We start from the raw sequence: 72,089 nt of genomic DNA, 5'->3' as shown, positions 1-72,089 counted from the left end.
TCTCTACTTTCTCTCTCTACAAATCGGGTTTTGGTAAAAAGTCGCCCCTTCGAGCTTCAAAACGGTAAGTTAACCTTCCTAGCTTGTTGTTTAGCTTATCACACTTGCAAATTCGTGGCTTAAACATCCAAAACCACCAAGAACAAGAGTTTTTCATTTGGGAACATCCCAAAACCGTACAAACCTTGAAAGAGGGTTTTGATGCCCAAAAACCCTCCCAAAACCTTTCCAATGCTTAGCTAATGGCCTAGGGGCTTGCATGAATGATCTAAGAACCCCCAAACATGAATTTAAGAGGGTAAACATGTTTTTACGGTTTGGGGATCTCCCAAAACCATAAACACCTTCTAAAGGGGTTTTAAGTGCCCTTAACACCTTCCAATGTTTGTTTAAGTGACTAGAACCTTGCCTACATAGCCTAGAACTACCAAAGCACAAAAGAAATGGACTAACATGAGTTTATGACCATAAACTCATGTGTTTACGGCCGTAAACTCCCCAAGGAGTGGTTCAGAAACCGTAAACTCTCTAAAGTGTCCATTTTTGAGCCTTAATCACTTCCATAGCCCTTGAATCAACTCTAGAACCCTTATTTGTCAAGCATGAAGCCTTAAAGCACACAAATGCACCATTCCCATGAGTTTACGGCCGTAAACTCATGGGGGATATGGTTCCAAAATCGTAAACACCGCTAGACACTACTATTTGAGGAGTAAACTCCAATGTTAGTCCATACTCTCCTTATATGTAACCCTTAGTACTCCTAGCACTTGTAGCAAAGTGTTTTCATGTAGTTGGACATCCTTACTTGCTTGATTAGTTATTAAATGACTAATTAGATACTTAAATGTATCATTATATGTTAATAGGATCCGAGTGTGTGTTCAAGTCCTTGCTTGACACTTAGCGTCCTATACCATCCATTCATCCGAATCGCCCACGACAGGTGAGTTCATACCTATGAATTAACCTTTTAAATGATTTTAACTGCTTTTATAGGGGGGGGGGGGGGAATACAAGTTGAAATGTACAGTTATTAGATAAATCACATGTGATTAATAACTGTATAGCAAAATAGATTTTGCATGTTAAACTGTTTATCCAGATTAAAGGTTTCCAAATCATGTTTTCGTATCTTGTTAAAGTATGAATATCCCTTTTTAGATCATTAAAGGTTATCCAAAGTTTTTCAAAGTTTGTTTACTTAAGAGACATCCAGTCGTAATTTCTTATCAAAAGTTTTCATCACTTAAACCGTTTTATACAAATCATTTTCAAAGCTGTTTATGAAAGGTTTTTCAAAGGATTCCAAAGATTTTCAAAACTTGTTTTACAAAATGACATCAAGTCGTAAATTTCTTATGTATGAAAGTTTTCCAAAGGTTTCATCAAAGTTTTCCTTCTATGATTTTACTTCGTTAAATGAATGCCTATATTTGTATAGTTATATAAATAATGTTTAAAGAACTTAGGAAGGCTAGTTCACCCTATTTCCTTTTCCTCGTAGGGATGTGGTCTGGTGGGTATCGGTTATCCGTCCGAAGGTCGTTTAAACATTAGTTATATATCATGTATACATGTATAGACATAAAGGTTTACATCAACCAGTTCATTTCCCTTGGGTAGCAAGGGCATCCTTCCATTCATCATTCATAGACCAGAAACACTAGTAACCATTATAGGAATAGTTAGGAGATTCTATTTACTCTTTCTAGTATGGAGAATTCCAAAGGAGTCAGTTCATTCGTGAGTCTATATCATTATTCCAGTACTTATAATAGAATTCAAAATACGAGATGCATCTTCAAGACACGGATCTCCCCGTTGTCAAGTTGGTAACCAGAGTCTCCTGGAGGGAGAGCGGACATTGTGTGTATAGATCTATACGGGACCGACACTCCCACACCCTGACTGCTAGCTACAGTCCCCGACCTACCAAGCCAAGGGGTGACAAATGTCACATTTATTCCGATGCTTGCAGGGCGTCAAGTACTCTATTGTCAATCAGTATGGTTACGAGTATCTATATGTTTACCTTATAATTCATGTCCTTAAGGTAACACGGTATGTTTGAAACAACCCACTTAGGATTACCGGATGTTTTAGACTTTACTAGCTGTGTCGTTCATTTGATACTGTCTGGAGTCTGTATTTCCATGTTTTAGACTTTGCTAGTTGTGTCGTTCATTCGATACTGTCTGGAGTCTGTATTTCCTTGTTTTAGACTTTGCTAGCCGTGTCGTTCATTCGATACTGTCTGGAGTCTATGCTTCCTTTTGTTAGACTGAGCCAGGCGTATCATTCATCCGATACTCTCCTGGAGTCTATGATTTCTTTTGCCTTAGTCAGCAGTATTACTGCTGAGGCATATGTTATTTTTCCCCTAGTATTTTTACTAGTGATATTCTCATATTTTCTTTAAAGTCAATACCATATTTTGGTAATGATAGTATTTCGGGGAAAATTACTCTTTAAAACATAAGTTTGTCGGGTCTTGGTAGAAGACTGCTTTTATTTAGAAAATATAGGATTTTCTGGAAAGGACGCTAATACACCGTAGATTCTAAACTACTTTCTTTCATGAAGTTATTTTGAATAAAAATGCGTACTTGATATGAGCATATTTAGTCATATAATCCATGTATTATCTTAATACCTTATGTTGTTTTTGTCTCATTTAATGAACCAAAGGTGCTTAATTAGCTTAAATATTTCATTTTCAGTAACAAAGACATGCTCGGGTGGAAAATGAAGCGGAATTGGCGATTGGACGCTTGGATCTTGGATTTTGAAGAAAGAAGGACGTTGATGGACAGCTTGACCCCTTGTCAGTGTTTTAGCCATATCTCATAAACCGTAACTCCGATTGACGATATTCAAAATGTTCTGAAAAGTAGACACAATTTCGGACGACTTTCGTGTTTTGAGAAAATGCTGATTCGAAACTTACTCGGCGAGTAGGGTCGATTACTCGGCGAGTTGTATCGAACTTTCGCGATCACTACAAGAAAAAAGGCCTTTTACGACGCGCAAAACACGACGCTCTTTGATTTATGTTACGCATTAGAGAGCGACATTAAAAAAGTGTCATCTCTTCAAAAATTTTAAGGATTTAGGTCGCGCATTACTGAGTGCCCTTAAATTAGTGTCTCATGTAAAAATATTAAAAACACGGAGGGCACCTATAATAAAAAGGGCGTCCTCTACAAATGTCGCTTTATAATTTTAATAAACGCGTGTTTCTGGGACTCCTTGATAGGTAAGGAGGGAAACTAAATCCCCCAAAATTTTGAACACCCGCTTCCTCTTCCTCTCTGCTCTCTACCCTCCAAAATCGACTTCATTCTCTCCATTCTTTCTCTCTGCAAACCCCTTCCTCTTCGATCGACTTTCACTTCCTTCTATGTGCAAACCCTAATCAAACATAACACATTTGAAATAGTAATGGTGTTGTGACTCCTCAGGCTAGAACATCGGCGACTACACACCTATCAAATAATATCTCTCATACTCGTCATAGAAGAATGACATATATCACCATTGGTACATAAGATTAGATATCAACTCCTCAGGCTCACCGTTCCACCTCTTCCCCACCCTAATACATTTACTAAGACTCCTCAGGTTTACAAGCCCAAGGTTTGATTGCACTAAGGTATGAAAAGGACGCTTCTACCCTGCCCTATTTCTTCTGTCATTTAACAAATAAGGGGGCACGCAATTTCTCATTCATATCTCGACTTCATCTTCTCAATCAAGAAAAAGGATTATGATTTTTCCCTAAATGTGCGATTTCATCTAGTATTGTCAATTTCTACTTTATGCCTCTGATTTTTTCCTGTATCTACTTCTCATCTCTGTAAACAACTTTATTTCACGTTTCAGCTTATAGCTATTGGCTTAGAACTAGCTGCTGTTTGGGAAGCTATCTATCAACCACATGTAACAGGTATCCAATTATTAATATATACAACTAGGTTACAAAAATAACATCTTAAAATCAAGAACCAACTATTTAAACTAACGTTATATAGTCTCTTATATGTGATGTAAATAAGCTATTGAGGTAGTTTTTGATCAATTTTAATTCTTTTTTTTTCTAGCTATTGAGCCAATTCAAGATTACAAAGAGAGATGGGGTTTGTCATTTTGTTTTCAGTTTTAGTCTTAAGTTCGTATTCCTACCCTTATATGTTAACTTATTTGCTGAATTATATGTTTTGAAAAGAAGAATGGAGTTGTATGCTCTCAAAGTGGTGATAATTCCAATAAATAGATCAAAAAAGAAAGGGGAGGAGCTATGCACTCCAACTGTTTGACGAAATGCTTGAAAGAGCCATCTCACCTAAGTCAGACCTTATAACATCACCTGACGTACACATGACTGTGAATTTATGGCCCTCACTAGAAATTTACTCTTTTGCAGTTTTTTACCTGCCTAGCTAATGAATATGAAAGAAGGCATATGTCAGCTTCCTCTATTGCAAGGTAATTTAATTCCATATTTATTGAGGTAGTTTTTGATCATTATGAAAGAAAGTAACAAATTCATTTTCAATCTATTCATTAAAGTGTAAATAAGCTTACTAAGATAAAAAATGATAAAAAATTAATGCTAATGTTTCCTCACCACAGGTCAACTCTATTTTATAAATTTTAACTTATAAGTCAAACTTTCCATTTATGTGATTGTACACTCACTTTTCACTTTCTATTCCTCTATCAGACATTAAAGTGCTTGGGTCAATTTGTTCAGAACTTTCAAAGCCTAACAAAAAGTCAGTTCATGGGTAAGTTTGTCTTTTTTTCATTGTCCCCCTTTTCCAAATCAGCTTTGATATTGTTCATAAAGCTTAAAAAGACTACTTTTTCCCAGAGGTTTTGGTTCCATTATGGCAAACATTCTTCTAAAAAAAACTGAATTTTTTAACACATGATCATGAGACAAGTATCTTTTTAACACATGATTTTATATAATAATAATACTAGAAACCAGCCCATCCAGCAGGTCGTGAAGCTGAATTACTTTCTTTGTTTTTGAACTCCTCCCCATAACTAGAACGCCCGGAATTAGTGGTGATGATAGGGATATTAGGTGTTGTGTTTACCTGAGAGTGAGAACTAGCAGAGGCAGGAACCGTTGTGAAGCTTTCTTCTCCAAAACCCCATCTGGTGGTGCGGCCTTCAGCTACTTGCTTGTTCTGGTGCCTATTGTTTCTTATAATCTTATTCTAATAGATTTGGAGTTTTTTGTGGGATTCTCCTTAGGAAATGCCTGCCATGAATTTTGTTCAGGGGAATCTTTATCAAATAATCCCTTTTCAACCTCCCAAACTCTTCCATCTTTCACTTTCTGCTATTAAAACTAAACAAACAAATTAATACCATTCTTTTTGCCTATAAGAAACCAACTGAATTGAAGAGGAGTAACCTAATGTTAACGGTACAAACATGAAAAAGAAACAGCCCCATAAAGTTGTGTAGATTAAGTGTTTTACCCATTAACTCTATTAAGTAAATAAGAAGCACGTTAGTGTCTCTTTATGCAAGCTTAACCTTAAAGCTTAACCTTAAAGCTTAACCTTATCTTAAACTTAAAGCTTCTTACTGCTCCTAAGTTAATTTACATTTATGCCCTTTGTTTTCTTTTTCATTACATACAACAATGAAGTAACTGATGTCTGTTTCTTTCTACTCATACATATGTCTAGTTCACCATAAAACTCCTTCATTGTAGCAATATCTTTTTTCCTTTCCTCTTCAAGTGCTTCTTTCTCCTCCTGAAGTTCAGTTACTTTCTTCAACATATCTTGTCCTCGTTTATTCTCTTTAAGTATTTGCTTACGAAGAGACTCCAACTCCAAATCTGACATTTCCACTTGCGTTCCCAACCTTGAAACATTACTTTTCAAAACTTCAATTGCATTTCTTGATGCTTCAGCACAAAGTCTATGATCCTCATTGTTTTGAATTTGATTGTTGTTGTTGTGCTCTGGGATTTTTATTAAATCAGCCATACTTCTATCTGAAAGTGAACCCATTGACCAATATGTGTTTGATCTTTGTTTTTGATGAGGTTTTGAGTTCCTTGAAACAGTTGTATTTTGATTAACATTAAAAAGTAATCTATAAGAAAAATCCAGAATTTGTTGTATTTAGTGGCATATATATTACATAATGTAATTAATCTTTCTTTAGCAAAATCAAGGATATTCCCGTTTTCACTACTATCACGTAATTGATTCTTCAATCTGAGTGATTCAGACCTCAGAGACTCAATCTCTTCAGAATCCCTGAAACTACCCCCAAAAATCGATGAATATTATTACATTGATTCATGTTAAAGAAATTTAAAATTGATTATTAATTAATTACCTCTATTCATCCGTTCGTTGCATCTTTTGGATGAACACCTGTCCCATTTCACTATTTCAAAAATATTAATAAATAAAATATCAACAACCTTTATAGGTTATATATAAAAAAACTTACATGTAAAATTGCACCAGAGTCTGAAGCTGTTAAGGGGAGAGAGTTTTAACGCCATTGTGAATTTGGCAGCAACTGAATGTACATGATTCACATTTCACATGAAATAACATTTTTTTTTAAAATTTCTATTTAACATGTTATTATGAATTGTACTCAGGGTCTCCTTGTGTATTTTTGCAAAAGCTACCTTCCTAAATGAGATGAAATATTGACATTGGTTCATGAAGATGGAGATGAGTGGCCAAGAAAGTACCTCCCTAGGAAAACAGGACTTGGTGGAGGATGGAAATTGTTTGCTGAAGATCATTAACTAGTTGATGGCGATGCATTAATTTTCCAACTCATAAAACCCACAATTTTTAAGGTTATTTTCTTAATCTCTATTATTTAAATTTCAAATCTTTATTACTCCATTATTAATCCCAAAAAGTAAATAAAAGTGTTTGTTTTTAATTCGGGCTATGTGATTGTAGGTGTGGTCATCGTTGTTGTTGTATCGAACTATCTTGGATGCTATTGAGGAGAATGATAATGTTAACCAGATCTCTCATTTTCTTTTCCTGTCAAATTTCAAAGCACACTTCTTTTTGGATTTTGATTTTGTTATTATAAGTTTTGTTTTATGCTTTGATATAGTTACTCTTTTAGCCACTACATAATTTTAAAAAAGTCTGTTTTCACATTCTGGTTAACCACAGTCAAGTAATAACTCATCTGATTGGATCAACTCTTTTCCTCTCTTTTTGTTGTGACTTATAGTCTTCTTCTAATTACAATTTACAGGTACAATATGGTTGAGTAAGGCTTAGTAAAAGAACAAATATTCTCTTTAGGCTAAACAGAAATGAAGCTGATTGTGAAAAAGACTTAATTTCCCTTCTCACCCTCATCATTATATCTTTTACATATTTCTTGCAGTTCAATGTGGGATTCTAGAACATCTGGTAAGCAGATTTGATGTTCTTAACTCATTGTATCGTGTAAATTTGTTTGTTTGTTTTTATTATAATAATCTATATATGACTGATGTGGTTGGTTGATTTGTTATAAAAAAGCTTCTATTGATTTGTTATAAAAATATTATATGAAAGGATGGCTCATATTCAAGGGCATACTTAGTATCTGTTTCATTTTGACTTAATGGACTTAATGACTCAATCAAAATCCTCTTACAATCTAGAAAAGGAACAAGCTTTATCAAGATAGACATCATTATTTACGTATGTTAAGGGGAAAAAAGGAGCAAGGGCATACTTAGTTTTTAGTTTTGACCTTGTTTTTTTTAATAAATTACAGGTGGTTCCATTGTTAATGAAAGCTATCCTCTTACAAACTTATGCAGGTAACAATATTGTTCATAGCTGGGCTGTTAAGGTTCCTGTTTGTTTTCATTTATGCAGGTAACAATCTTGTTGAAAGGACTTATGAATGAGATAGTAATGGTAACAAGTTTAACACTCGAGTCCATACGATTAGATGTTAATGGTAACAAGTTTAACACATATGTACATGTCTTTGTTATACATACAAATTAAATGCAATGGATTGTATTTTTTGTATATGGTATTTTATTTTATATTATGCAATGGATTGCATTTTTTGTATATGATATTTTATTTCTATTATGAGAGATTAAATGCAAATTTAATTTATAAATTAATAAATATATAAATATATTTTTTTTAAAAAAAAATTAAAATTACGATACGCAAAAATGTGTGTCGTCTTCATTTATGACATGACCTTTCTTGACTGGTGCTTCCTTGATACGCATTGCGTGTCATAAACACGCGCGTCGTAAGGTTACGACACGCAAATGCGTGTCGTCTTCCTTTATGACAGGGCCTTCCTTGATACGCAATGCGTGTCATAACCGCGCGTCGTAAATGCGCGTCATAAATGCGCGTCGTAAATGCGCGTCGTCTCTCTTTATGACAGGGCCTTCCTTGACGCGCATTTGCGCGTCGTCTGAGCGTTTTACGACGCGCAATGAGCGTCGTAAAAGGCCTTTTTTCTTGTAGTGGATTCTGGACGCGCTGACTTGCCGTACACGGGTTTTAAGTGATGTACTCGGCGAGTAGGTCACTGGACTCGCCGAGTAGCCTCTGTTTTGTGAAAATCTATATAAAGGGACTTTCAGATCGATACCCTAGCATGGAGAGAAACCCTAGGAGGCTGAGAAACAATTGGAAGTGTTGCTAGGTCGTGAGGAACTGAAGAATCAACCCTACATTCAATTGTGAAGAGAATCAAGACAATTTTGGTTTATTCTTAGTAACTTTTTGATTTGAATCATGTTTACATACTTTGATTTCGTTTTTGAGTTTATGTTTACTGCAATCATGAGCTAAAAACTTATTCTTCTGTTAGGGTAGACAAATTTTGTGAACATGGATTGATTATTTGAGTATAATTAATTTTAATTGGTAATTATATTTAGTTAAGCTTGTTAAAGAACCTTATGTGTTGACAATAACTATTCTTCTGTTAATAAATTAGTAATTAAGTTTTATGAACATCTCTTAGTTGCTAATTTCATATGATTTATTGTGACCACATAGTTGTATGTCTAGGAATAACGAATGTGAAACTAGAATTAACTAGAAGATAGGTAAGTTAATGTGTGAGATTGTTTGATGAACATCAGCAAGAGGTTAATTGAAGGGTCAATTTAGTTAACCACTACAAGTCTTACTTAACCCGAATCAATAATCTAGGAAACCCGTTAATTTAGACAACTGGCCATTGCTTGAGTTAATTTGTTTTCTAAGAATTAGGAATAGCGAACGTGAACCTAATTATCGTAGTCGGTAGCCAATGAAGAATTAATCCGATACATTGAAATCATCCATGGGAACAAATGAGTCGAACCAAAACAGAAGTCCTCTTTATTATTGAATTTAGTTGATTTTTATTTGCTTAGCTCTTAGTTTCTTAGTTTATGTTTTAGTTAATTGTTTAAGTTTCTAGTCTTGCAAAACTAGAGAAAACCCATTTTCTATTACTTGTTTTATTTAGATAATATTAGCATTTATTTTAATTGTTTAGCGTTCCCTGTGTTCGATACCCTACTTACCTGAACTAAACTGCTAATCAATAGGTACACTGCCTTTCGTGTGTTTGTCTTTGTGTCTAAGTTAGTAGGATTAAAACTAGTTCGTTTTACACACATCAGTACTTATACAAATGACACTAAATACTTATGGACTCACCAGCATTATAAAAATGCTGATACTCGCTTTCAAAATAACTTGTATTCTCAGGTCAGCGATAGACAGGTACATCCCGGGAGCTTTTGTGAAGACAACCTAGTACCGAGCTGCATCTATGTTATGTTCTGTAATTACTATGATATTACTATAACATGTAACCGATGTAAAATTATTACTATTAATGCAATGGTTGTTTTACTTTGATTACTATACTGCATATGTTGTGATACTTGACATGACGTCATCCACCCCATAACGTTTCCGCCGTTCCGGTTTCGGGGTGTGACATGATACTATACATGAAGTCCGCCACCCCTGGACGTTTCCGCCATCCTTGGTTTGGGGGTGTGACAACGGCCTTCTCGTGACACATAAGTTCAGCATGGTGGAGGCTTAACCAATCCATGCCGACAACCACATCAAAACTCCAAATGGAGACATGCATTAGGTTTATTTGAAAGACGTGTTGGTTCAAGGTTAGGGTACATCCGATGTAGATTTCCCCAGTGGATTCTGTTTTCCTATTAGCCATTTCCACCGTAAAGGTTTCATTAAGCTTCTGGGGTTGTTGTTTTAACAAGTGTTTATATCTATTACTCACAAAGCTTCGTTATGCTCCGATATCAATTAGGATGCATGCATAAGTGTGGTTTAGGAGAAACGTACCGGTGACAACAGCGAGATCCTGAACCGCTTTTCCCTGACCCATGGTCAGCACTCTTCCTGTTCCTCCATTCCTAGGGTTGTTGTTGTTGGGGTAGTTCGACAGAAATGCCCAGTCTTTCCACATCCATAACAGGTGTGGCTTGGTCCTGCATTGTTGCCATTGTTGTTGGTGTTGCTGTTGTTATTGTTTCCTTGCTGCTGGTTCTGGGGAGGATAGGTCCTGCAATATTTTGCCGTGTGACCCTTTCGATTGCAGCTGGTACAATGCATCTCTCTGCATATTCCAAGATTATGGATACTGCATTTGTTGCATTTTGGAAGACTTCCAGCATATGTTCTCCCTAGTGTTGGTGTAGTAGTTGTCATGGCAGCATTAACAGTAATAACATGTTGTTTCTTCGAGGATCCTTGAGTTAGCTATCCTTTTTGTTGGATAAGGTGTCTAAGTCCATAACTATTTCTGGTAAGTACTTGACCCGACCCGGCATGGTCCATTTGGGTTGCATGGCACCATGCAATTGGATAAACTAAATGAGAGAAATAACACATATGGTTTATTAATATATTATAAGTTCTAATATATTAATAATATTATTTAATTAGTTTTGATCAAGAATTAATTAAGTGATCAAAAGATAACTAATTAGATATATGGGTAGATTAAGTAAATCTTCCATATCTTATATAGTGGACTAAGATGCTCCATGGATTATCAAGTTGGGTTCCACCCATAAGATGCTCCATGGAGTTAACCCATGGATCAAGAAATGAAGAGTCATGGAACATTAGGGTTTACCTAATGCAACACACTATATAAGCAATGTAACTCTCCCCAAAATCGGCTACACTAAGAAATAAGAGGGCTTGGCCGATTTTGCATGTGTTAGAGTATTCTCTCAAGTTTATTCTTTGCATTTAGTGTTGTGTGAAGCATTTGAGGCATCACACTTGAGGTGCTAGGCTCACAAGGTTTCAAGGAACACTTTCAACAACAAGGCATGTAGTTCTATCTTTTATACAAAGAAAATTGTACCCCATGTATGCTAGATAGGTTCATAACCTTGGAAAACAACTTTGCATGATTATTAGACAAACATAGATCCAAGGTTATTAGGGTTGCATGTACACTTAGGAAGTGTTAGAATGCTCAAAACCCATCAGTGGTATCAGAGCCTAGGCTTGTTTGTTTAAAATTGTTGAAAAAAGTCGATATTGTGCAATCTGCCTGATGAACTCGCCGAGTCCATGGGGGGACTCGCCGAGTTCATGTGTAAATTCATCCTACTCGCCGAGTAGGAGCCTCAGAATGCAGATTTTCGACTTTTGTTGCTGGAAATGGACTAGAAACATTACCCTAAACTGTTTTGGTACTTGAAAACTTGTTTTAGATGGTGTAATGTTCATGCTAATCCATTTACAATGACAATTATCAAAAATACAAAGTTTTAAGTGTAATTTTTGATTCATGAAAGTGTTCATATTCATGTTCTCGATCTTATGATGTTTAGATGATCATTGGAATTGTTTGTAACCTATGTGGTAGATTAATTCATGATCATTATGTGTTTTAATGGAGTCCATAACTTGTCCTCAAGTTATGGAAAACCAAAAGTCACTTTGTTTTTAAAACCATTAAAAGAACACATGGGTTATAAAATGAAGAGTCTTCATTTTTAATACTCTAATTAACTCATAAGTTACAAGAAATGAAAAGTTTTGAAAGTTTACAAAACTTGCCCTCAAGTTTCGGAACAAGTAAAGTCTTGATTAAAACTTTAGTTCCAACCCTTAGAATTTTAAAAGTTAAAATTCAACCCTTATACTTATAATATTATAAGTTAATAATAATATATATATGTATAAGATCAAAGTCGTCTTACCGCTAGTACGCCTCATTCACGAAGCCAGTCTATAAGGTGGGTATAAGGTTGTTGCCTATAAAATGGCAACTTAATGGGTGTCCACTCTCACCTACCGCTTGCTTGACTGGTGGAGGGTCGTTAGCCGAACAGGTAGGACAAGGACTTATAAATTCTCATTAAAAGTATAATGATAATTATGAAGTAACTAAATGTTTTATTAAATTCCCAATCTTAGTTACTTTAGGAAAAATGTGAATAAGGTGCTAATCCATGAAATTACACTTTACACTTTGTATAAGTCGTTAGTGGAGCGTGTGTGGCTAACCGGCACACTAACTTGAACTTAACAAGGTAGGTAAAGGGTGACTTAATGTTTATCATAGTATCGATGGAGCGTGTGTGGTTAACCGGCTCATCGATTGAGGGCTAATACATTAAGGGTACCAAGTAATTTGCATGGTCACTTCACACCTCGTTTTGTGATCCTCGGCATCCCAGTCACAAAACTTGGAGGGCACACTTGAGATTGAAACATGCCTTTGAAAAGTTCATTGAATCTCAAAAGAATCTAGGAGTTTCTAAGAACCAAATTAAATATTTTTTAATATTTCGGCTTTGGTGGAAATCGGTGAATTGTCATTCACCTACCTTTCAAATATGCTATTACTTAGATTAAGGCATACCTCTTCTAAGTATAATATATTGTGATTGGGTCCTAACCTTAATACTACATTTGGGTGTTTTATTAAGGACTATCTCTATTTCTAAACTAAACTTTTCTTCTTTTTAGATGTCTGCAAACACTGCTGCTTCTGGCTCTAATCCTAATGGCTCCTTTTCTCTAATGAACTTGTGTGGGAAAGTCACTTTTGATGGATCCAACTTTAATGAATGGATCAAAAACATCCGAATGATTACCTGCTACGAGGACAAAGAATATGTCCTCGATAAGGAGCTTAAGGAGATCGATGAGACAGTTGCTACTCCTCAAGAGATCGCTGACTTTAGGGCACATGAAAGGGATGCCACCAAGGTGGCATGCATCATGATGGCCACTATGACAGCCGACCTCCAAAAGTCCTACGAGGATTTCTACCCTTTTCAAATGCACCAAGATTTGATGGAAAGATACCATCAAAGTGCAAGACAAGAGAGGTATGAAATCATCTCCTCCATGATAACAACCCGAATGAAGGATGGTGAACCCATCACGGGCCAGATGCAGAAAATGCAAAGATATGTGGACCGCTTGCTGAAGCTTAATGTGAACTTCCCCGAGGAGCTAGCAATAGATATCATTTTGCACTCCTTACCTTCATGTTATGATCAATTCCGCATGACATACCACATGAACAAGGAAGAGGTCACTCTCAGAAAACTTCAAGGACTCTTAAAGACCGCGGAAAGTGGTCTTAAGGGTAAGGCGGTTGTTACTACTCCTACTCCTACCAACTCCGCCCATGTCTTGGCAATCGGGAAAGGAAGAGGGAAGAAGAGAAAGAGTTCTTCGAAGGGTACCAAGGCTAGGACCCTTGATGTCTCTTCTTCAAGTGGAACCAAGAAAGGTTTCATCACTCCTTCTTCTGACCCAAAAGAGGCTGAATGCTTCTATTGCCATGAAAAGGCACATTGGAAGCGGAACTGCCCAAAGTACCAGCAAGATGTGAAGGATGGGAAAGTCAATCCCAACCATACATGTATTTACACTATCTTATCTAATAACTCACCCCATTCTAACTCATGGGTCCTTGATACCAGTTGTGGTATTCATATCTATTCTGATTTGCAGGGACTAAGAAGAAGTGAGAATGTGGAGCAAGGAAGAATAAACTTGATCATGGGAAATAGGAAAGATTCACCTATCACCAAGATTGGAGTTTATACTTTATCGCTAAATAGTGGGTTTAGTTTAGATCTGAATAAATGTTGTTATTCTCCAGAAATGACAAGAAATATTATTTCCTTTCATGCATTGTATAAACAAGGTTTTACCTTTTCATTTGATAATGAAGTTGGTTCGATTAATGCTTTCTTTAATAATATTCTTTATTTTAAAGCATTACCTTGTGATGGTGTGTATGAAATTGTATCTATGGTTGATAACTTAGGAAATAATGTTTTGTGTATTGATTCTCTTAATAATAATAACTTGGATAAAGCATCATTATGGCATTGTTGTCTTGGACATATAAGCAAGAAACGCATAGGCCAACTCCAAAAGGATGGAGTCTTGGAGTCATTTGACCTAAAGTCAGATGATAGTTGCGAATCATGCTTACTTGGAAAAATAACAAAGTCACCCTTCACAGGTTCTTGTGAGAGGGGTGAAGGTTTGTTGGATCTTATACACACGGATGTGTGTGGACCATTCAAACATGCCACAAGGGATGCTAATCGTTATTATTTGACTTTTACTGATGATTACAGTAGATATGGATATGTCTACTTAATCAAGCATAAGTCAGAGACTTTCGAAAGGTTTAAGGAATTTAAACAGGAAGTCGAGAATCAATTGGGCAGGAACATTAAGATGCTTCGATCCGATCGAGGTGGTGAGTATCTTAGTTAAGAGTTCCTTGACTATCTTAGGGAATGTGGGATTGACTGAAGATGTCAAAACCGCTTTCCTTAATGGAACAAATGGATGTCAAAACCGCTTTCCTTAATGGAAAGTTGACTGAAGATGTTTACATGCGTTAGCCAGAAGGTTTTTTCAGTAACGAGTACCATAATAGAGTGTGTAAGCTTGAGAAATCCATTTATGGATTAAAGCAAGCACCTCGCAGATGGAATCTTTGCTTTGATGAGAAAGTCAAGGAATTTGGCTTTTCTAGGAGTGAAGATGAATCTTATGTGTATGTCAAGGCTAGTGGGAGTATAGTTAGCTTTTTGGTATTGTATGTGGATGACATACTACTCATAGGAAATGACATCCCAACTCTGCAGGAAGTTAAGTCTTGGCTTGGGAAGTGTTTCTCTATGAAGGACCTAGGAGAAGCTGCCTATATTCTAGGGATAAGGATTTTGAGAAACCGGAGTAAAAGACTAATTGGACTTAGTCAAAGTACCTACTTGGACAAGGTGTTGAAGAGATTCAGCATGCAGAACTCCAAGAAAGGAGAGTTACCCATCCAGAGTAACGCCAGATTGAGTAAGACACAAAGCCCTAGTACTGAGGCTGAGATAGCAGAAATGAGTCGAGTGTCTTATGCTTCGGCAGTAGGCTCGATCATGTATGCTATGACTTGTACTCGAACTGATGTAGCCTTTGCCTTGAGCATGGTTAGCAGGTATCAAGGGAACCCTGGCAAGGCTCACTGGACTGCAGTAAAGAATATCCTCAAGTACCTATGGAGAACTAAGGACTGGGTCCTTACCCTCGGTGGGAGTGATGACTTGAGAGTTGTAGGGTATTGTGATGCTGGTTGCCAGACTGATAGGGATAATTTCCGCTCTCAGTTGGGCTGGGTCTTCACCCTAAACGGAGGAGCAATCACTTGGAAGAGTTCCACGCAGGAGACAGTGGTTGATTCCACTTGTGAATCAGAGTATATAACAGCAAGCGAGGAAGCAAAGGAGGCTATATAGCAGAAGAACTTCATAGGAGACCTTGGAGTAGTACCAGCTATAAAGAAGCCCATGGAAATTTTCTGTGATAGTGAAAGTGATGTTGCCTTATCCAAGGAACCAAGGGATCATGGGAGATCCAGACACATCGACATAAAATATCATTTTATCAGATATCGCATAGAAGAAGGAATCCTCGTGGCAAAGAGGGTATCATCGGATGAGAACCCAGCAGATCCCCTCACGAAGGGACTGAGTAGGGTTAAGCATCTCCAGCATGCTTGGAGCATAGGGCTGAAGGATGATATAAGTTTTAGTAGTTAGATAAATTATGAAATTTGTAAAGTGTAATTGACATTTGATGATGAATAAAAGTTGCGTTTATTTATGAGTAAAGTGTTACTATCTTTTGTCAATCGTTTACTATAATTTCTTTTGCATGTTTTGACTTCCAGAATAGTATGTTGTGGTTTCACATTGTAACACCCAAAATCTGGAAGGCCAAGAAAGGAAAGAGAACCCTAATTTTAAGGGACGACTCGGCGAGTCCAAGGAGGAACTCGGCGAGTCCGAGCGGGATCCGGGTCGAGGAGTAAGTGAACGACTCGGCGAGTCGGCCAAGGGGACTCGGCGAGTCTGGTCTGTGCGAGGAAAACCCTAATTTCGGGACTTGGAGCCTACTTAAACGTCTCATTCTCTTCCCTAGGGTTCCTTTACTGCCTCTCTCACCCAGAATACGAACCCTAAGCCTCCATTGTTGTGCATTCAAGTTTCCAAGCCATTTTGGAGTGGTTTGAAGGAAGAAGAAGAAGGGGAAACATTGAAGCTTCAAGGATTGGCCTTGGATCTGAAGTTTGGGGAAACTTTCTGAGTTATTGAAGGTAATAAGTCGTTTCTTTCCTTTAGATCTTCTTTGGTTGTGAGATTTGGGGCTTTTTAAGCCATGGTTAGTCATCCATTCGAGTTAGAAACCGGATCTGGAGTTGCTACTTCAGATCTAAGCATATTATGGTCTTGAGAAGCATAAAGTATCTGCCCTTGAATTGATTATGGAGCCTCTTTGCATCAAACCCTAGTTTATGGTGTATTTTGCCTAGATCTCCTTCTCTACACGTAAAGTTTGCAACTTTACGTGAGGAATAGGCTTGGGAAGGGTAGATCTATAGTTTGGAGTCCATGCATGACTCAAAAGTCCTCTGCATGTATGGAGATCTGAATGGACTCGGCGAGTCCTTTTGAGTGGACTCGGCGAGTAGCATGAAGATTTGGAGGAACTCGACGAGTGGGATGAACAGCTCGTCGAGTCGGATGAAGTTGGGCAGGAACTCGGCGAGTTGGAAGAACAACTCGGCGAGTCTGTTGAAGGTTGTCATGGACTCGGCGAGTCTGTTCTTGGACTCGGCGAGTCAGGTCGCGAAACCCCAAACCCTTCGAGTTTATGCTCGAATCAGTGGGTCGACTAGAGACGCGGTGAGTTGGACAGGTTAGGACTCGGAAATCGGTAGACTCGGCGAGTCATGGACTGACTCGGCGAGTAGAGTCGCGAGTGGAAGGACTCTGAACTTATGAACTCGGCGAGTCAGCAGGGTGACTCAGCGAGTAGGGTTGACCTGGAAGGTTGACTTTGACTTTGACCAGAGTTGACTTGGTAGCCTTTCGAGGGTCAGCTAGACTCAGTGTTGAATTTTTATTGGTAGCTCGGGGAGCGGGTGGAGCAGGAGTTCAGAGAGTTGTCGGGCAGCGGCTAGTGGGATCATCAGCAAGTTCAGCCAGTGCAGGTGAGTTTCCCTTTGTATGAATGAGTCTACGGCCACAATGCCGTCCCATGTAGTTATGGTGGGAAGACCCGGGGGTTAGTCCTAGGCAATATGCATGAAAGACCAGGGGGCGGCTCCTGGCACACAGTATGTTATTATGTATGGTAGGAAGACCCGGGGTTTAGCCCTAGGCAATATGCATGAAAGACCAGGGGGCGGCTCCTGGCACACAGTATGTTATTATGTATGGTAGGATGACCTGGGGGTTAGCCCTAGGCAATATGCATGAAAGACCAGGGGGCGGCTCCTGGAACACAGTATGTTATTATGTATGGTAGGAAGACCCGGGGGTTAGCCCTAGGCAATATGCATGAAAGACCAGGGGCGGCTCCTGGCACACAGTATGTTATAATGGATGGCAGGAAGACCCGGGGGTTAGCCCTAGGCAATATGTATGAAAGACCAGGGGGTGACTCCTGGCGCAATGTATGCTATTATATATATGAAAGACCCGGAGGTGGCTTCTGGCACACTATATGCTGTTTAGCTAAGTAGAGTAGTATGTACGGTTGTCTTTGTGATACTTGCATAAAAGACCAGGGGGTGGCCCTTGGAACATGTCTTTAAGACCAGGGGTGACCCTTGGCACTTGTCTGTAAGACCCAGGGAGTGGCCCAGGCTTGACCAGGAAGACCACGCGCGACCGTGGCATAATGACAAGACTATGTTTGGCCCATAGTACGTTACTTGATTATGGATAAGTCAGTTATGTATGGTTCTTGGCTATGAATGGTTTGTATGGTATGCGGTATCTAGGGAACTCACTAAGCTTCGTGCTTACGGTTTTCAGTTTTGGTTTCAGGTACTTCCGGTAGCGGAGGGGAGAGCTCGGGGTGATCGCATGGCACACACCATAGACTAGACAACCTGGGAATGTTTTACTCTGATAATGAACATGTGTTTTGGGAACTAATACTCTGATTATGTTTTGGATTGACGATTTTGCTTTAAGTAATGTTTTCTTAAAGGAAATTTTTAGTCTTGAATTTTGGGACGTTCCAAGTTGGTATCTGAGCCTTGGTTTGAGGGACTCGGGCATACTCTCGGGTGTGCCTGAACTCAAACTGAGGGGTCGGATAAAAAGTTTTCAAAAAAAAAAAAATGAAAAGACAGTTTTGTAAAAAGAATTTTGAGAACGAAAAACAGTTTTAGAAAAGCAAAAAGAATTCAGAAAGAAAAAGAACTTTGAAAAGAGAAAAGGGGTGTGGTGCATGCAATCAGCCGAGCTCAAGTAAGTACCCCAAAATACCCATACAAGTTTATGTTATGATTATCAGTTGATAGAACAGCATGCTAGAATAGGACTAAGGATCTAAGGATGATGCCTTATGTGCCTGTTATTTGTGCTTTTGAGCTGCATAGTAGTGCTGATTAGACAGTAGTAGGATAGCCTGTTTAGGTTATGCCTGAGTTTATGAGTTTGTGTGAGTCTATGAGCTTGTGTTGCATGCTAGTTCAGTTTCTTGCTATGTGGATATGATTTCTTGAGTATGTTATAGTTAGATTTTCCCTTGTCTGAATGCGGCTTGCTTTGTGCATTGTGGGATTCTGAGTGATGGGAGTTAACCATTAGGTGGATACGACACGTCACATGTGATCAGGGTTGAATAATCTCAGAGTGCTGGATTTGGTCCTATTGCGCAGCTCTCGTTTGAGTCCAAACGTTGTAGGTACGAGTCTTTTACTTGAAGGATTATCTGAGCCTCGTCGCATGTGATGGTATCCAGGTGATGGCTAATTGGCATCACAAGGAGACCTTCAACAGCTGAGGACCGGTTTGAGTGGAGTCAGAGGTTTCCCTAGGGTAAACCTAGGACGAGATAGTGTCGGGAGCAGTAGTAGTGGGTAAGGGACCTGGTGGAGTCGAAGCAATTCCTGAGGAAAGTACAGATAGATGTGGAAGGTAGTATGGGCCCGTACTACTAAAAGCATAGGATCCGTACTCGAGTAGGGAAAGGCCGAGACAAGATCGGGAACCTGGTAGTGCGTGTGTTGGGTCTCGCAGCAGTGATCAGTATTCTGATGGTGGTTGTGTTATATTTTCAGCATGGCGAAATTGCGAGAGAGACCAGTGGGCAGGTAAGGATCCGGTTCAGAATCAGGTTCGGGCGCGGGATTCGAACCAGTTGATGATGGGTTGCGCGAGTTCATCGCATCTGAGATTACGAGAGGCATCCTTGAGGCGTCCCCGGTCATTTTCGGGTCGATCAAGGAGGGGATCATTGAGCTGATGGAGGATCGCCTCCGAGCTTTCAGGAGTGATTTGGCATCTGGCCAGGCAAGTACGCGCACGTTGTCCTTCAAGGACTTCAGAGGGTGTGGTGCGCCGGATTTTCACGGGGTGAAATTGAGTCTACACAGTTGACGAGCTTCTGCCCGGAGGGGTCGAAGGTCCGCTTTGCGGCGGGATGTTTGAAAGACAGAGCTAGAGATTGGTAGGAGTCAGTTGGAGACTCATTAGGAGCCTCGGTTGTCGAGGCTATGACCTGGTCAGACTTCGTGACCAGGTTTAGGGCGGAATTTGCACCGGCAGTGGAGCTTCAGCAGCTGGCCAGAGAATTCCTAGACATGAGACAGACGACAGAGTCGGTGGCGGAGATTACCGCCAAGTTTCGGGAGAGGGCCCTATTAGTTCCTCAGTATGCAGGGGATGATGAGATGCAGAGAACCCGCTATCATGACATGTTGAGAGCGGATATTAGGGAGCATGTCAGCTTCTCGTCATGCCCGACCCTGGGCTCTATGATTGCCAGAGCTAGGGAGAGGGAGATCGATCCGGAGCACATTGCGAAGAGGATGTCAGATTAGACATACACGTTGGAGGGTCCCGGGAAGAGACCCAAGACTTCAGATCAGCGATTAGTGGTTCGACAGGGCCGAAGTCAGTGCAGCACGTGCGGGAAACCGCACAAGGGAGTGTGTCGTTCCAGGGGTTTCGGCTGCTACAAGTGTGGCAGTGATGGTCACGTCAGCAGGGACTGCCCACGGGGGGCAAGCCCATTATGTTTTCACTGCAATCAAGTGGGCCACAAGAGGATCGACTGCCCGACGATGAGGGGAGGAACAGGGAGTGTGCCTTCCCCAACAACTATGAGGATTACAGATTGGCGAGAGGGTAGGGCCTTGTAGTGACAGATGTGGAAGATCTGGATTACAACAGGGACTGCTGCAGGTACGTATCTATGGCTATTCTCATTTCTATGTGAATTAGGGAAGTTTTACCCCGGACTCAGCAATTTTATGTATGATTTGTCTCTCTGCTTGTATTCGGATTGTATTTTAGAATTGTCATATGCCAATTGCATACCAGGAGCTATTAGTAGCTAGTGTAGGTCATCTTTCACTTCGGGTTCGAAGTGTCCAGTATCATCTCAGTCACGGTTGAAAATGGTTCAGAGAAAAGTCAACCACCATCACCAGGGTTTGATGGTTCTAATCTGGGCATTCGGGATGGCTTTCGGAAGCATCAAGGAAAGTGGCTTATCACCAAGAAGTCTGTGCCCAGTTATTCGGACTATAAGGACAGTAGCCGGAGCTCAGGGGATTTTTTTTAGCATCAGGGATGTGGGAGGTGTTCATCTAGTATTCGGTAATCATACGGTATTTGGAGTGGGCTAGAGATGGATCGCTAGCAGGGATAGGGCGATGGTGGTTATCATGCCTACCGTGTAAGGAAGGAATGGAAATCTTCGGGTTTTTGCAGGCAGTAAAGACTTAGCTGAGGCTAGGTGGGGGAGAAACAATCAGGTTATGGGAGTAGAAGGAGTTTTGAAACTAGGATAATTTTCGCTCTCCTGTTAGGAAGAAAGACGGCTCAGGTGACTGTATGAATGGAGGATAGTGTAAATTGGAAGTTGGGAAAACTTGGCAATTGTGAGACCTCATTCTCGAAATGTCTGGTCGCGGATTACATAGGAATCGGTTGGGAGTTTCATTTGGGACGTGAGTACCACTTGGGGGTACTCGATTGTGTTGTATGATCGACTATGGATTAGTCGTAGCATCCGCTAGCAGCTAGTCGGTGTGGAAAGGTGTTGTCAGACTACCGGATGGCCGGAGCATTCACCAGTGGCTAGATAACAAGAGAAATATTTTAAGACTGCGGTGTGGCCTAGCATTAGATTAGTAATACTGCGGTGTGGCCTGTAGCATTAGATTAGCAAGACTACAGTGTGGCCCGCAGCAATCCTATGAGAGTATGGTTAGGCTACGGTGTGGCCCGTAGCACTGGTTTAGGAAGACTGCGGGGCGGCCCGTAGCTTTGGTTGGCTGGCAGCGTAGAAGTGTTGTAAGACTACGGGATGGACCGTAGCATTCGTCGATCCCTATTCGATAGAGCGAATGTATCAGGTGTATGATTTAGTGACATAATGGATTGAGCGGTTATCGGTGGTCGAAGTTTCATCGAAGGTCGCTGGGAGCGACTAAGAGTTGAGTTGGGGCAAGCTACCGGTGGGAGCCAGTAATCCAGATATTGGTAGATTGGTGGGGACCAGGGTGGTCTCAGTTCACCCGGAAGGCAGATAGGGAATAGCAAAAATTTCCAGTCCGTAGTAGTGCAGGTAAGCGGTTTATGGTGGAATTTAGTTAGTGAGCCGAGGGGTGCTCAACATCAAGTAATGACAGAGAGGAGTGTCAGTGGTTACTGGCGGTGATCATCCGTACGGGATTTAGCGGGAATAATGGATTGGTGAAGATAGGATCTTCACGGTGGCAGAGGAGATAGTTGGTTATGGAGCATCGCCTTGGGAAGGCAAAGGAGTCGCGTGAGGAAAGAAGGGGTGAACCCCTATAGGTTCAGTTGCAATACTCGGAGAGTACCAGGAGGATTTTCGGTTGAGTAAGTTGTGTTTCCAGAATGTTTAGGGTCAGGGTTGACCCGAGATTATTATCCGCAAGGATTAATGTAGTCGGAATGACCGGGCGGAAGACCAGCGAAGGTAGGCAGTTGGTGTTGGGTCAATTAGTAGAGTATTGGAAGCAAATCGCAGGCGGTTGGCCATGGCAAACTTCGAGGACGAAGTATAGTTTAAGTGGGGGAGAGTTGTAACACCCAAAATCTGGAAGGCCAAGAAAGGAAAGAGAACCCTAATTTTAAGGGACGACTCGGCGAGTCCAAGGAGGAACTCGGCGAGTCCGAGCAGGATCAGGGTCGAGGAGTAAGTGACCGACTCGGCGAGTCGGCCAAGGGGACTCGGCGAGTTTGGTCTGCGCGAGGAAAACCCTAATTTCGGGACTTGGAGCCTACTTAAACGAACCCTAAGCCTCCATTGTTGTGCATTCAAGTTTCCAAGACATTTTGGAGTGGTTTGAAGGAAGAAGAAGAAGGGGAAACATTGAAGCTTCAAGGATTGGCCTTGGATCTGAAGTTTGGGGAAACTTTCTGAGTTATTGAAGGTAATAAGTCGTTTCTTTCCTTTAGATCTTCTTTGGTTGTGAGATTTGGGGCTTTTTAAGCCATGGTTAGTCATCCATTCGAGTTAGAAACCGGATCTAGAGTTGCTACTTCAGATCTAAGCATATTATGGTCTTGAGAAGCATAAAGTATCCGCCCTTGAGTTGATTATGGAACCTCTTTGCATCAAACCCTAGTTTATGGTGTATTTTGCCTAGATCTCCTTCTCTACACGTAAAGTTTGCAACTTTACGTGAGGAATAGGCTTGGGAAGGGTAGATCTCCAGTTTGGAGTCCATGCATGACTCAAAAGTCCTCTGCATGTATGGAGATCTGAATGGACTCGGCGAGTCCTTTTGAGTGGACTCGGCGAGTAGCATGAAGATTTGGAGGAACTCGACGAGTGGGATGAACAGCTCGTCGAGTCGAATGAAGTTGGGCAGGAACTCGGCGAGTTGGAAGAACAACTCGGCGAGTCTGTTGAAGGTTGTCATGGACTCGGCGAGTCAGGTTGCGAAACCCCAAACCCTTCGAGTTTAGGCTCGAATCAGTGGGTCGACTAGAGACTCGGTGAGTTGGACAGGTCAGGACTCGGAAATCGGTAGACTCGGCGAGTCATGGACTGACTTGGCGAGTAGAGTCGCGAGTGGAAGGACTCTGAACTTATGAACTCGGCGAGTCAGCAGGGTGACTCGGCGAGTAGGGTTGACCTGGAAGGTTGAGTTTGACCAGGACTTTGACTTTGACCAGAGTTGACTTGGTAGCCTTTCGGGGGTCAGTTAGACTCAGTGTTGCATTGTTATTGGTAGCTCGGGGAGCGGGTGGAGCAGGAGTTCAGAGAGTTGTCGGGTAGCGACTAGTGGGATCATCAATTTATTCTTTGCATTTGGTGTTGTGTGAAGCATTTGAGGCATCACACTTGAGGTGCTAGGCTCACAAAGTTTCAAGGAACACTTTCAACAACAAGGTATGTAGTTCTATCTTTTATACAAAGAAAATTGTACCCCATGTATGCTAGATAGGTTCATAACCTTGGAAAACAACTTTGGATGATTATTAGACAAACATAGATCCAAGGTTATTAGGGTTGCATGTACACTTAGGAAGTGTTAGAATGCTCAAAACCCATCACTTTTCTCTTATTCCTGATGCTTGCTTATTGCTCTTAAGCTTGGGGTTTGGAGTGCCTTGATATGCATGATCACTCGTTGGTTTCCATGGTCGTTACTTCGACTGGTGTTGTCAACGCTATTTCCTCCTATGTTGGTGTTGTTTGCGTTGAGTTGTGCCATAGCAGTAGTTACGGCAGCGGTGACAACAACTTGGAATGTAGTAAGGTCCAATTGAAAGAGTGGTGCTTCACGGGTGTGCTCATTATTTCTATGGAATGGCATCTTCTACTGCATGATGATAAGTAGGACCATAAGTAACGACGGCCATTTCCGGTGGTGCTCTGTAATTTTCGCGTTTTGTCGTATGGTTGACCTTGTTTCGATCTATATCCCTATGGTGTGTTTATGTTTGTAGGAAATTTTTAAACTTGTCACGAATATTAAGTCTTATTCATAGAGTTCATAGGTTATTTTAGTTTCAAGGTTCTTGAGTGTCAAACAGTTTCGATGGTTTGTTTGTGTACATAAGCGAAACCTCATATTAAAACATATAGCATTTCAGCTAGAAATAGCCATTTTTAATACAGGAAAATTTGCCTAAATGACAAACATTTCATAGGAAAATGTACGATCCGACAGTATTACGACATAATATCCATAGAAACACAATACTAGTAGGAGGTACGGCTGGTTCTTCATACTTTAGAACCTATAATAGCAAGTAGTAGAGCAAGTCCCATCGGTAGTGCTGAAAATGGCACTCAATCGTCGAGTTGACGTATCAGGAGTTCAGCCAGTTCATCCGCCTCGTGGGTGATTATCTCTACCCTTTGCTCGGATTGTACAGCCCTTTCCTTGGCCATAATAAGTTGAAGCTTGAGGCTGATAATTGCCTCCTCGAGAGAGCGTAGCTAGTTTGTATCAACCCTTTGAACTGTGCGGGAATCCGACGGGGATTTCGACAGGTAGGGTTCACTACGTGTCTCCTCTACGCCCTTCTCTTCGTCTAACTCCTGGTCAGACTCATCATATTCGAAATCAATTATTACATATTCATCTTGTTCCACTTCAGGTCCAACATCGTGTGCTCCCCCTTGATCTCCCTCAAGCTCACCCTCGATCATCCCGTAGGCCACTAAGACCTGATGAAACTGAATGCCCTAGTGTTCCCCTTCCATAGTGACTGAGAGGAGGTACATGAATAACTATTATTACTCCTAAGATGTTTTAATTATTGTATAAATTGAGTTGATGTTCTCTTCTTGGTAATAGAAGAGTATGTTTTTAGGTTTACCGACCATCGCGATTTCCTCGGGGCATGTGATAGTTGTACTGTTGGGTTTTGAGCATTCTAACACCCCTAAGTGTACATGCAACCCTAGAAAACTTTGGATCTATGTTTGTCTAAAATACATGCAAAATATGATTTCCAAGGTTCATAATCCTATCTAGCATACATGGGGAACTTTTATTCTAAAAAGATGGCAAGAATTACATACCTTGTAGTTGATTTTGATTCCTAGAAACCTTGTGAGCCTAGAACCCCAAGTGTGATGCCTCAAATGCTTCACACAACACCAAATACCTTTGGAATGACTTTTGAGAGAATGCACACACTTGTAAAGTCGGCCTAGCCCTCTTCTTTCCTTAGTGTAGCCGATTTTGGTAGATAACATGTTCCTTATATAGTGTGACACATCTAGGGTTACACCATGTAAACCCTAATGTGTCATGGCTCTTCATTTCCATGACCCATGGCTTTGTAACTCCCATGGAGCATCTTATGGGTTTAACCCAACTTGATAATCCATGGAGCCTTTTAGCCTACTATACAAGTTATGGATGATTTACATAATCACCCCATATATTTAATTAGTCATCTTTTGATCACTTAATTAATTCCAAATTAATTCTTGATCAATACTAATTAAATAATACTATTAATATATTAGAACTTATAATATATTAATAAACCACAAGTGTTATTTCTCTCATTTAGTATATCCAATGCATGATGCCATGCAACCCAAATGGACCATGTCGGGTCGGGTCAAGTACATACCATAAATAGTTATGGACTTAGACACCTTATCCAACAGTCTCCCACTTGGATAAGTCTAATAACTATAACTGCAAGTATGACTTCAGGAACCGATCAACAATCGTAGCTCTTTCAAGGTCTCTCGGAACTGAGAAGATGATGATACACCATTTAAGATAAGTGATCCTATAATCCTCTGTTCTAGATATCATCCGGACAAATACATGGAACAATGTCTTACTTATTGTCCAACAGTTTGTGTCCCGATTTCCGATTTGTTTGACATAGAACTTAATTGAACACATCAACTTAGTTCTGACCAGGCCCGGTACATAGGTTAAAACAAAATCATCGAGGGGCCCAAATATTTGCTTCTAATCCAAGAAGGAATAGATAAACTTCGACTCATATGTTTGCTCTACTACTTGTTGAATTATACACAAAAGCACATTTTATAACATAGAGTTACCAATGCGTTTTCGTACAATCAATGCATAACCAACTCATAGATAACAAATCATATATGTAGGTTTGAAGACTTATATGATGTTACCGTCTCAAGATCACTCGAGATAAATTCCATGAAGTGATACCAATAAGCATGGGTTGTGTCCAATGCTCAGAACTTATGAACACTCATGAGTGTTGTAGCCATGTCCAGCAACTTAGACCTCTGCAACCATCTCATGAAAGTCTTGATTCATATCTACTTCCAACATATGACCGAATGTGGAGATTTGAATAATATGATATACCAAACATAATTATTTTGGAAGTCAAAACATGAAAAAGAAATATAGTAAACGATTGACAAGATATAGAAACACTTTACTCATAAATAAACACAACTTTTATTCATCATCAAATGTCAATTACACTTTACAAATTTCAAAATTATCTAATTACTAAAACTCATATCATCCTTCAGCCATATGCTCCGAGCATGCTGAAGATGCTTAACCCGAGTCAGTCCCTTTGTTAGGGGATCTGCTGGATTCTCATCCAATGATACCCTCTTTGCCACGAGGAGTCCTTCTTCTATGCGATGTCTGATAAATAGATATTTTCTGTTGATGTGTCTGGATCTCTTGTGATCCCTTGGTTCTTTAGCTAAGGCAACAAAACTTTCACTATCACACAAAATTTCCATAGGCTCCTTTATAGCTGGCACAACTCTAAGGTCTCCAATGAAGTACTTCAGCCATATCGCCTCCTTTGCTGCCTTGCTTACTGCTATATACTCTGATTCGCAAGTTGAATCAACCACTGTCACTTGGTTGAAACTCTTCCAAGAAATTGCTCCTCCGTTTAAGGTAAAGACCCAACCTGACTGACAGAGGAAATTATCCAAATTAGTTTGAAAGCTAGCATCACTATACCCTACTACTCTCAAGTCATCACTCCCACCGAGGGTAAGGACCCAATACTTAGTCCTCCGTAGGTACTTGAGGATATTCTTTACCGCAGTCCAGTGAGCCTTGCCAGGGTTCCCCTGATACCTGCTAACCATGCTCGAGGCAAAGGCTACATCAGGTCGAGTACAAGTCATAGCATACATGATCGAGCCTACTGCCGAAGCATAAGGCACTCGACTCATTTTTGCTATCTCAGCCTCAGTACTAGGGCTTTGTGTCTTACTCAATCTGGCGTTACTCTGGATGGGTAACTCTCCTTTCTTGGAGTTCTGCATGCTGAATCTCTTCAACACCTTTTCCAAGTAGGTACTTTGACTAAGTCCAATTAGTCTTTTACTCCGGTTTCTCAAAATCCTTATCCCTAGAATATAGGCAGCTTCTCCTAGGTCCTTCATAGAGAAACACTTCCCAAGCCAGGACTTAACTTCCTGCAGAGTTGGGATGTCATTTCCTATGAGTAGTATGTCATCCACATACAATACCAAAAAGCTAACTATACTCCCACTAGCCTTGACATACACACAAGATTCATCTTCACTCCTAGAAAAGCCAAATTCCTTGACTTTCTCATCAAAGCAAAGATTCCATCTGCGAGGTGCTTGCTTTAATCCATAAATGGATTTCTCAAGCTTACACACTCTATTAGGGTACTCGTTACTGACAAAACCTTCTGGCTGACTCATGTAAACATCTTCAGTCAACTTTCCATTAAGGAAAGCGGTTTTGACATCTATCTGCCATATTTCATAGTCATGAAATGCAGTTATGGCTAACATAACCCTAATAGACTTAATCTTGGCTAGTGGAGAAAAGGTCTCATCATAATCAACTCCTAGAGTTTGAGAGAAGCCCTTTGCAACCAGTCGTGCCTTATAAGTGTGTACATTACCATCCATGTCGGTCTTCTTGTTGAAGATCCACTTGCACCCAACTGTCTTACGACCTGGTACATTGTCAACCAAGTTCCAAACTTGATTGTCATACATGGATTGTATCTCGCTGTCCATTGCCTCTTTCCACTTGGGTGACTCGGGGCCTGCCATGGCTTCTGCGTAGCTGTTAGGTTCATCCAGACCTACTAGTGTCTCATCACTAATAAGTGTATCACCTTCCACAGTAATATGGAATCCATAGTAATGCTCAGTTGTATTCCTAACTCTCGTGGAACGCCTCAGAGGTACAGACTTGTCAATTGGCTCAACAGGAGTTTCCTCCTCAAGTTGATTGCTAGGGTTTGAAGTTCCTTCACCACTTGACTCTTGAATTTCTTCAACGTTAACTTGCCTCCCACTGTTTCCTTAGCTTATGAACTCTCTCTCTCTCTCTATCTCTCTATCTCTCTCTCTCTCTCTCAAGACATCCCTCCTAGCTACAAAGACCACACTTTCACTAAGTCTGTAGAAGAGGTAACCAAAGGATTTATGTGGGTAGCCGATGAAAATACACCTCTCACTTCGAGGTTCGAGCTTATCATGAGTCTCGCGTCTCACGAACGCCTCGCAACCCCAAATCTTGATGTGATCTAGTTTGGGTGCTTTACCAGTCCACATCTCATGAGGAGTTTTGGCAACTTTCTTTGTAGGGACTAAGTTAAGGAGATGGGCGGCAGTCTCTAAGGCATACCCCCAAAACGAGATTGGTAGCGAAGCTCGAATCATCATGGAACGAACCATATCCAACAAGGTTCAATTATGCCTCTCAGCCACACCATTCAACTGCGGTGTCCTGGGAGGTGTCAATTGTGACACAATCCCACATTCCCTATGATAGTCGAGGAACTCTGAACTAAGATACTCACCACCTCGATCGGAACGAAGCATCTTAATGTTCCTTCCCAATTAATTCTCGACTTCCTATTTAAACTCTTTAAAACTTTCAAAAGTCTCTAACTTATGCTTGATTAAGTAGACATATCCATATCTACTGTAATCAACAGTGAAATTCAAATAATAACAATTAGCATCCCTTGTGGCATGTTTAAAGGTTCCACACACATCCGTGTGTACAAGATCCAACAAACCATCACCCCTTTCACAAGAACCTGTGAAGGGTGACTTTGTCATTTTTCCAAGTAAGCATGATTCACAACTATCATCTAACTTTAGGTCAAATGAATCCAAGACTCCATCCTTTTGGAGTTGGCCTATGCGTTTCTTACTTATATGTCCAAGACGACAATCCCATAATGATGCTTTATCCAAGTTATTATCATTAACAGAATCAATACACAATACATTATTTCCTAAGTTATCTACAACAAATACAGTTTCATACACACCATCACAAGGTAATTATTTAAAATAAAGAAAATTATTATAGAAAGCATTAATCGAACCAACTTCATTATCAAATGAAAAGGTAAAACCTTGTTTATACAATGCATGAAAGGAAATAATATTTCTTGCCATTTCTGGCGAGTAACAACATTTATTCAAATCTAAACTAAACCCACTACTTAGCGATAAAGTATAAACTCCAATCTTGGTGACAGGTAAAGCTTTCATATTCCCCACGATTAAATTTATTCTTCCATGCTCCACATTCTCATTTCTTCTTAGTCCCTACAAATCAAAACATATATGAATACCGCAACCGGTATCAAGGACCCAAGAGTTAGAATATGGTGAGTTATTAGATAAGATAGTGTAAATACCTGCATGGTTGGGTTTAACTTTCCCATCCTTCACATCTTGCTGGTACTTTGGGCAGTTCCGCTTCCAATGCGACTTTTCATGGCAATAGAAGCACTCAGCCTCTTTTGGGTCAGAAGAAGGAGTGACGAAACCTTTCTTGGTTCCACTTGAAGAAGAGCCATCAAGGGTCCTAGCCTTGGTACCCTTCGAAGATGTAACATCCTGAGTTCAGGAGTGTGAGTTCAGGGTTCAAAGTGAAAATGTGGATGGTCAACTCGGTGAGTCCATGGGTAGACTCGGCGAGTAGGATCGCGATTCTGGTCGCATGTTAAGTGGCCAACTCGGCGAGTCGGTGGCTGGACTCGGCGAGTTGGTGTTGTGTGGAGAAAACCCTAATCCCAGGGGTTGAGCCCTATATAAAGAACATAATACCCTCTCCCCAACCTCTTTACTCTCCCTTGAAGTCAAGAAACCCTAATATTCGTTTGTGAGAGAATTAGAGAGCATTTGGATCTTGAAGGAGTGTTTGTTGAAGAGATCTTTGAAGATTAAGAGGCTTGGAGTAAGGGGCTTTACAAGGGTTTGGCTTATTCTTCTGTTGGAGTCCTCTCTTGAGGTAATGATTCATTGCTTGAGCTGTTATCCATCTAGATCTATGATTTGTGGGATTTTTGGGAGTATATCTAGTACTATCTTGAGTTTGGAGGTTGGATCTGAGGTTGCTACCTCAGATCTAGAGTAGTGATGATCCAAAGGAGCATAAAGTCCCTGTTCAAGAGTTGTTGATGAAGCCTTTTAGTCCCAAACCCTAGCCCTAGAGTGTATTAGGCTTAGATCTCCTTGGATTCATGTAAACTTTGCCACTTTACATGATGGATGGCTTGTATAAGAGTAGATCTATGGATTGGAGACCCTGCATGGCTTGGAAAGCCTCTGTATGGGTTAAGAGCTAGTGGTACTCGGCGTGTCACATGGGTGTACTCGGCGAGTTTCATGAAGATAGGCAGCACCTCGACGAGTTGGAAGAACAACTCGGCGAGTTGATTGAAGATAGCCTTGGACTCCGTGAGTCTGTTCTTGGACTCGGCGAGTCTGGTCGTGAGGTCCTAAACTTTCCTGGTTGAGCTGTGAATCGGTGAGTCAAGGGATGACTCGGTGAGTTGAGTGCGATTAGACTCAGAATTGTAGGACTCGGCGAGTTGAGTCGTGTTATGGGAGATTCAGAGCATAGGGACTCGACGAGTCAGCGGGGTAACTTGGCGAGTAGAGATAGTCTTGTGTTGACCAGTTGTCTTCCAGGGATACTTTGGTATTTATTGAGTTTAGTGTTTTGGTTATTGATCAGTGGTGAAGTTCGTGTCAGAGGTTGGAGCAGCGTGATCTTATCTCTTCAGTCGGAAGTTGCGAGGTGAGTTATCCTCACTATATCGACAGGGTCTACGGCACCAAGGCCGGCCCTTTATCGGATTGTTATCCAGGTGTCACACCCCCGAACCAGACGGCGGAAACGTCCGAGGGCTGTTGTGACTCAATTGAATACCATCACAGTGAATATACATGAAACATAACATCATTCATCACCATGCATTGAAATATTACAACTAGTAGTGTTTACATTTAGTACATTGTTTCAAAACATTACATTCCCAAAAAGTAGATCGTTCGATACTAGTTAAACAAACAACAAGACATCACTGAGTACATTTTTCCCTTCGATTTACCTATTACCTGAGAATACAAGTATTTTGAAAAACGTCAACATATGAAATGTTGGTGAGTTCATAAGTAATGTTTGAAACATGATGTTTTGTATTATTTTGAAAAAAACCACCAGAAAATCCGATATTTTCGGAAAAGATTATTGCAAGTAAGAAAAAGTGTGAAGATCCGTAAGTATGCTTGTTTATTTCTATAAGTGTGAAAATTTGTTAGACTTGGTATGCATCACGTAGGTGTAAGTGTTGAAATCCCTAGGAAAACCCGATGTTTTCCTAATACTTTAAATTACGCGTTTTATATATTGTTATACCGTTGCGACGTGTGTATTCGATGATTCCAGGTGACATTGGATTAAGTATGGGTGGTGAGTTGTTATAATCACGCATTAATGAAAATGACTAGCTTACAACTATACAAACGATCCCTTAGGTGTCGTCTGTACTACTCACCTAATCCAACCACCTTGACTTCCCATAGCCCCACAACCTAAGAAGAAAAGAGGGTGCGAAGCCCCCGTTAATTCCATGAGTCGTTCAAGGCTATCGTGAATGCGAAAGGCCCTTGGCCCGACTCGCATTTGACTTCTCGACTTTACTAGTAGTGCCAAAGGACCCTTGGGGCCTAACAGCACAAAAGCTATTGAAAGTCCTTTTACACGGTATTAGGTCGTATAAGACCCAACAACATGTAAGCGCATTTCCTTCGGGCCTAAAGATCATGTCATTGGGCTAGCTAGGCCCAACAAGCACGATTTGAAACTTTCAGGCCCAAAGATGGTGTATCGACGTCTGGTGAATTCCCACGTGTGTATTCACTTCCCGTAATTTCCGCGTGTGTATTGAAGTGTCGTCATGCATTGATTTTTGATTCGTTATTGATTCGAGACCGAATCAATTCGTTTGGTAACGATTTTGGTGTTGAAGGTGTATTATGTTTCGCCAGTAATCGTGGTACTCGTATTTTATCTTAAAGGATTTATTGGTTAAAACATTAGAATTTTTCTTTTTGAAGCCCCTTCTTGGATAAATTTACACTTTTAACCCTTTATATAAAAGAATTTCCATTTTAGTCCTTAAACCATTTTCCTTGACACTTTAGTATCAAAACTTGTTGAAAAGGTATTTTTCAGCTCAAATTTACTTGAAAAGCAGTTTTAGTCCCTCAAAATGAAGTTTTCTCGGTTGAAACCTCTATTTTCGCAATTTTTACAATTTTGACCCAAAATGGAAAATTTTTGCATCTTTGGTCCCTTTTAAATTTGAAAAGTATTTTTAACCCTTGAAATGGACTTGGTATACTAGTAGTCCCCTATTTTACAGAAAAGTGCAGTTTCAGCCCCTCTAAATTAAAAATCTCGCAATTTGGGCTTTATTGGGCCGAAAAGTTCATTTTTGGCCCATTATGTTTAAAAATTCACATTTTAATCCTTCAAAAGAGTAGATTTTCAGAAAATACATTTTTGAAACTGTTTTGACTCATCTCAACCTTCAGAATTTGGATTTTGTCGTTTTGGGCCCTTTAGTTTTATATTTTTAGCATTTTGAGCCCAAAAATGGGTTTTAAGCCCATAGATGTTCATATTAACCAACTTGGTTATTTTTCTAGAATTGATTTGTGTGAAATAACATAAGTTATACTTATTTCATTCAACACATTGTAGATCTCGGTTTTTAAGCTCTTTTTGACTAGAACCAACACCACAATCACATAAGAACATATATATATATATATATATATATATATATATATATATATATATATATATATATATATATAAAAGCATAGAAATCACACAAAGCATACATATACTCATAGATCTACACATTTGCTTGTATTCTCCCCCCATAAAACTTATAAAAACCGAAAAATAGGGGGTACGAAGCTCAACTTGAGTTGTGGTTTTGATTTGAAGAAGAAAAGGAAGAAAGTGAGGTGATTTTCGGCCCTAGCAACACCTTGATGAAGATCTCGAATTTGAGGTGGTTCTAAGATGCAAGATCATGATTTCATATGAGTTAAGAAGAGATTTTTGTATAGAACAAGGAGTCTAGAGTGTGGATTCAAGCATCAACTTACCTAGATGATGATTTTTGTGAAGAATCCTCCTTGCAAAGTCCTTGAATCTCGAAAATATGGAGGAGGTATGGGAGAGTTTTCTTGAGAGAAGAGTGAGTGAAATGTGTGTGTGTGCTTGAACTCGGCCGAGAGCAAGAGAGAGAGAAAGAGATAGATCTTGAAGTGATATGTGCATGGAAATATGAGATAAGATGCATGGAAAACCATAATGTAAAAATGAGGTGGCCATGAAAGTCAACTCTCCCTTTTTACATGGGCTTGGGCCGAGAATTTGAGAGGAGGAGAAAAGAATTTGGGCCTTGTATGCTTAAGCCTTTTTCATGGTTATGTTAAGTGGTGTTTGGTCCAAGTAACCATAAATATGATTCTTATGACCTATTAGGGCTACATTAGGTTAAATATGGCCCAAAATGGTTCATATAATTAATTTATTTCATTCTAGGCCCAATATGGCCCAAAATGTTGAAATAAATGGAAATGGGTCCAATTAGAGCCCATTTATGAGTTCTAAGCCCAAGATGGTCAAATTGAAAGCTTATTGGTCCATTGGGCCCAATAAGGAAGTCCTAGTCCAAAATGGACCTAAACAAGAACTTCTAGGGTTTCCAATTGCTTGTTGACCATTTGTAATGCTTGTATGGTGTATTTGATTACAATTTTGTTGTCATAGAATAAGCATCATACATGCTCTTATGTTTTTGGATTCATAATTTGACTTAAGTATTGTAGTTACAAGGCACAAAAATTCCTGATTGTGACACCAGGTATCGTTGTTATGTTATTGCTTGCTATGTTTGTATCCTGGTAGTTAGGATGGTATATGTTAGAGACCTGGTTAAGGTTGGTATCTTGGTATATAGGATGATGATATGTTAGTAACCGGTTAGGTCGGTATCCTGGTTAGGATGATGTTATGATATGTGATCTGCTAGATCGGTTTGATTGGATGTGAATTAGGGATGAGATTTAGAACCGGAAAACCGGACCGGAACCGGAACCGTTAGAACCGGAATATATCGAACCGGTTCCAGTTCCGGGTTCAAATTTTGGCTTTATCCGGGTTCCGGGTAATCCGGGTTTGGGTCCATCAGGGCCGGGTAAACCGGGTCTAAAAACCGGAACCGGTTTTTGGAACCGGGACCACTTTTAGGGCCGGAACTGGTTTATTGTGAAACGTTTAAAAGATGCATATCTCATTCGTTTCAACTCCGATTGACATACGATTTTTTCCAACATGTAGTTTAGAGTTTGTACATGATTTTAGACTATAAATTTTCCACTTTTAGTTTTATATTCATTGACTTACAGGCCCCCAAAGTCGATATATCAAAGTTGGAAGTTTTTAATTTTTCAGTTTTTTTGTCTTCGGTGAAAGTTTTAAAACATACATATCTAATTCATTTGAAGTCGGATTGACATGTGGTTTTTTCCAACTTGTAGTTTACAGTTTATACATGATTTTAGACTATAATTTTGTCATTATTGGTTTAACATTCAATGATTTACAGTCCTCCAAAGTCGAGATATCAAAACTGAAAATTTTCAACTTTTCAGCTATTTGTTTTTGTACTTTGTATTATGTGAAAATGTTAACACATGAATATCACATTCATTTAAAGTCGAATTGACATGAGGTTTTTTCCAGAGTGTATTTTAGAGTTTGTACATGATTTTTGACTATAATTTTGTTAATTTTGGTTTCATATTCAATGAGTTACAATCCCCCAAAGTCGGGATATCAATATGAAAATTTTCAAAGTTCAACCCACTAAGTAGTAAGTAATTAACAAAAAATTCCGGTTTTTCCGGGTATTCCGGTTCTAAACCCATTTTATCCGATTCCAACCTACCCACTTTGATGTTTCCGGGTTTTTCAGTTCTAGACCCACTTTACCCGGAACCGAATCGGAACCGGTTCCTATATACCGATCCAGTTTCCGGGTCTACAAAATCCCGTTAACCGGTTCCGGGTTTTCCGGGTCCAGGTCCATCCGGTCCGGGTTTGGACCCACTTTAATCGCTAATGTGAATTGTTATATGATTGAATATTTATGTGCACGTGGTTGTTGGACTGGGGTTGGGTTGAGGCGGGTCCTGCTTTGTGTTGTAGGCCAATATACCCAAGGCGGACCGGATATTCCGAAGGCCCAACGAGCGGTTCGGATAGGTTGTAGGCCCCACGAGGGCGGACCAGACGTGCCGAAGCTCGGAGAGTGGACCAGGTGGACTGAAGGCCCGGTGCAGGTGGACCAGTCATACTGTAGACTCAGAGAGTGAACCGGGTGGGTTGAAGGCCCGGTGCAAGCAGACCAACCACACTGCAGACTCGATGGATATGGCTAGACTCGGAGGGTGGACCAGGAGGACTAAAGGCCCGGTGCGGCGGATCAGGTACACAGAATGGTATATGTGGTTGGTATTTTGGGGGTTATCTCACTAAGCTTTTGGGCTTACAGTTGTGGTTTAATGTTTTCAAGTTCTTTGGGGGACCGCGACAAGGCAAAGGCGTGATTGTACGGCTCCTCATGTTCTTGTTTTATGATATGGTTCTGGGAATACTCTGATAATAAATGTATTGAAAACATTTTTGTAATAACGTAATGAAATTGGGTTGTTTTTGAAAAGTTGAAATTGGCTTGAATTTTTAGAGTGTTACAGAAGACCTCTTCCTCTTCTTCCCTTTATCTTTCCCGATTACCAAGACATGGGTGGAGTTTGGAGTAGGAGTAGGAGTGTTAACAACCAACTTACCTTTAAGACCTGTTTGATGTTTCCGGGTTTTCCGGTTCTAAACCCACTTTATCCGATTCTAACCTACCCACTTTGATGTTTCCGGGTTTTCCGGTTCTAGACCCACTTTACCCGGAACCATACCCGGAACCGAATCGGAACCGGTTCCTATATACCGGTCCAGTTTCCGGGTCTACAAAATCCCGTTAATCGGTTCCGGGTCCATCCAGTCCGGGTTTGGACCCACTTTCATCCCTAATGTGAATTATTATATGGTTGAATGTTTATGTGCACGTGGTTGTTGGACTGGGGTTGGGTTGAGGCGGGTCCTGCTTTGTGCTGTAGGCCAATATACCCAGGGCGGACCGGATATTCCGAAGGCCCAGCGAGCGGTTCGGATAGGTTGTAGGCCCCACAAGGGCGGATCAGACGTGTCGAGGCTCGGAGAGTGGACCAAGTGGACTGAAGGCCCGGTGCGGGCGGACCATTCATACTGTAGACTCAGAGAGTGGACCAAGTGGGTTGAAGGCCCGGTGCGGGCGGACCAACCACACTGCAGACTCGATGGATATGGCTAGACTCGGAGGGTGGACCAGGTGGACTAAAGGCCCGGTGCCCATATGAAATAAACAAGTGAAGTTTGAGTGTTTAAGACTTGAGTTGATCTCAAAGTTCTTCCTCTGTTGAAATAGTTTGTCTATTTCTGAATAGCAGAGCCCTATCCAAACTATCCACATAAACATTCAATTATTCAACATAATCCATCGTTAATCCATCTCAACGCATCATTCAGGTATAATCTTTTCCTAATACTCATTTATCCGTCCAAACATGACGGATAAATGAGTATTAGGAAAAGACTATACCTGAATGATGCGTTGAGATGGATTAACGATGGATTATGTTGAATAATTGAATGTTTATGTGGATAGTTTGGATAGGGCTCTGCTATTCAGAAATAGACAAACTATTTCAATAGAGGAAGAACTTTGAGATCAACTCAAGTCTTAAACACTCAAACTTCACTTGTTTATTTCATATGGGCGAAGGCCCTATTTATAGGCTCGAAGGAGCCGGTTACATAATTGGGTTGCAATCGTTTGATTGCAAAACGACACACATAATTTACAACATAGACCCCTAGACTATGGAGGGTCTTACATCCTACCGACACTATTTTAATACAAACGACAAATACAAATAATTCTACCGACGCCTTACATAATTAAAAATATAATAATCCCTTCCACATTGAAAGGACAGATGTCTTCAATAATGTCTTCAATAATGGATTTTTACGTCATTGCTTACGTCATTAGGTGTCTTCAATAATGTCTTAAATAATGGCTTTTTACGTCATTGCTTACGTTATTCCTCCCGTTAATCTTCCATGAATGGTGTTTCTTCTGTGTTTTCTGAACAGTGACTGCAATGGTGTCTTGGTGCATGCATAATATGTTTACAAAGTTGTTTTTTGATATCAGCAGGTAATTCAGCTAATTGATGAGAAAACTTTTCGAAAGGTTGTTCGAAGGTTTCAATTGCTTTCATTGCTTCCAGAGTGATTTCACTGTCTGTTAACGAATAGATAATGAAAGTTTTACTGGCGTAATTCACTCTGATTCTTGACTTTTGATCTTTACCGTTGCCTATGCGTGCTGATGCTAAATAGACACCGGGGAGTGCAAAAATTAGATGATCCTGTGTTGGTGATTCTCGTGGTAGATCATCTTTTGTTGGTTTTGAGCCATTGCTTATTCCCATGTTTGCGAAAGTAATACTTGGGACAATTAGTTGAGAGTCTTCATCAAAAATTGGATAGCTAGAATGCATTTTAATGAATAATCTTCTTTCCTGTTTTGCAAATCGTATTTTATAATTTTTGATGATAGTTTGCACAGCAGAAGGGAACTCGCTGATGCAGTGTAAATTGGTGCCTTCTAGATAGATGGTGTCGATGAATCCATGAATAAAATAATCCCATAAAGTCATAGGATCTGATAAGTCGGCTAAGAAAACTGCTTTAGGACCTAGGCGTCTGGCTACTGGGTAAAAGCCCATCAAAGAATGGACTTCGGTGTATGAAATGAGGTTGTCCCATAATTCGGCAAATTTTTTGGCAGATGGTTTTTTCATGGCTTCTTTTTCTTTGGTTGATAGAATGGATTCAAGGGCAATTTTTGCATTTAATTGGTTAAGGGATCTTGGGATGGATACAGGTTTTTGTGGTGTGAAGCTGGATATAGGTTTTTGTGGTGTTAGGAGAACTGTTTTTGAACATTCGACGTTATCTTTTATTACTGCTTTGTATGCTTCGTTGTATGCGGTTTCTGCTTCATTTTTCGTTATGTAACTTTTGTGAATGATATTTTTTCCAAGAATATATGAACTGGCGATTCCCCAATCGTCATATACTCCTTTGTTTTCTCCGTTGAAAATTACGTACCATTTTTTCATATTTTTATGATCTGCTTGTAGTGGTGGATACTCCTCCTGGTTTGGCGTCATGGTTTGTTTTTCTGTTTCGAGTGTTATTTGTGGTTGACTTTCATCGGATGATATTTCTTGAATTTCTTCTTTTGTTTGCTTTGTTGTTGAGCTGCTTGCTGCTTCTTCTTTAGATGCTGAATAAGATGATAGAATTTGTATTGTTTGTTGTAGTTGCTCTTTTTCATGTTTGACTACTTCAAGCTGTCTGATTAATGATGTTTCTTGCTCCTCTTTTTGTTTGAACTGGTGTTTGACTTGCTTCATGACGGCTTCCATTTCAATATTTCTGCTGAATGAATATTTGCGCCTTTTGGGTACCTGAATGATTGCTGAATTTTGTTTGTTTTTAATATTTTAAATGATGATATGAGAATTTTCATATCAATGTATGCTTTGGTGATATTTTCATATCACTGTATACTTTATCATTGTTTACTTCGAATGATATTTTCATACCAATATATGCTTTAGCAATGTATACTTTGGATAGGTTAGATATGAGGTTTCCATCATGTTTTAAACCCAATAATGCTGTTTTCATAGGACTTATTTATCTGAATCAGAATCAGTATCAGTTGTATATGCATAAATATCTATGCCCGAGATCATATGCAATTTTTAATTAGTTTGTTTTTTTTCTTTTTTAGTCTTTTTTGGACATTCGTAGGCTTTGTGTCCGTCTTCTTGACATATTCAACATTTACAATCTTTTTTATTAGATGGACAGTAATTTGTGTTAGATTGATATTTTTTCTTATATTGTTTTCTGTCTCGAAAATATTTTCTTTCACCTTTTTTATAATATTGTTTATATTTAGGTTTATAAGTTTGTTTTTTTCCAATTTTTCTTTTTATATTTTTGTTTTTTATTATCTTTACAACCATATTAATTAACTTTATTAGATAAGGTATCACAGCATAAATCAATTCTTGCTTCTTGTGTTGTTTTTTGTTCTAAACATTTTTTCTGCATCCATGCTTTTAATATACTTATCCTTGCTCCTAAGGTATGTGCAATTTTATTTTGTTGTAATGCTTCTTGGAAATCTTTTATTACACTTTGACTTACTAATGATGGTAATTTTTGGTAAAACATGTCTAATGCTATCTTTTTTCTAGTAAAATCTAGATTATAATAATGTTCAGAATATTCGCATATAAATGGGTCTAAATAACACATGTTACAAATTCGTAAGTTAGTTAGATGCCATAATGATTCTAATTGAAAAGCTTATTGAGACGTTTTATCTTCTATTTGTTTTCCTATGAATTCTTGAATAAGCCGATTTAATACATTTTTAAATGTTTCCATAGCATCAGTGGTTGCTATCATCATCGTCTCTGTTTCATCGAGAGATGAAAGGAAACGATATGCATTGCCCTGTGTTTTATGTATAATATAATTAAGAAAAATTTTTGGATGTAGATTTCTTAATTCTTCAGTTAGTTGAATTTGAATTCCCATTTTATTACTCCATTCTTGAATTTTTGCTTCGGGATTTTGCTCACAATCAATAAAAAGAATATCTGAATTTGTTGGAAAAGTAAATAGTTTAGGTATATATTGTGGAGGTATTTTTTCCCATTTGTTTTGTTTATTTTTGACCATTCCTTGCCTATATAAAAAATTTTCTTCTAACGAAGGTGGTCCATAAATATATTGACTTTGATAATCATCTTCAACATATGATTGTTTTCGTTTTAATCCAAAATTATTTTGCGATTCTTTATATGGATTTGAGTAAGGATTTTCATCATCGGATGAAATATCATATATTACTTCTGCATCGTTATTATTTTCTATTTATGTGTTATTTTCTTGAACTTCGGATGGAATTTCTAATGTTGCGAATAATTTAGTTAATTTATCTACTTTTTCTTGTAAAGTTTCCATATTAATAAATTTTTAGTTTCTTTTTATTAGCGGAGTAGTTATTATTGGTTGAAAATTAGTTTCATTAAAAATTTTGTTATTAGTCATATTTGGTGATTCAAGTGATAATAAAGGTGTAAATAATTTATCTATATAAATTCTATCTTCTGTTTTAAACGTAATACTATGATGAGAATTTGTTAATGCATAATTTATTTGATATGTAATAGTAAATGGATTATGCATTAACAAATTCTAATCATAGTATTACGTTTAAAACAGAAGATATAATTTATATAGATAAATTATTTACACCTTTATTATCACTTGAATCACCAAATATGACTAATAATAAAAATTTTAATGAAACTAATTTTCAACCAATAATAACTACTCCGCTAATAAAAAGAAACTAAAAATTTATTAATATGGAAACTTTACAAGAAAACGTAGATACATTAACTAAATTATTCGCAGCATTAGAAATTCCATCCGAAGTTCAAGAAAAAAACACATAAATAGAAAATAATAACGATGCAGAAGTAATATATGATTTTTCATCCGATGATGAAAACTCTTATTCAAATCCATATAAAGAATCGCAAAATAATTTTGGATTAAAACGAAAACAATCATATGTTGAAGATGATTATCAAATTCAATATATTTATGGACTACCTTCGTTAGAAGAAAATTTTTTATATAGACAAGGAATGGTCAAAAATAAACAAAACAAATGGGAAAAAATACCTCCACAATATACACCTGAACTATTTACTTTTCCAACAAATTCAGATATTCTTTTTATTGATTGTGAGCAAAATCCCGAAGCAAAAATTCAAGAATGGAGTAATAAAATGGGAATTCAAATTCAACTAACTGAAGAATTAAGAAATCTACATCCACAAAATTTTCTTAATTATATTATACATAAAACATAGGGCAATGCATATCGTTTCCTTTCATCTCTCGATGAAACAAAGACGATGATGATAGCAACCACTGACGCTATGGAAACATTTAAAAATGTATTAAATCGGTTTATTCAAGAATTCATAGGAAAACAAATAGAAGATAAAACATCTCAATAAGCTTTTCAATTAGAATCATTATGGCATCTAACTAACTTACGAATTTGTAACATGTGTTATTTAGACCCATTTATATGCGAATATTCTGAACATTATTATAATCTAGAATTTACTAGAAAAAAAGATAGCATTAGACATGTTTCACCAAAAATTACCATCATTAGTAAGTCAAAGTGTAATAAAAGATTTCCAAGAAGCATTACAACAAAATAAAATTGCAGATACCTTAGGAGCAAGGATAAGTATATTAAAAGCATGGATGCAGAAAAAATGTTTAGAACAAAAAACAACACAAGATGCAAGAATTTATTTATGTTGTGATACCTTATCTAATAAAGTTAATCAATATGGTTGTAAAGATAATAAAAAACAAAAATATAAAAAGAAAAATTGGAAAAAAAACAAACTTATAAACCTAAATATAAACAATATTATAAACAAGGTGAAAGAAAATATTTTCGAGACAGAAAACAATATAAGAAAAAATATCAATCTAACACAAATTACTGTCCATCTAATAAAAAAGATTGTAAATGTTGGATATGTCAAGAAGACGGACACAAAGCCTACGAATGTCCAAAAAAGACTAAAAAGGAAAAAGAAACAAACTTATTAAAAATTGCATATGATCTCGGGTATGAACCTATAGAAGATTCATGAATAGATTCAGATATAGATATTTATGCATATACAGCTGCAACTGATTCTGATTCAGATAAATAAGTCCTATGAAAACAGCATTATTGGGTTTAAAACATGATGGAAACCTCATATCTAACCTATCCAAAGTATACATTGCTAAAGCATATATTGGTATGAAAATACCATCCGAAATAAACAATGATAAAGTATACAGTGATATGAAAATATCACCAAAGCATACATTGATATGAAAATTCTCATATCTTCGTTTAAAATATTAAAAACAAACAAAATTCAGCAATCATTCAGGTACCCAAAAGGCGTAAATATTCATTCAGCAGAAATATTGAAATGGAAGCCGTCATGAAGCAAGTCAAACACCAGCTCAAACAAAAAGAGGAGCAAGAAGCATCATTAATCAGACAGCTTGAAGTAGCAGCCAGGAGCTCAACAACAAACCAAACAAAAGAAGAAATTCAAGAAATATCATCCGATTAAAGTCAACCACAAATAGCACTCGAAACAGAAAAACAAACCATGACGCCAAACCATGAGGAGTATCCACCACTACAAGCAGATCATAAAAATATAAAGAAATGGTACGTAATTTTCAACGGAGAAAACAAAGGAGTATATGACGATTGGGGAATCGCCAGTTCATATATTCTTGGAAAAAAATATCATTCACAAAAGTCACAAAACGAAAAATGAAGCAGAAACCGCATACAACGAAGCATACAAAGCAGTAATAAAAGATAACGTCGAATGTTCAAAAACAGTTCTCCTAACACCACAAAAACCTATATCCAGCTTCACACCACAAAAACCTGTATCCATCCCAAGATCCCTTAACCAATTAAATGAAAAAATTGCCCTTGAATCCATTCTATCAACCAAAGAAAAAGAAGCCATAAAAAAACCATCTGCCAAAAAATTTGTCGAATTATGGGACAGCCTCATTTCATACACCGAAGTCCATTCTTTGATGGGCTTTTACCCAGTAGCCAGGCACCCAGGTCCTAAAGCAGTTTTCTTAGCCGACTTATCAGATCCTATGACTTTATGGGATTATTTTATTCATGGATTCATCGACACCATCTATCTAGAAGGCACCAATTTACACTGCATCAGCGAGTTCCCTTCTGCTGTGCAAACTATCATCAGAAATTATAAAATACGATTTGCAAAACAGGAAAGAGGATTGTTCATTAAAATGCATTCTAGCTATCCATTTTTGATGAAGACTCTCAACTAATTGTCCCAAGTATTACTTTTGCAAACATGGGAATAAGCAACGGCTCAAAACCAACAAAAGATGATCTACCACGAGAATCACCAACACAGGATCATCTAACTTTTGCACTCGCCGGTGTCTATTTAGCATCATCATGCATAGGCAATGGTAAAGATCAAAAGTCAAGAATTAGAGTGAATTACACCAGTAAAACTTTCATTATCTATTCGTTAACAGACAGTGAAATCACTCCGGAAGCAATGAAAGCAATTGAAACCTTCGAACAACCTTTCGAAAAGTTTTCTCATCAATTAGCTGAATTACCTGCTGATATCAAAAAACAACTTTGTAAACATATTATGCATGCACCAAGACACCATTGCAGTCACTGTTCAGGAAACACAGAAGAAACACCATTCATGGAAGATTAACGGGAGGAATAACGTAAGCAATGACGTAAAAAGCCATTATTTAAGACATTATTGAAGACACCTAATGATGTAAGCAATGACGTTAAAAGCCATTATTGAAGACATCTGTCCTTTCAATGTGGAAAGGATTATTATATTTTTAATTATGTAAAGTGTCGGTAGAATTATTTGTATTTGTCGTTTGTATTAAAATAGTGTCGGTAGGATGTAAGACCCTCCATAGTCTAGGGGTCTATGTTGTAAATTATGTGTGTCGTTTTGCAATCAAACGATTGCAACCCAATTATGTAACTGGCTCCTTCGAGCCTATAAATAGGGCCTTTGCCCATATGAAATAAACAAGTGAAGTTTGAGTGTTTAAGACTTGAGTTGATCTCAAAGTTCTTCCTCTGTTGAAATAGTTTGTCTATTTCTGAATAGCAGAGCCCTATCCAAACTATCCACATAAACATTCAATTATTCAACATAATCCATCGTTAATCCATCTCAACGCATCATTCAGGTATAATCTTGGCATTGATGATAAGCAGTGTGAAATCAACATCTGGCACCTTCAAGTTCTTCTGATTCAAGTTCTAAAGCCACAACTACAGTTCAAACTTAATCAATTCCGAAAGTAGCTGAAGAGAACATGGCTTTAATGGTTGGGTTAATGAAGGATCAAGGCTCTCTTGGCAAGAGATTTAGCTCCTCCACTCATGGTTGGAGAACTGGATCAGATTCATCCTGAGGACATGGAAGAGATGGACATCACGTGGCAAATAGTTACGGCTATGTTCAGGGCAAAGAAGTTTACACATCAAACATGGAAGAACAAATAGGGAATGAACATGGAGAAGCAGGTGGGGTTCAATAAGAGCAAGCTCTGGTGCTTCAACTTTCGCGAGCCAGGTCATTTTGCTCGTGGATGCAGCAAGCCTGATACTGGACATTGGTGCCTGCAGGGAACAACAGAGAAGCTGCAACCAACAATGAAACAGCTAACCTAGCGATGGTGGCTCAAAGATTCGATTGGGAGGATCAATTTGCAGGCGATGAATATGACAGGACATGAAACATCAAATTTGGCGTAGATCAGTGAGAGTTCAGAGGTGGAAGAAGCTGAAGAAGAAATAATGTAGCTGCAATTCGCCTACATGGTCTCCACCACATCTGACACAAAAGAGGTTAGTGAAACTTTCTGTACTCAAGCATGTAGTGATATAATTAAGCGTTATCGCGATCAACATGATTTATTAATTAGGGATATTGAGAACCTTAAATATGATGGATATACTCTTAGAAGGCCTAAAACTCATAAAAGAAAATTTAGAGGCCCAAACCAAAGATCTAAAAAGAATTAAGGAAGAATACAACACTAAATGTGAACACTATGATTATGCTCAAGAAAATATTGTCAGTCTAACTACTGAGCTTAACATATTGAAAATTAAGTTTGAAAATGCAAATTTTAATTTTAAAAAATTTGATGTGTCAAGTAACCAAGTTGAGAGAATGATTGAAAATCAACTTAGATTACAATGTAAAAAGAATGTAGGTCTTGGTTATGATAGTGTTCCTCCTCCATTTAATGATAACTACACTTTTACTCCTATGAATGAGGAAGAAATGGCAAAGGAAGCACACCTACACTATGACAAACCTACTGCAGTTGAGCTATTAAATAATGATATGGTGAACGATACTAATGTTTCTACTTCATATGTAGATGAACGATACTAATGTTTCTACTTCATATGTAGATGAACCCTAGTGCAAGACAAGAAAGGATGGAGAAAGTGTTTCTGTTTTGAAAAATGAGACTGCTTTAAAAAAATAAGTTTTGAAAACTGATACTGCTATTTTCGTTAATTCTGTTGATTGTTCAAACAATGTCTCTTTGAAAACTGATACTTCCTTATTTGTGATGATGTGATTGTAAATTCCAATATTAATAGACCTGCTAAATATAAACCACCAAAACAAGCTAAACAGGTTGCTAACTGTAAGTGTGCTTGTGGACACAATCTGGACATGCAAGACAAGCGGTAACAGCCTTTATACGAAGAAACAAACATGTTTCCATTGTTGAACACCTGGACGCATTGCGAGAAACTGCCCAAATCATTCCATTGATGGTGATTGGAATGCAAACAAGGAAAAAATCAGGTTGTCAAAGAAAATAAGGACAAAAAGATTTTGAAACAAGAAAAAAATGGTCAAACCAAGATCGATGTCACCAAAGTCATCTCATGGGTCATCATCTAACCATAGATGGATACCCAAAAGACCAAATACAAAGGACAAAAATTCCTCAAAATCAAATATCAAAGCCACCGTATGTGTAAGTAATAAAATTCTCAAAACCTTAATTACAGATGGGTGCCCAAAAGTCCTGCGGCCCAATCACCTCACCGTCCTTTAAATTCGTCATCTACATTATTTGTTTCAAAGGATATGGTATGACAAGAAGTTTCATGTATAGATGGAAATGGTCAACCTAGTGTCTATGGACTGGGTTCCCAAATCTAACTAATCTTACACATTGTGCAGGAACAACTATGGAGGAATATCATCAGACATTGGTATGTTGATAGTGGCTATTTCAGGCACATGACAGGAGACATCTCTTAATTGCATGATATTCAGAACTTTAATGGAGGGTATGTTTCCTTTGCGGGAGGAGAAGGAGGAAAAATCAATCAGAAGGGTACGGTTACTAGCGATGTTTTAAGCTTTGAGAATGTTAATTTTGCTCCAGAGTTGAAACACAGTTTGCTGAGCGTCTCTTAGATCTGTGACAAAGGTTTTTCAACTCATTTCACAAACAATGAGTGTCTAATTTTGAAGCCTGGTATCATCATACTAGAGGATTGGATTTTTTTGAGATCTGAACGCGAAGGGAATGCTTACATCATCGACATGAATCACAACATTCCCGAGCAAGTCACATGTCTATTTTCAAAGGTTTCTGTACACAATGCTATACTCTGGTATCGTCATCTCGGTCATGCAAACGCTAAGAACCTCAATCGTCTTGCTAAGAATGATATTGTTCATGGTCTTCCAATAAAGGACTTCATCACTTTTGAGAAAATTGGTCAACACAATCAATACAATCCTCCAACTGCTACATATGGATTTATTTGGTCCCGTGAATGTTCTAAGCATCAACAAGAACTTTTATCCCTTGGTTATAATCGATGATTACTCACAGTTCACTGATAGCTTCATTTTATTTACTTCTTTTTATAGTTTATTTTAGCACATTTCATTCGCATTTTAGTTAATTTCCATGCATATTTTCATTTTTGTTACGACCATTTCGGGTACTTTCTAGTTTCTTGAGCATTATTGCAGATTTTTTTTAGACTAGTGGAGGGGGATTTTTGGGAGACGATTGGACTTGAAGGGCAATGGGGATTTCAAGATTGATGGCTATGGAGGTGATTCATGGAGTGGGCTTGTCAATTGCCTGAAGGCTTGGAAGATTTGAACTTTAAATTACAAGGCACGGGAAAATTTTCAAGTTTGCGAAGATCGATGATACGGAGTTTGCGGAAGCTTTGAGTGATTTGGAGAGGCAATTTGTGCTCAAATTGATGAAATCTTAAAGCAAAATGGGCTAGAAGTTGATTAGACTCGAACTTGGCCAATTGAATAGCTGTGGGGGCCCAAGACTTGAAGAAGCCCAAAACTCCGTCATACTCACGCGGCCCGCGTAAGGTTTCCACACGGCCCGCGTGGATTCCTAAAGGGGCAATTTCGGGATTTTGTTGAGAGCTCTATATTGGGAAGGTTGGTGTGCCTCTTTAGCCTTATCTTGGATATCCGATTGTGAGACATTCTCTATGGAGTTTGGAAGCACTTTGAAGGCCAAGAACCCTCAAGAACTTCATCATTTCACCTCTTGATTCTTGTTAAATGTTGCGTACAATCTTCACTAATTTTGTTTTCTTAAGTTTAGTCATGCTTGGCTAGACAATTTGCGGTTGACTTTGGTGGAATCCTTTGACTAATTGTTAAATGTTGAAGACTCCATGAACTTGTGTTTGAACCTTTATGAAAATGTTTTGTTTTTTAACATCTTACCATTACTTATATGTTTTTATTCATGAGTTTAAATGTGTTTGTGGTGATTAGTTGGCTAATTTCTTGATTAAGTAAATGATCTTCAAATTAGCAAGCAACAAGTGATTTTTGTGTTAGTTTTACTTCACACAATCATAAAAACATTTTCTCCAACATGGTACTGAAAGCTTTTGACTTCTCTTGGATTTGGTGACTTTTAAATTCTTAATGCTAGTTGACTTTCACTAATTACATGTTTAATGGAATTGGTGACTTTGACTAAGGAAATTGTTATGAGCTTCTCTAACCATTTCAACAACTAAGAAAAGTGTAGGTAATCTCAAGCTCCTTGGATTACTATAGCCAAATTAAGGATTACAACAAATATTGCACCATTTGATTCTAATGATATGTTCATAAAAAAAATAAAAAAATAAAAATAAAAATAAAAGTCAAAGTGAGGAAACCTAGTTTTATTACATCAAATTTTGATTATACATCAAATTCTTATTTTATTGAAATTGTTCATTTAAATCTTAGTTTAAATCTAGTTTTATTACAAGTATTTTAAAGACCAAAACCCCCATTTTTAATTTATTGTTATTTTTACAAGTATTTTTACATAGAGATTTTGCATAGAGTTATAAAATTGAACCAATCTCCGTGGATTCGACCCCATTACCACTATACACTATTTTAGTGTAGAAGATTTAGGGTTATTAATTTTGTTGGCCTCGACAACCATCAAATTTTGGCGTCGTTGCCAGGGATTGGTTTATTTTTAATTAACCTGTTTCTCTATGCCCAGATCTCAAAAGAAGCAAGACCTTTGGCGAAGGAAAAGAGAATAGAACATGGTCAAACTTCTAATCCTCACGTGGAACTGGAGGTTGAACCCGCTTCATCAAGTGACATGGAACCTGACTCTAGTCCCGACCCTCGCCAAGAAATTCCCGAAACACCACCCCTACAACAAAATCTACCCATTATTAAACCAATTGCAATGACGGGCGGAGGAGAATCTCCCGAATGAACTTTGAGGCAAATGTTGGAAACCGATGTTACACAAACTCCAACCGGTATCAATTATCCCGTTTTGGAAGGAGGTTCGGAATTGAAGTCAAGTTTAGTTCATCACCTTCCAACTTTTCATGGATTAGAGAATATAGACCCTCATAAGCACTTGAAGATGTTTCACATTATTTGCACTAGGATGAAGCCACAAGACCCTCATAAGCACTTGAAGATGTTTCACATTATTTGGTCTTAACCAAATCAAGCTAAGGGCCTTCCCCTTTTCATTGGCCGATAGAGCAAAAGATTGGTTATTCTATCTTCCCCCGGGTCAATCAACTCATGGACCGACATGGCAAGAGCTTTTCTTGACAAGTTCTATCCCGCTTCAAGAGTCTCAAGTCTTAGAAATGAGATTTGTGGAATCCGCCAATGTCAAAATGAGATTTTCATGATTAGTGGGAGAGGTTCAACAACTTATGCTATAGTTGTCCACAATATCAAATTACAAAACAACTCCTCATCCAACACTTCTATGAATGATTTTTGCCAATGGAGAGAAAATTAGTTGATGCCTCAAGTGGTGGTGATGTCTTTAGTAAAACTCCACAACAAACAACACAACTTTTCAACAACATAGCCGCGAATTCTCAACACTTTGGTCCGCGCCAAGACATGAAAAAAGACACACGACACAAAGTCAATGAAGTGGGGACCTCAAATCTTGAGTCTCAAATCAAAGATTTAACCTTCGTTGTCCAAAAGTTAGCCATGGGACAAACTCCACAAGTGATGGTTTGTGGAATATGTGCAACAATGGGACATCCTACGGATATGTGCCCCATTCTTCAAGAAGATGCGAAACATGTAAATATCACAGGAGAATTCCAAAATTTCCACAACAAACCATCCGGTTACCAAAATACATTGGTTAGACCTCACTACCACCACAACAACCTCACTACCAACATCCACAACCACACCATCAACCCAAACCGCACCCTCCACATCATCACCAACAACCTCCTTAATCCCAACCGAGTAGCTCCGGAATGTCCCTTGAAGACATTGTCAAATCCTTAGCCACTACTACCCAACAATTCCAAAAAGAGACAAAAACTAGTATCTCTAACCTTGAAGCACAAATGGGAGATATAGTTACATCCATAAGCAAGTTGGAGTCTCGTGGAAAATTGCCTTCTCAAACCGAAAAGAACCCAAATTTCAATGTGGAGACCTTGAGAAGTGGCAAACAAACTAGAGAGAGTAGTTCAAAGAAGAAGCCAAGGGAAGAAGAGGAAGAAATAGAAGTCATTCCCATTGAAGAATCTATAGTCAAGAACGATGCACAAATCGGAGTTCCAAAGAAGACTATTGGTGGTTGTCGAGGCGAACAAAGTTAATAACCCTAAATCTTTCACACTAAAATAATGTATAGTGGTAAACTGATCGAATCCACGGAGATTGGTTCAATTTTATAACGCTATGAAAAATCTGTAACAGCCCAAAATCTCAAGTATTGTTAAATTGCAATTTGGGGTGTTTTAAAGGAGAGACTCGGCGAGTTGGAGCCAGACTCGCCGAGTAGGGTCGCAGAGTTGGTCGCGGGTTCGCGACTGGACTCGACGAGTCCAGATATGGACTCGGCGAGTCGACGCTGTTCAGTGGAAAACCCTAGCCGTTCGGTTTGGGAAGTATTTAAGGGATCTTATGCCTCCATTGTTCGCCTTTTGGCCGACTGAGAAGGATCCTAAATCGGTTGTGGGCATCCAGAACAAGGTTTGAAGATCATTGGTGATTTGAGGAAGTTATGGTCCAAGAAGGAGAAGGTTATGGCTAATGGGACAGCAAGGGAATCACGTTTTGAGGCTTGGGGACACTGAGAGTGCATGATTCAGGTAATCTTTCGGATTATTTCCTGTTATGTGAATGTGTGCATGGATTTAGGGTTTATGAAACCCATTTGGTGATTTAATGGATTATTATGTTGTTATACAAAAGTTTATACCCTGGTAATAGGATGATTAGAGGTCCAGAAGTCCCATTAGTGCGTTTTTCGGGAATATACGTATCTCAGGAAGCAGTTCGATTGACTGCATGGCGTGGACTCGCCGAGTCGGATGATCAGACTCGGCGAGTAGCTTGAAGATTCACTAGGACTCGCCGAGTTGTTCTTCAGACTCGGCGAGTAGCTTGAAGATCTACTGGAACTCGTCGAGTCGTTCTTCAGACTCGGCGAGTGGTGTCAGGATGCTTATACTCGTCGAGTTACCCTTTGCACTCGACGAGTCCAGTCAGGATTGACCGTTGACCTGTATATATATTAGAGGGGTCAGTTGCCTTGTTTGATAAGATCATTAACTAAGGCTGTGGTATTATAGGGAACCTGCGGAACTAGCGGATTGTGTGCGAGTAGCTCGAAGAGGTTATAGCCTGCGTACTACGAGGTGAGTCTTCTCACTATACCTCACCCGGAAGGGTTTGATTGTGTGACCGGAAGGTCAAGTATGTTATGTGTTATGTTTATATGCTATGAATGGAAAGTTAGCTGCTACGTGTGATATACATGCTTATATATGGGCCGGAAGGCAAGGTATTATGTGACAGAAAGGTCAGGTATGTTGTGTGTTATGTTTATATGCTATGAATGGGAAGTTAACTGCTACGTGTGATATACATGCTTATATATGGGCCGGAAGGCAAGGTATTATGTGACAGAAAGGTCAGGTATGATATGTGATATATGTGCTTTATGTGTTAGAGTATTTGTATTATGGGTTATATATGTGTACGGGCCGGAAGGCGATTATCTTGTGGACCGAAAGGTCCGGGCCGGAAGGCAATATTATGTGGATCGAAAGATCCGGGCCGGAAGGCGATATTATGTGGATCGAAAGATCCGGGCCGGAAGGCAATGTTATGTGGACCGAACGGTCCGGGCCGGATGGCGTATGTGCGTAAGGTATATTGGGGAACTCACTAAGCTTCGTGCTTACGTTGTTTATGTTACGTTGTTTCAGGTTCTTACAGTAACGCGGGATGGCAACGGTTCGATTGTACACACCGAAGAAAGAGTTGAGTTTTGGAGGATCCTGGTCTTCTTTTATAATGAAAATGAAACTACGTTTTGTATTTTGAATGTGAATAAGATTTTAAACAAGTGTTTTTAATATTAAAGTGATTAATTAAATGAAAATTTTATTTTTGGAAATCTAGGTGTTACAAATTGGTATCAGAGCCTTGGTTTGAGGGATTCGGACGCGCCTACGGGTAAATCTGGACTCAAACTGAGGAAGTAAGAAAAAGTTTTCCAAATAAATGGTTTTCTAAAAGTGAATAAGAGTTCAAAGAGAAAGCAAGAAAGAGCAGTGTGTACAATCAGCCAGAGCCAAACGGTGATTTCCCAAAATACTCTTACTTTTGTATTATGAAATATCTATTATGCACTTTATGAGATATTATTGCATGCTAGAGACAGGCTAGGTATTTCACATCTTAGGACTAGAGTGGCCTGATTTGTGATGCCTTAGTCTAGGGTTTGCTGTTATATGTGCGTTATACTTTTATGTGTATGTGATGAGTGAGAGTATCTAGTTAGAACGCACAAGGGGTAAGGCTACGGAGTACAGAGGTACTTCCGAGGAGGAATCGAGAAGGTGGAGCTACCACAGATGGGGAGTCCTATGTATGCTTCAATGCTCGAATGCTGCTTGCTTTGTGCTTTGTGGAGTTATCGATGATGGGAGTCAGCTACCAAGTGAGTATGACGATACTCAGGAGGTAGAGGGCTGGCATCATTGGGAACTCTTCAGCAGCTGATAGCAAAGAAGTGGGAGGACAGCGGAAGGGATTAGGGAGTAAACCTAGCCAGATGAGTGCGCTGGTAGAGTAGAGGATTTCGCTGGAAAGCGAGCACGCGCGATGCGATTGGTGAAAGAGCAGGTTTATCAGCTACTTAGGAACTCTGGAATGGTCCGTGTGGAAAGTATGGGTAGATGTGGCAGGTAGTATGGGCCCGTACTACTGAAAGCAGAGGACCCATACTTGATACAGGGGGCATTCTGAAGGTCCTAAGGAACAGATTGAGGGGTGATGTCATGGTTCGGATACCATACATCGGAGCGGATACAGAGTGATGTTATGGTCAGGGCACCATACATCGGAACAGATTGAGATAGAGGTTGTGGTTCGAGTGCTATACATTGGAGCAGGTTGAGGAATGGTGCTAAGGTTCAGGTACCATACACCGAAGCATGTTGAGGAAGGATGTCATGGGATGAGTACCATGGTTCATAGTGGATGATGCTTGTGGCTATCTTGTTATCCGGTTATCGATCGGACGAGCACGAGCGAGCGGGATGTGAGGATTCGCGAGATCCGGCGTGATGAAGTTGCTGCATTGTTGCGGGTTGAGTCGCCAGAATTGTTTGGGTCGATCAGGACCACTATGATTGAAGTAGTTTGATGAGCGATATGCGGCTTTCGCAGAGACGGCTGCCGCGGCGGTTACAGCGGCTGTAGCAACGGCAAAGAAAGGGACTAGTCGGGGTTTTCAGTATCGGGACTTCTATTATGCGAAGCCTCCCGCATTCGATGGAGTTCAGAACTCGATTGTTGCTATGAGATGGTTATCAGACATGGAGGGGTGTTTCTCCACGAGTTTATGCCCTACTGATCAGAGGGTGGGGTGTGCTCTGAACCTGTTGAGGCTCGGGGCGAAGGATTGGTGGAGATTGACCACGAGGTCATTCTCCGATGCGCAGAGGGCTGCGGTTTCATGGGATCAATTCAGAGGGATGTTCAGTACTCGCTATGTTCCGCGGGATGAACAGGAGAAATTGGCTCGGAAGTTCGTTAAGCTGAGGCAGGATTTGGAGTCGGTGACTGAGAGCACCGGGATGTTTGTTGAGAGGGCGATGTTTTGCCCTGAGTTCGCTTCGGAGCAGGCTCAGATGCCCGATATTCGAGTAAGCTCAAGGGGTATCAGACAGTTCGTGTCTGCGCGGAGGTGCGAGACCCTGTTGGAGTTGCAGAAGGCCGCCATGTGGCGTGAGTTAGAGGTTGAGTTGCAGTAGCGGGAGATGAGGCAGGCCCCGATGCAGTCGCAGTCGGCGCCGGAACGGTCCATGACCGTAGACGTTAGAATGGGGGATCGGAGCGGTCACACTTGTGGGAAGTGTGAGAGAGATGGCACCGGAGCTTGTTGGCCAATGGTGCATGCCGCGAGTGCGGAAAGGAGGGGCATGGTGCACGGGGATGTCGGCAGTCAGTGCCAATCCGGGATTCCAGGATTTGTTATCAGTGTCGACAGGTTGGACAATTGAGGGTCAAATGTCCACAGCTTTTGCAGGATCGGTGCAGGCTCTAGCACCGGCCACCTTGAGGAGTTCAGGAGGAGGACAGGATGGAGTAGAGCCCAAGGGCTCAGGGTTGTGCTTATCGGCTTGCGGCAGAGGGAGGCGGAGCAGTGCCGGGGGGGCAGCTGCGGGTATGATGCTGTCTTGATGTCTTGATTAGCCTGCGTTGATTGTGGCGTATTGTTTGTGCTGGTAGTGTGGATTTCGATGCGGTATTCGTTGTTTCGCGGGATTGGCATGGTTATGGATTGGTGCTTCAGGTTTCGATTTGGCATTCGTTGTTCCCTGATGGTTGGTATGGTTATAGTATGGTGTTTTAGTGTCGATAGCTTTGTGCGGTTTTCGATGTGGTATTCAACCTTTGGCAGGTTGTGGGTTTGGTTATGGGTTATTGCTTGGGAATTCCGTTGGTCATCGTTGTGAGGGTTGATAGTGGAGGTGCGGCACTGGGTTGAATGACGGGTAGTATCTGCAGTTGTGGAGTGGATAATTGAAAGATCGGATTCTTTTGAGCGGATTGATCAGGGAGGAGATGTGTTTTGCTGAGGGTTGCTCACGTTGGTGGGAAGCAGTCAGTGGGTAAATGTTCTCTTTGTGCAGGATTGTTCTGAGAGGTCGTTAATGACGATCGGTGGCAGTTAGTCAGTGCTTTAGTGGGGGAGAATTAGAAAATTCTCCGGGAGATCGATAAGTATGTGAGGGTGCTTAGCTGCCGGGATTCAGCAGTGTTTGTCAGCGCAAAGTATAGGCTGACGAGAGCGAGTGTTGGATATGCAGGGCGAGATACAGACCTAGGGCATTGATTGTGGAGGCCGAGAGGAGGTCGGGATCGAGCTTGAGTAAGTAAACGGAAGTTTGCGATCAGAGTATTGGTACGTTTGGGGTACGTGATGGTTGTACTGCATCAATCCCACGGGATTATGTTGTGCATGTTTCTAGAGCTGGAACCGGAAGGTTCCCAGAGTTAGAACCTGAGGGTCCGCAGAGTTGGGTGTACGGACCCACAGAGATATAGCCTCGAGTGGCTAGTATGTGTTATGAGAGTTGGTCCAGTCATACTGGAGACTCTGTTAGTATTGCTGGATTAGTTTGAGATTTGCGGATCACGTATGTTGCAGCGTGATTGCATTGGAAGGTCTGGCCCTGGGTTGTTGATCTTGTTTAGCGGAGGCAGTGATTTCGATGAGTGAAGAGAGTGCATGGGATTGAGAGTCCCTGCAATGAGAACCAGAGTATGTGAATAGTAGTTACGCAAAAAGGGTGGTGTCGCTTGGGGCGAGCACCGTGGAGCTGGTTGGAGTGGCATTATGTTCAAGAGAGTTCCGTGGAAAAGGAAAAGAGGAGGGTATGTAACTCCGAAGGGGGTGCAAGTTCACGAAAGTGAAAGCTGCAGAGCAGAGTTATGGTTAGAATATTTCGAGTATGGTTTTGAGCATCGTGTTCGCGGCGGTGGAGTAGGAACCCATCCGGTTGGGATGTCTGTTGAGGCTTAGAAGGGATGCGTGGAGAGAGAAAATTTTAAATTTTCAGTGTGAATCTGATCAGAGTGTAGGGTGGATGTAGTGGTTCATCTTGGGAGATGTTCGAGGATATCATCAGTGTATCGGGTCTTCCAACCTACGAGTGTTGGGGCTAGTTCAGCATGTGTATATGATGGCAAGAGAAGAATTTGTGAGAGTTACTCTGGGAGTGGGAATGGATCTCTCAGTTGGTCTGGGATGGACAAAGTGGGCTTTGGATCGGGGATCCGGTGGTTCAGGGCTTCCTAACCCTCATTGTTCGAGTGATTGTTGGGGTTAAAGAGCAGAGTTGCATCTTGGGTGGTTCTCGGTTACAGAGAGAGATGGACAGTACAGAGTTTGGGCTTCAGTCGACAGAGCAGACTCAGCAGGTTAAGGAGAGTTAGTGATCGTTTAGAGTTAACAGGAAAGTTATGCAGGCAGACGCTGTACGAGTATGTGATTCAGGTCAGCGACTTCGTATTTCTGACGGGTGCTTCGATTTAGGAAGAAGGGTAAATGGGGGGCCCCGGTATGTTGGGTCTTTTCGTGAAGGTGCGAAGGTAGGAAGGGTGGCCTATCGTTTGGAGTTGTTAACGGAATTGGGACGGATCCATGACACTGGTATGTGTCGCAGTTGAAGAGGTGTATAGCGGATGGGTCAGCAGTGGTTCTACTAGAGAACGATTAGGTGGATGCGAGCCTGTGTTACGTCGGGAGACCAGTGGCCGTCGGAGACCGGAAGATCAAGGTTCTGAGGAACAAGGAGGTACCTCTGGTATTGATTCAGTAGCGACCTTGGAAGATATCGGAAGTGTTTAGGGAAGCCGAAACGTGTGATGCGGGAGCAGCATCCAGAACTATTTTCAGGGTGAGACTTCGAGGGCGAAGTCTAATTCTAGTGGGGGAGAGTTGTAACAGCCCAAAATCTCAAGTATTGTTAAATTGCAATTTGGGGTGTTTTAAAGGAGAGACTCGGCGAGTTGGAGCCAGACTCGCCGAGTAGGGTCGCAGAGTTGGTCGCGGGTTCGCGACTGGACTCGACGAGTCCAGATATGGACTCGGCGAGTCGACGCTGTTCAGTGGAAAACCCTAGCCGTTCGGTTTGGGAAGTATTTAAGGGATCTTATGCCTCCATTGTTCGCCTTTTGGCCGACTGAGAAGGATCCTAAATCGGTTGTGGGCATCCAGAACAAGGTTTGAAGATCATTGGTGATTTGAGGAAGTTATGGTCCAAGAAGGAGAAGGTTATGGCTAATGGGACAGCAAGGGAATCACGTTTTGAGGCTTGGGGACACTGAGAGTGCATGATTCAGGTAATCTTTCGGATTATTTCCTGTTATGTGAATGTGTGCATGGATTTAGGGTTTATGAAACCCATTTGGTGATTTAATGGATTATTATGTTGTTATACAAAAGTTTATACCCTGGTAATAGGATGATTAGAGGTCCAGAAGTCCCATTAGTGCGTTTTTCGGGAATATACGTATCTCAGGAAGCAGTTCGATTGACTGCATGGCGTGGACTCGCCGAGTCGGATGATCAGACTCGGCGAGTAGCTTGAAGATTCACTAGGACTCGCCGAGTTGTTCTTCAGACTCGGCGAGTAGCTTGAAGATCTACTGGAACTCGTCGAGTCGTTCTTCAGACTCGGCGAGTGGTGTCAGGATGCTTATACTCGTCGAGTTACCCTTTGCACTCGACGAGTCCAGTCAGGATTGACCGTTGACCTGTATATATATTAGAGGGGTCAGTTGCCTTGTTTGATAAGATCATTAACTAAGGCTGTGGTATTATAGGGAACCTGCGGAACTAGCGGATTGTGTGCGAGTAGCTCGAAGAGGTTATAGCCTGCGTACTACGAGGTGAGTCTTCTCACTATACCTCACCCGGAAGGGTTTGATTGTGTGACCGGAAGGTCAAGTATGTTATGTGTTATGTTTATATGCTATGAATGGAAAGTTAGCTGCTACGTGTGATATACATGCTTATATATGGGCCGGAAGGCAAGGTATTATGTGACAGAAAGGTCAGGTATGTTGTGTGTTATGTTTATATGCTATGAATGGGAAGTTAACTGCTACGTGTGATATACATGCTTATATATGGGCCGGAAGGCAAGGTATTATGTGACAGAAAGGTCAGGTATGATATGTGATATATGTGCTTTATGTGTTAGAGTATTTGTATTATGGGTTATATATGTGTACGGGCCGGAAGGCGATTATCTTGTGGACCGAAAGGTCCGGGCCGGAAGGCAATATTATGTGGATCGAAAGATCCGGGCCGGAAGGCGATATTATGTGGATCGAAAGATCCGGGCCGGAAGGCAATGTTATGTGGACCGAACGGTCCGGGCCGGATGGCGTATGTGCGTAAGGTATATTGGGGAACTCACTAAGCTTCGTGCTTACGTTGTTTATGTTACGTTGTTTCAGGTTCTTACAGTAACGCGGGATGGCAACGGTTCGATTGTACACACCGAAGAAAGAGTTGAGTTTTGGAGGATCCTGGTCTTCTTTTATAATGAAAATGAAACTACGTTTTGTATTTTGAATGTGAATAAGATTTTAAACAAGTGTTTTTAATATTAAAGTGATTAATTAAATGAAAATTTTATTTTTGGAAATCTGGGTGTTACAAAATCTCTTATAGTAAAGAAGATAACAATAAAAATAAAAAATTTCAGCAAAAACTAAGAATTAAATAAACAATTTCAGCAAAAACAAGAGTTTGATATAAAATCAATAAGAGAAAGATGGTTGACTTGAGGTTTCTTCACTTTGACTTGTTTTAAACCCTTAATTTGGCTATAGTAATCCAAGGAGCTTGAGATTACCTAGACTTTTCTTAGTTGTTGAAATGGTTAGAGAAACTCATAACAATTTCCTTAGTCAAAGTCACTAATTCCAATAAGCATGAAATTAGTGAAAGTCAACTAGCATTAAGAATTAAAAAGTCACCAAATCTAAGAGGAGTCAAAAGCTTCCACTACCATGTTGGAGAAAATGTTTTTATGATTGTGTGAAGTAAAACTAACACAAGACTCACTTGTTGCTTGCTAATTCGAAGATCCTTAACTTAATCAAGAAATTAGCCAACTAATCACCACACATTTAAACTCATGAATAAAAACATACAAGCAATGATAAGATGTTAAAACACAAAACATTTTCATATAGATTCTTCAATATTCAACAAAAGTTCAAAGAATTCAAAAAAAATCAACCAATATTTGTTTAGCCAATCATGGCTAAACAAAGTTAGAGAAGATTGTACCCAACATTTAACAAGAATCAAGAGGAGAAAATGATGAAGTTCTTGAGGGTTCTTGGCCTTCAAAGTGCTCCCAAAACTCCATAGAGAATGAGTCAAAATCGGAAGTCAAAGATAAGGCTAAAGAGGCACCTTCCCAATATAGAGCTCCATTTGAATTTCCGAAAATGCCCCTGTAATTTAAATCTTGGGCATTCACAGCTTAGTCCATTTGCCCAGCTTTGGCCCAATCAGCTTTTCGGTCATTTTTCTTCAAGATTTCTTTATTTTGAGCCCAATTAGACTCTCCAAATCACTCAAAGCTTCCGCAAACTCCCGATCATCAATCTCCACACTTGAAAATTCTCCCGCGCCTTGTAATTTAAAGTTCAAATCTTCCAAGCCTTCAAGCAATTAACAAACCCACTCTATAAATCACCTCCATAGTCATCAAGCTCGAAATCCTCATTGCCCTTCAAGTCTAATCGCCTCCCAAAACTCCCGCTCCGCTAGTCTCCAAAAAATCTACAATAATGCTCAAGAAACTAGAAAGTACCTGAAATGTGCTAAAATAAACTATAAAAAGAAGTAAATAAAATGAAGCTATCAAATCACCCCAAGCTTAAACCTTACTTGTCCTCAAGTAAGACAAGAAATGAACTCGGGATGAACTATCCTAAGAAAAATAAAAAGAATGGATAGAACCGCGAAACTTGACCACCGTTAGTCAACATGGTCAGAATTGATCTTGCTATTATTTCATTACTTTTTCATCCGATGACAATGGGACCATAAACCACAGCTAGGACAACTCCTCTAGGTGAGTAAGGAGGGATGGTCAGCCACAGCCCCAATGGAACATGCAAACAATGAAGAACATCTGTAGTAGGGAGAAAGCAAATTGACGGGCTCATATGGAGGCTCTTCTTTTTAAGTGTACACTCTAATCACGAAAGTTGCATGATCTCACGTTTGTCAACCACTCTCAAGTATGGTTTGGTTTTATCGCTTGTGCACCGTTGTAGTATCCGACTCAACAGTCTCTCTAACATCACCAATTCGCGAAAAGAAACAACTCAACCTATATACCATAAGACAAACCTATATAAATGAATATCAAACGTCGGGTGACCAAAATGTAGGGAAATTTGTTTAAATAATTGAACCGGTCACCTATCTAAGTTTATTTCAGCCTTTTTTTTCAATGCACTAACATATTGAATTTTTGCATTTATCAAGAAAACTTTTAACTCAAAATTTGGTTCCCAAAATTATGTAAGTGGAACCGAGGGGGTAAAAATAAGAATCTGAATGGTCTAAGTGTAAAAATGACCATGTGTGGAGCGTAAATATGCAAGTTCCTTTTCAAACTTTTGATTTTTCATATATAAAGAAAATGCCCTAATGTGTAAATCGCAAAAAGAATATGGTGATGTAAAGAGGCCGGATATGGATTCTACTCGAGGACAAGCACCAGTGCTTCATTCTAACGGTTCAAACATGATCAAGTGTGATCCTCTCGGCGGTAAGGACATGATCACTTACCCCTACAGTTGTTAGTATTGCAGCAAATGCTCCTGGTTCGATGGGTGAGATAGTAACAAGATCCTGGACCAATAATGATACAATAACTGTGAACCTGATCCATGGTATCCAAGGGGGTGAGAATAAACAGATAACAAAATTTCATGAATGCTAATGCCTTAAGCTAAGTGTTATGCAAAAATATATATATATATATATATATATATATATATATATATATATATATATATATATATATATATATATATATTCATGAAATTTTGTTATCTGTTTATTCTCACCCCCTTGGATACCATGGATCAGGTTCACAGTTATTGTATCATTATTGGTCCAGGATCTTAAAACTAAAATGCAAATTAGCTTAAAACTAAAATGAAATGCAACCTAGCTAAAAAGAATAAAAAAAATGGATGCCAATTAGCTTAAAACTAAAATGAAATGCAACCTAGCTAAAAAAAATGCAAGAAAAAGTAAAAGTAAAAGGAAATGTGTCCTCAATGCTTAAGGAAAGACCGGAAATGACCTAAATCGGAGGGTCGGGCGGCGGAAAGTGTCCATGATGTGGTAGTGGTAATCCCATATATCCCGGACCTGGTGAGAAGTGGGCGGGATGGACTGCTCCAGCTGATTAACACGGGTCACCACATCCTGGATGCCCGGGTGTTCTCCTGCGTCTGAGTATCGATGTGCTGGATGGTGGAGAACTGGTTGAAGAAGTTAAGAGGGAAGTATGGTGGGATCTTGAGGTTGAAACTAGTCATCTTCATCATCCACAGGAGGAGGGTAGTCGGATGGAATGACCCATTGTTCGAGGCCGGTTGGTTCGAAACACCCTATATACTCGTGAGGAAGAACGAGGTATGGCTGATTATCATGGTTTCAAATGTGACCACGTACTGATTCGTGGATGATTTGCATCCGCCGGAGTGCAAGGATATCAAGGGGAGAGGGCTCGTTGCCTTTTCAAATGGAGAGAAGAAGTTGAAGTGGGGGTCTAGATGCAATGAGTGTGATCAAGCCGCCAATGAAAATGTCGTCGGTGTCCATAGTGGTGAGATTGTAGAATTTGGTGAAGAAGAATGTTGCAAAATCCGGGTTGGGTCCTTTTTCGTGTGTCATGCACCATAGAAAGAATAATTCAGCTTTGGAAATTTAACCCACTTCGTAGCGAGCAAAAATGGTGCATGTAAGGACTCGATGGACCAGGCGTAAACATGGAGGAATGATTGAGGAAGCCAAGGATCCTGTTGGGAGTAAGTGTGGTCCACCGGGGTACCCATTAAAGCATTGACGACCCGAAATGGCAATGACCTACTCTCGCCTAGCATTTGTGATGGTGTTCGTATCGTCATCAATATCCAATGTGGAGAGGAATTCCAAAGTCGGCTTAACGTAGGTGGCTGCACGATTATGCAGAAACTTGAGGGAGTGCTTGAACTCCCTCAAGCACTCCGAGAGTTTCAAAAGACTCTCGATGGAGGAACTTTGTTGATTTGACATTGCGCTTGTTGGATACGAGAAAATCATATGTTTTGCGGTGTTCACGATTCAACAAACGAAATAGGGGGCGGTCATTGGATTTGCCTTTCGACCCACCTTTAGATGAACTAGGTCCGGTTTTGGCACGCTTAGACATTGACTCGGGACAAAAATTTGACAATAATAATAATATTCAAATCACACCAAAGACCACCACAATTTGCTTAAACCCGGGACGTATTCTGGAAGCGGAAATAGAACCACCAAAGAGAATCTTCAAGGCGCACCCCAAGCTTATGAGATTGCTCCGTGATTCACCCTTGAGTTTCTGGAATGACCCACAAACGAGCTTCAACGTGATTTTTCGGCGACTAGAGTGGCGGCACCCGGAATCGGACGAAAATTTTAGGTGAGTTTTTGGGGGGGAAATGGTATGGTTAGAAAGCCCTCAAGAAGAGAAACAAAACCTCGTGCTCGGAATTTCCAATGGTGGTCGGAGTTGGCCGAAAAATGCGAAAGAATGCGGCGGTGGGTGGTGGTGGTGCCCGAAATTCCAGCCACGGATCGGACCGGATTTTGGGTGGGGTTTGTAGAGCTTGAAAAATGGGAGAGAATGGCGGTGGTTTCACGAGATTCCAACCGGTAGAACTCCGGGAAATTGGATTTTTATGAGAAGTGGGTTTTGGTGCAGCCACCTACGTTAAGCCTTCTTCTTATTCATTCAAACCTACTCAAACTCACCATTTCTCTCTCTAGAGCTCAAGAACACCAAAACTCACTTCTCACAAAAATCCAATTTCCGGAGTTCTACCGGTCGGAATCTCGTGAAACCACCGCCATTTTCTCCCATTTTTCAAGCTCTACAAACCCCACCTAAAATCCGGTCCGATCTGTGGCTGGAGTTTTGGGCGCCACCACCACCCATCGCCGCATTCTTTCGCATTTTTCGGCCAACTCCGACCACCATTGGAAATTCCGAGCACGAGGTTTTGTTTCTCTTCTCGAGGGCTTTCTAACCATACCAATTTTCCCCCAAAAGCTCACCTAAAATTTTCGTCCGATTCCGGGGTGCCGCCACTCTAGTCGCCGAAAAATCACGTTGAAGCTCGTTTATGGGTCATTCCAGAAACTCAAGGGTGAATCACGGAGCAATCTCATAAGCTTGGGGTGTGCCTTGAAGATTCTCTTTGGTGGTTCTAATTCTGCTTCCACAACATGTCCCGGGTTTAAGCAAATTGGGTACATTCGTTCCTTTAACTTGATTATTTGTTTGTTAAATACTCGTTTGTTGTTGGAATTGTATCGTCGGTGTGGTGGTCTTTGGTGTGATTTGAATATTATTATTATTGTCAAATTTTTGTCCCGAGTCAAGGTCTAAGCGTGCCAAAACCGGACATAGTTCATCTAAAGGTGGGTCGAAAGGCAAATCCTTTAACTTGATTATTTGTTTGTTAAATACCCGTTTGTTGTTGGAATTGTATCGTCGGTGTGGTGGTCTTTGGTGTGATTTGAATATTATTATTATTGTCAAATTTTTGTCCCGAGTCAAGGTCTAAGCGTGCCAAAACCGAACCTAGTTCATCTAAAGGTGGGTCGAAAGGCAAATCCAATGACCCCCCCCCCCCCAATTTCGTTTGTTGAATCGTGAACACCGCAAAACATATGATTTTCTCGTTTCCAACAAACGCAAGGTCAAATCAACAAAGTTCCTCCATCGAGAGTCTTTTGAAACTCTCAGAGTGCTTGAGGGAGTTCAAGCACTCCCTCAAGTTTCTCCATAATCGTGCAGCCACCTAGGTTAAGTCGACTTTGGAATTCCTCTCCACATTGGATATTGATGACGATACGAACACCATCACAAATGCTAGGCGAGAGTAGGTCATTGCCATTTCGGGTCGTCAATGCTTTAATGGGTACCCCCCGGTGGACCACACTTACTCCCAACAGGATCCTTGGCCTGCCACCTTTAACGAACACCATTTTTTGCATCAAATCACTCACGAGCCACGATACATCTTCCTCCAAGGCTTCCTCAATCATTCATCCATGTTTACGCCTGGCCCATCGAGTCCTTACATGCACCATTTTTGCTTGCAACATTCTTCTTCACCAAATTCTACAATCTCACCACTATGGACACCGGCAACATTTTCATTGGCGGCTTGACATCCTTGCACTCCGACTTCAACTTCTTCTCTCCACCCTTCCATTTGAAAAGGCAACGGGCCCTCTCCCCTTGACATCCTTGCACTCCGGCGGATGCAAATCATCCGCGAATCAGTACGTGGTCACATTTGAAACCATGATAATCAGCCATACCTCATTCTTCCTAACATATGGGGTGTTTCGAGCCAACTGGCCTCGAACAATGGGTCATTCCATCCGACTACCCTCCTCCTGTGGATGATGAAGATGACTAGTTTCAACCTCTACAACATTTTGCCCAACCTCAATATCAGCCACAACAGCAGGGGGGACACGAGATCCCACCATACTTCCCTCTTAGCTTCTTCGGCCAGTTCACCATAATGTTCTCCACCATCCAGCACATCAATACTTAGATGCAGGAGAACACACGGGCCATCCAGGATGTGGTGACCCATGTTAATCAGCTGGAGCAGTCCATCCCGCCGACTTCCGCCAGGTCCGGGATATGTGTGATTATCACTACCGTCACAGACACTTTCCGCCACCCGACCCTCCGATTTAGGTCATTTCCGTCCTTTCCGTAAGCATTGAGGACAATGTTTGTTCTTAAGCTTGAGGTGGGGCACATTTCCTTTTATTTTTACTTTTTCTTGCATTTTTTAGCTAGGTTGCATTTCATTTTAGTTTTAAGCTAATTTGCATCCATTTTTTTATTTTTTTTATATATATAAAATTCCAAAAAAAAAATTCTTCTTTTCTACTTTTTATTTTTGCATAACACTTAGCTTAAGGCATTAGCATTCATGAAATTTTGTTATCTGTTTATTCTCACCCCCTTGGATACCATGGAACAGGTTCACAGTTATTGTATCATTATTGGTCCAGGATCTTGTTACTATCTCACCCATCGAACCGGGACCATTAGCTGTAGTTTGGGATTTCAAACTTGGGATCGGATGTTGGAAGCTTAAAGGGGTAAGTGATCATGGCCAGGTAGTTTCATGAAGAATTATTCATGTAATACTAACAACTATAGGGGTAAGTGATCATGTCCTTACCGCCGAGAGGATCACACTTGATCATGTTTAAACCGTTAGGATAAAGCACTGGTGTTTGTCCCCGAATAGAATCCATATCCGGCCTCTTTACATTATATCACCATATTCTTTTTGCGATTTACTTAGGATTTTAGAGAGTCTTTTAGCCCACATTAGGTCATTTTCTTTATATATGAAAAATCAAAAGTTTGAAAAGGAGCTTGCATATTTACGCTCCACACATGGTCATTTTCACACTTAGACCATTCGGATTCTTATTTATTTTTACCCCCTCGGTTCCACTTACATAATTTTGGGAACCAAATTTTGAGTCAAAAGTTTTCTTGATAAAAGCAAAAATTCAATATGTTAGAGAGATTGTTGAGTCGGATACTACGAGAGGTTTGGGTCAACACTAAGTGAACTGATTCCTACAACGTTGCTCGAGCGATAAAACCGAACCATACTTGAGAGTGGTCGACAAACATGAGATCATGCAACTTTCGTGATTAGAGTGTACACTTAAAAAGAAGAGCTCCATATGAGCTCGTCCATTTGCTTTCTCCCTACTACAGATGTTCTTCATTATTTGCATGTTCCATTGGGGCTGCAACTGACCATCCCTCCTTACTCACCTAGAGGAGTTGTCCTAGTTGTGGTTTATGGTCTCATTGTCATCGGATGAAAAAGTAATGAGATAATAGCAAGATCAATTCTGGCCATGTTGACTAACGGTGATCAAGTTTCGCGGTTCTATCCATTCTTTTTATTTTTCTTAGGATAGTTCATCCCGAGTTCATTTTAGTCTTGTCTTACTTGAGGACAAGTAAGGTTTAAGCTTGGGGTGATTTGATAGCTTCATTTTATTTACTTCTTTTTATAGTTTATTTTAGGGAAAATGACCTAAAAGCCCTTAAGTTTTCACAAAAATGTCGGTTTTACCCTTTGACGTGTTTTATGTCCGGTAAAGCCCGAAGTTTTATTTAATTTGTTCATTTTTACCCTTGTAGCCGGTTTCCATGTAACCGTACCTAATGACATTAAAGCCCTTAGATTTTCAAAAATGTTCGGATTTACCCTTAAGTTTTTCAAAAATGTTCGGATTTACCCTTACATTGATTGTTGTTATTGTTATTATTATTATTATTATTATTATTATTATTACATTTTTAATTGTATAAAAAATATTTTATACACACATTTTTAAATGTATAAAAATACTTTTACTAATATAAATATATTTTTAAAAATATATTTTTAAAAATATATATTTTTAAAAATACATTTGAAAACCCTAAATCTTCGTCTATAATTGTTGAATTGAACAGAAAAAGCTTGATAAAGTAAAATATGTCGTCAATGACTGATTTTGCAAAAACAAATGCTTCAGATCAATATAAAAATTGATGCATTTCGTGATCTTTTTGTGAACTTACAACAATCATAAATGAAGTTTAAACTCGTATTTGACATTTTGTTATCAATTTTTGAGATAAAAACAGTTAATGAATGATTTTAAGTTGATAATACTTAATTTTTACAGTGATCAAGTGTTTTTGTCGAGGTTTTTTTGAATTATACTATGTATATTTTCCATTTACGAGTGTTATTTGTTGATCATTTATTGTTATCTACTCACTATTAACCGAATTCAGTTGAATAATAGAGGTTTTTCAAAATTTATACTAAATTTTATCTATAATAGAGTGTTTTTATGGTTTTCTAATTACGAGGGTTTTATAATTGTTATGTTATGTTTTTAATTAATGAATATTTATTTTGCTTATCTATTTAGTATGATGTTTGATAATAAATACATATTTATACTTGGTAATATGTACAAATATATAATATATCTTTATATGAAATAAATATATATTTATACTTATACCTACTAAATACAAATAAAAACATTTTTAATATATAAATACATTTCTATAGGAATACATGGGCTTTCAAATGTATATATAAATATTACATACAAGTATATATATATATATATATATATATATATATATATATATATATATATATATATATATATATATTATATATATATAATAACGTACGAAATATTTTTGTACATTTAATAATAATAATAATAATAATAATAATAATAATAATAATAATAATAATTAAGGTAAGGGTAAATTCGAACATTTTTGAAAAACTTAATGGTAACCGGTTACCTGGAAACCAGCTACAAGGGTAAAAATGTACAAATTAAACAAAACTTCGGGCTTTACTGGACATAAAACACGTCCAAGGGTAAAACCAACATTTTTGTGAACACTTAAGGGCTTTTATGTCATTTTCCCTTTATTTTAAAACATTTCATTCTCATTTTAGTTAATTTCCTTTTTGTTATTTTATGACTATTTCGGGTACTTTCTAGTTTCTTGAGCATTATTGCAGATTTTTGGAGACTAGCAGAGCGGGATTTTGGTAGGCGATTGGACTTGAAGGGCAATGAGGATTTCGAGCTTAATGGCTATGGAGGTGATTCGTGGAGTGGGCTTATCAATTGCTTGAAGGCTTGGAGATTTAAACTTTAAATTACAAGGCGCGGGAGAATTTTCAAGTGTGTAGAGATCGATAATCGGGAGTTTGTGGAAGCTTTGAGTGATTTGGAGAGGCAATTTGGGCTCAAATTGATGAAATCTTGCAGAAAAATGGGCTAGAAGTTGATTAGACTCGAACTAGGCCAATGGAATAGCTGTAGGGGCCCAAGACTTGAAGAAGCCCAAAACTCCGTCATACTCACATGGCTCGCGTAAGGTTTCTATGCGGCCCGCGTGGATTCCTGAAGGGGCAATTTTGGGATTTTGTTGAGAGCTCTATATTGGGAAGGTTGGTGTGCCTCTTTAGCCTTATCTTGGATATCCGATTGTGAGACATTCTCTATGGAGTTTGGAAGTACTTTGAAGGCCAAGTCCATCATTTTCACCTCTTGATTCTTGTTAAATGTTGGGTACAATTTTCACTAATTTTGTTTTCTTAAATTTAGCCATGCTTGGCTACACAATTTGTGGTTGACTTTGGTGGAATACTATGACTAATTGTTAAATGTTGAAGACTCCATGAACTTGTGTTTGGAACTTTATGAAAATGTTTTGTGTTTTAACATCTTACCATTACTTATATGTTTTTGTTCATGAGTTTAAATGTGTTTGTGGTGATTAGTTGGCTAATTTCTTGATTAAGTAAAGGATCTTCAAATTAACAAGCAACAAGTGATTTTTGTGTTAGTTTTACTTCACACAATCATAAAAACATTTTCTCCAACATGTTAGTGGAAGCTTTTGACTCCTCTTGGATTTGGTGACTTTTAAATTCTTAATGCTAGTTGACTTTCACTAATTACATGCTTAATGGAATTGGTGACTTTGACTAAGGAAATTGCTATAAGCTTCTCTAACCATTTCAACAACTAAGAAAAGTCTAGGTAATCTCAAGCTCCTTGGATTACTATAGCCAAATTAAGGATTACAAATATTGCACCATTGGATTCTAATGATATGTTCATCAAAAAAATTCAAAGTGAGGAAACCTCAAGTCAACCATCTTTCTCTTATTGATTATACATCAAATTCTTATTTCGTTGAAATTGTTCATTTAAATCTTAGTTTAAATCTAGTTTTATTACAAGTATTTTAAAAGACCAAAACCCCCATTTTTAATTTATTGTTATTTTTACAAGTATTTTTACATAGAGATTTTGCATAGAGTTATAAAATTGAATCAATCTCCGTGGATTGGACCCATTTACACTATTTTAGTGTAGAAGATTTAGGGTTATTAATTTTGTTGGCCTCGACAACCATCATTCACCTGGGTTTTCTTCTTGTCCAATAAGAGTGAAACTGTTGAACTTATTAAGAGATTTATTGTGCTCATTGAAAATCAAACCAACGAGAAGGTGAAGGGGATTCAAAGTGATAATGACACAGAGTTCAAGAGCGTTGTCCTGGATCATTTTTCTGCTAAAAAAGGTATATTGCGTCAGTATAGTGTTGCTCAGACACTTCAACAAAATGGCATAGCGGATCAGCGAAATCGTACTTTAATTGATTCAGCAAGGACCATGCTTTGTTACTCTAAATTACCGGTCTTTTCTGGGCTGAAGCCATTCGGCGTGCTATGTTCAGAATCGTGTTCTAATCGACAAACACCAGATGAAGATCCCATATGAAACTCTATATGGTCACAACAAGCAAATGGTTGCTCACTTTAGGATATTTAGATGCTCTTGCCATTTCACCTGGAGTCAACTCTTAAGTTCAATTCAAAAGTTGATGACTGCTATTTCATGGGATATGTTGGACGCACTGCTTTCATGTGTGCTGGCTAGAAGAGAATACGACGGATGCTCAAGTTGGACCAGACTGGTTATTTGATTACACTTCTTTGTTTAAATCATTTAATGTGTTTTCAGATGATGTTCCAGGTTCATACTCAGGTTCAGGTGCAGTCGTTGAAGATGATGAGGAAGAGGTTATCATTGGCTCATTCTGTCATTCAAACCATCTGTGAACACCAAGTACACCTCCTTTCTCACCAGTCCAAAAGTCTAGTTCCGACACCGAAGACTACCCTTACTCTCGAAGAAGCTGAGATTCTCTCAAGGGACAATGTAACTGCCACACAAACTTTCATGGAATTTCTCTTTCCAGATCCGTTCGCAAATGAATTTGTGGCTAGTACTTCTCATGATCACAGACCGTCTGAAGGGGGTGATTCGGCAACGGGCAGATTTGACAACATCACAAATCTTCTAGTCACGGTTAATGATATCAGCCATCCAATCCCAACCCGTGTTCAACGCAATCATCACTAGAATGTGGGGTTCAAACCAAAAGTCAAAGTGGATGTCAATGAGTGTCTTTACTCGTATGGCTCTAAAAGAACCGAGCTGGGTGGATGCAATGCATGAAGAGCTAAATCAGTTCGAGAAGTTGAAAGTATGGCAGTTGGTAGAGCTAAATCGTTTTGTCGTTCATGGATTCAAGCAAACAGTGGGTCTTGACTACACTGAAGTGTATGCTCCTGTGGCGCGTTTGGAAGCCATTCGTATATTCCTAGCATACGCTTCCCACATGGGGTTTACAGTTTATCAGATGGATGTTAAGACATCCTTTTTGTACAGAGTCGTGAAGGAGGACATTTATGTTGATCAACCAGCAGGGTTTGTCAATCCAAAATGGCTCCTAGAGCTTGGTATGCTACCTTAACTGACCATCTGTTGGAGCACGGGTACACAAGTAGGGGTGGAATTGGTACGGTACCAATTCGTTTTTCCTTACACCGTGTACCGTACCAATTATAATTGGTATAAAAAATTTGATACCGGTACCATACCAATATATTTGGCTACCAACAAGTTTGGTTGGTACAAATTGGTAATTGTATATACCGACTTCTTTTAATAGTCCATTGTAAGATTTTAAAATAAACAAATACATCGGGTAATTTAGACTTCTATTGAAAGTAACGCTAAAGTAATGCTTTAATTTTGCGACCAAATAACTTATATAACGTTTTTAAAAATATAAACACTAAACAAAACATGTTGGCTACCAAATATACTGGCTACCAACTTTATTGGTTCGATTGGTAGCATGTTGGTTGGTTTTCCGTGATACAATTTTGACAGCCCTATACACAAGTGGAACGATCGATCAGACATTATTCATCAAGAAAGTGGATGCAGATTTGATTGTCGTTGAAATCTACGTAGACGACATCATTTTCAGGTCGACCAACACAAAGCTATGCAAAGAGTTCGATGAAGTAATGAAGAAAGATTTGAGATGAGCTCGGTGAAATGACAAGGCAAATATGTGGAAAACATGCTAGAAAAGTTCAGGTTTAAAGATTCAAAAACTGCTTCCACTCGAATACCAGAAAGACCACTATTGACGCCAGATCCAAAAGGAGAATTCGTAGATCAAACTGAATATTGATCGATGATCGGATCTCTAATGTATCTGACTGCCAGACCTAACATCATGTTTTCCGTCTGTTAATGTGCTCGTTATAAGGCTAATCCTAAACTTTCCCATTTAATTGTTGTTATAAGGATTTTTAGGTACCTTAAAGGAGCTCGTTATAAGGCTAATCCTAAATTGGGCTTTGGTATCCTAAAAATCACGAATTTGATTTATATGTTTTTGTTGAAAACAACTATGGATTGTGATTTTGATAGGA

Source organism: Lactuca sativa, chromosome 7, assembly GCF_002870075.4.
Source record: "Lactuca sativa cultivar Salinas chromosome 7, Lsat_Salinas_v11, whole genome shotgun sequence".
Taxonomy (NCBI): domain Eukaryota; kingdom Viridiplantae; phylum Streptophyta; class Magnoliopsida; order Asterales; family Asteraceae; genus Lactuca; species Lactuca sativa.
Note: the sequence above shows the minus strand (reverse complement) of the source record.